The 72,089-nt window shown below is 33.4% G+C and overlaps 2 protein-coding genes across 5 annotated transcripts; both read right to left on the bottom strand.

Moving 5' to 3' along the window:
- Positions 1 to 4,030: 4,030 nt before the first annotated feature.
- Positions 4,031 to 41,563, bottom strand: LOC129291074 (dol-P-Man:Man(7)GlcNAc(2)-PP-Dol alpha-1,6-mannosyltransferase). 4 transcript variants are annotated; one of them, XM_054928196.1, is made up of 19 exons: positions 41,350 to 41,554; positions 40,718 to 40,759; positions 40,578 to 40,623; positions 39,792 to 39,878; positions 39,522 to 39,577; positions 33,652 to 33,769; positions 31,193 to 31,251; positions 28,960 to 29,031; positions 15,068 to 15,131; positions 14,839 to 14,942; positions 13,327 to 13,398; positions 12,049 to 12,135; positions 11,890 to 11,957; positions 10,990 to 11,058; positions 10,832 to 10,914; positions 5,387 to 5,483; positions 4,838 to 4,903; positions 4,390 to 4,483; positions 4,031 to 4,309 (listed from the first exon to the last, which is right to left on the bottom strand). In XM_054928196.1, the coding sequence occupies exons 1-19, from the start codon at positions 41,476 to 41,478 to the stop codon at positions 4,232 to 4,234; spliced, it is 1,491 nt and encodes a 496-aa protein (XP_054784171.1). In that variant the 5' UTR covers positions 41,479 to 41,554; the 3' UTR covers positions 4,031 to 4,231. The 4 variants fall into 4 exon arrangements, 2 of the variants coding, with proteins under 2 accessions (XP_054784171.1, XP_054784172.1); XM_054928197.1 differs by lacking the exon at positions 39,792 to 39,878 and having other exon boundaries at positions 41,350 to 41,555; XR_008588632.1 differs by lacking the exons at positions 4,031 to 4,309; positions 4,390 to 4,483; positions 4,838 to 4,903 and adding an exon at positions 9,975 to 10,154 and having other exon boundaries at positions 41,350 to 41,563.
- A 5,745-nt stretch (positions 41,564 to 47,308) lies between these two features.
- On the bottom strand, positions 47,309 to 71,395 carry LOC129289932 (receptor-like protein EIX2). Its single transcript, XM_054926674.1, has 6 exons — positions 71,314 to 71,395; positions 70,174 to 70,238; positions 69,851 to 69,918; positions 48,420 to 49,127; positions 48,304 to 48,371; positions 47,309 to 47,838 (listed from the first exon to the last, which is right to left on the bottom strand). Exons 1-6 carry the CDS (start codon positions 71,393 to 71,395, stop codon positions 47,309 to 47,311), a joined length of 1,521 nt encoding a protein of 506 aa, XP_054782649.1.
- Positions 71,396 to 72,089: the final 694 nt, after the last annotated feature.

The following is a 72,089-nucleotide window of genomic DNA, read 5'->3' on the forward strand; positions in this document are numbered from 1 at the left end:
TCTCTAAGGGCCAAATTGAAATAAATTTTAATTTTCTTGAAATTTCTAGGTTATTATATTCACCATCTTCATAAATGTTTTTATTTATAATTGATCTTCATGAATGATCCATTAGACACATGAGTATAGCTATTAAATACTTCATCTTCTCTCCTTGCTTTCTGCAAAAAAAGATGCAATGGCACAATGCTTTTCAGCTGACTTTCGCGACCATGGCAAGGTAAGTAACGACTCTTTGCATTTATTGCTCTGACAGAACATAGGTAAGGTTTATACTAGTAGGGCCAATGCTACATGAGTATAAAGGATATTTAATGAATTAATAAGAGCTTAATCCTACCCAAAGTTGTGTTTAAAAGAGTTCTAGGAAGATTATAAGCTTAACACAACTCACAGAAAGTGAAAATAATGGATACATAATGAGTTTCAAAGAACATGATGTCGAACACATAAAACAATGCATGTTTCTTGATGTTTATATTGAAATAATAACCATGACACCAATATAGTCAAGAACGATTAAAAATTTCACACAATGTTCATTATTTCAGAATAACTCAATCATATCAGAATAAATCTTCATAAAAAAATGATGATTAATGAGACACTATAATAGATTATATCTAAACAAAGCAAATTACACCCATATAAGAAGATTATACAGGAATAAGAGGATTTATACCCAAATAAGGGTCACTCTTCCTTAATAACAAGATAAACAGAGACTAGAGAGAATTTAGAGGAATAAGCCACTATACTGGTGTAAAGGAATCATATCAGTATAACCAAAGATATTTATATAGGAATAAAGAGGCTATATAGGTATAACGTAGAAGCCAAGAGAATAAGAAAAACTTCTACCAATATAACGAAGCTTGTACCGAAATAAAGGACCATTTTAGCTTTAATTGCATAGAAGCTTTCAAATTTTGATTTTGCTTAGGTAACAAGAGTTTAGAATACCTGAAATACTTCTTAAACAATGAATTTGGTCCAAGAAAAATTCAAGATAAGTCAAATACTTAAATTTGAAAGGAATCTCAATGAAAATTAACCTTTGAAACACTTGGAGATTCTTGGTTATTTTGGTATAAGAGATTTATATGGGAATAAGGAACCTCTAGTCAGATTTCAAGCAAATTAACACAGTTACCCTTATGTCATTAATCCTATTTAATTTTCCTTGCTGAACAAAATCTTCTCTTATTTTGTGATCATCAAAATCAAAGTTCAACAAATTTCACTTCAAATGGTGTTCTAACCGTCATTTATTAGGCATCATTTTGTCTAATTTCTGTAGTAGTGGAAGCAAGGAAGTTGTCTTTGAGGATCTCAATAGGTCACTAACATGGTGAATTATACTAGCGAGGGTATATTATGAATTGAAATAAGTGTGTTGTGCAAGAACAATAATATATTTTAGAATGTGAAAAATATTAATTGGAATAGAATGATATTTTAAGGAGAAAGATATCAATGTAAATAAGGGTGATATTTTTGAGAAAATTTGAAATAAGTGTTCCTTTGAGTTTGAGGATGATACACAAATAGATAAGTTCTTTTACAATAGACGAGTGAGCATACAGGGAAATAAAAATTTGATAAGTGTACTGAAGGGAGGATCATTGCAACGTTATTATAAGTATAGATGAGAAGGAGGGTAAAAATAAATTGTTAAGTTTCACAACCCTCTTATGGGAGTCAAACAATGATAAGTTATGGAAAGAAGGATGTAAAGAACTGACAAGTGTAATAGGAAGGAAGCTAGACACAAATGTGATAATGTTTATCCGAAAATCCCATATAAATAGCAAGTAGAACCAAGTTGCGGTGGTACAAACGTGGGAAAAACCATATTTTAATCAGAGGAGCTTTATCATGGATGGTGTTGTTCACCGTGGCGTAACGTCAAAACATAATGTCATAAAGTGAGCCCTTTAATGATTGTATTTTGAAACTTTTCTGCTGTAGTAGTTATTTCTTTTATTAGTTTAAGCTTCTCTACTACAATGGATCTTTAATTACTTGGTTTACATCTTTTATACCATTATAGCATTTTTCTTTGGTTTTCCAAATTATTAAGTAAAAATATTTTTACCATAATAGATTCTTTTCTACAATGAGAGTATTTTTTTTTCCAATTACTAAGTAAATTCATTTTTTCAACCATAGCAGACATTTTAAGCATTGCTTGTCTATTCTATCATCATGGTGAAGTTACTATAAACAACGCTCAAACCGTTCTACCATGGGAAGCTTTATGCATTAGTTTTCATTAATTATCATGGTAGGGCTTGTTAATGTTGTTTTGTAATAGTTATTTGTAAAACTCTTTTAGTTTTTATTGAGTATAATACAAGTATATGCTCCATGTATGTGCGATGCACAGGAAAGTAAACGCAAATTATTAAGTTGGAAGTAAATTGTTATTACCAAGGAATGCTTACCCTATATTTTTCACCATGTTCTTAGGAAGCTTTATGTTATCTTGGCTTCTTTCTTCATTGATCATTTTGTTGTATAGCTAGGTGCAAATTGGTATTTTTGGATAACCAATATTGCCCCTTATAATGCTTGTTTGACTATTTAAGTAATAAATATATCTTATCCCATCCATTCAAAAAAACAAAAAAATAGTAATTGCAGTTGTCATGGAAAGCAATAGTTAGATTGAAAATAATATTTTCCATGAATGCTTCTATAAATATCTTAACTACAAAGTATTTTTGCTTAAGCGCATAATTCTTATAAGTTATTCGATAAATGAAATATAGAATCAACTATTTGTTGTTCTTTCCTTTTTTTTATAATACTATTTGTTGTTCTTTCAAGAATTTGGAGCATGGACGGTCCCAAGATTTTGAATTAAGGAAATTAAAATAAACTGAAGTCAACTACCAAATAATTCAAAACTTAGTCATTTAACATAACAACTTTCTATGTGTGTTTTGTGTTTAAAGACTAGTTTGAAGGGTCGACATAAAAACCTGGTATCTGTCATCAGAGTATTATGACAACACTACTGTGTTTTGTATGATTGATTAATTTCTCAAGTACTACGCAACGAAGCATCAACCTTCACACCAATTTTTCTCCCACAAAAGAAGCAAGACAGACAGTGATTGATCCAATTGGTATATGGACTATTTGTCAAACTATTCCATTCAAGACCAGGGCATGCATTGTTAATGCACTTAAGGTGAAAGTAAATTAGGTCAAATTAGATTTTAATTAAATAGAGTTGAGCCTATATAATAAGTCAAAAATCTTGTATAAAGCACTTTTTACAGCTCAAAACTGAGCATATCTAAAGCCTCTAAAACCCTATTTAAAAACTTACTTAAAATTTAACTTTTTAAATAAGCTTGCATTTTAATTTTAAATGTCTCAAATATACTCTAAGATTATTATAATATACAATATGTAATCTGATTTATCAATTACAATATATAATAATTGAAAAGACTTATCAACTATAATACAACAATAAAATAATATTAAAATTAATATATAAATCCACTATGATTGAAAATATAATTAAAAATTTAAAAATGGACTGATTAAAAATCAAATAATAAAACTTATGTGTTTGTGATATATTACAGTGAGTGTGTGCGCACATGCGTGCAGCTAGCTTGTTGGGTCCATAAGTTAAGCCTTTACAAAAATAATAATAAACCTAACCTACTTAACTAAATAGAGCTAATTAAAAGCCCAAACATATGTAGTAAATAGGCTATTTTTAACCTGAATTCCCATCCCTATGCTTGAAGCACATTTTAAAGACATATTTAAGTTAAATTGAAAAAATTGAGTTTAAACAAAAATAAATAAATAATTTTTTTAAGATTTTCTCATTTTTTTTATTTTTCTTTTAATTGTCCGGTTCATTTGCGATGAACCAGTTTGCTCTAACTGGTCTTCAAGATTGTTGACCAAGTCTCTCAGGGCCGCCTTCCAGCGTTGGACTGGACCGGACCAAGAGGTGGTTTGGTCCAATCTGAGTTTTAAAACCTCAGTCAATACTTGCTACAATATGAATGCATCAAGAATTTGATAACTGAATAAGTATTAAATATGTATTAATAAAAATATGGAAAGACAATAATGATAAGTCAATTTGAAATGCTATGATATCAACTATTTATACGAAAGGAGAAAATTTACTCCAAATAAACTCCATCAATAATTCTAATCAACTGCTCAGAAACTCAGCTATCAAGAAGGATCATCAGCACCCTGGCCAATCTTTTTGAACAATCATTTGGTTTTCCTGATTTCCATGGACATACACTTTGGGCTCCTTAACCTGCAGTGGATCAAAATCATATAGAACTACATTTCAAAGCCATTAAGCATTCAATTTTTGAGTTCATTGCCACAACTGACCAGTGCAATCGGTGGAAATTCAAATCTAAAACGGGCTCTAATGAACCCATCTTCGCTGAATAAACACTTGAACCCATCAACCACTGGGCATTCACTGTTAAATAGATTTAAAAAATATCAGATATACCAAACAATTTCTTGTAAATACTTATTATAGCATTGACACATGAATTTGTCTCCACCATATCATTTCTGAAATAATTCTTTACATACCTCACTGATAATTATCTCTTCCCCATTATTACGCCTAGTATATGAGCGATTACTTACATGAGAGAATTACACGCAAATCCACCCACAACAGAATTAAATACCACAAGGAAGTTGTTAATTGACCTTGTGATATTTAACTGTGTTGTGGGGAATCTCAAAGTAATTCTCCCATCATTTAACAGTTGAAAAGTTTATTTGTGGAAAAAGAGGAGAAAGACAAGTTAAAAGAACTCACTTTATGAGAAAAGTAAAATTTCTCAGGGGGAATTCGTGCAAGCTTATGTGTTCTTCTTTAGAATATCTGCATAAGAGAAACATAGGAACACACGTTATCCTGAAAGTTCAATGTCACACACCAATCATTAAAATAACGCCTTAGAATTTTGTTGTGAAAAAAACCTATTACTGAGATCTTTGCCATTGCAACCTTTTTTTTTATTTTAAATTTAAAATCTCAACATCATCCGAGAATTTACATGATGACAGCGGCAGAAGGACCAAACATTTCCGTATTTTGGATAAAAAAAGACTTATGTACTTAACTTTGTATACTTAATATATTTTTATCCAATCAAATCAACACAAGTGGATTTTATGTGTAAAAATGTGTTAATAATATTAATAATAAGAGTTTGTTATAGAATAAATAATCTATAAAAAATCCACATCTTAATTTAATTTGAAACAATTACTTTCAAGTGTTTAAGCTAAGAGATAGGGAGATAGGGTGGCTGGGTAGAACATGGAATAAACAGTGTGGGATTGTGAAAAAAGCTTAATATACCTCCACGGGGAATCACTTTCACAAAAGCGGGATATACCATTCATGGCTGAAAAGGTGTCAATGTGAACCCACTGTTCATTCGCATCGTTAAGAACACCTGCTAAGAGCAACAATCACAGACTCTGTAAACAGATTTAAGATAGTGCAATACCTAGAGACATCATAGAAACGAAATGTGACAGTACTCGATTGTACATTATTAGGCATCCAGCGTTTCTAAAGACATAAAAGAACAGGATGCTAGCCAGTCACTCATCCCCATGATGTACCCAATCAAGCATTGAAACATCAGCGTCAGAATTCATTTGGTATAGATATTGCCATTGAAATATAGAGTCATGTTCTAGAGCATAACTATTAGTTGAACAAACTTCATCCTACTAAAAAACAGTTGAGTATCGTACCTTCAATGCTACAAGAATTGTTCATAGAAGGCATAATATAAAAAGGTACATTAAAGGATATAGTGTAGAACTATGATTCTTCTCCTGGTCAATATCAGACTCATTGTATATTCCTTGCCCTTTTTATTCAGTTAACTTCACATTTTAAAAGACTTTTTGGCCAGTAGTTTATGCTAGACTTTAATATAAACTATGCTATTTGGTAGTCAATGGGCTTCAAAAGGACAAGAATATAAAGTTGGGGTAATAGAGATTAGGATGCTGTGATGGGTGTGTGGGCATACAGCAAAAGATAAGATTCATAATGAACAAATAAGAGAAAGAGTTTGCACAGTATCTCTTAAGGAAAAATGGTAAAAAAATCATTTGAGTTGAGGTAGTAGAGATGAGGATGTTCCAAACTTTGGACTTGTACAAAGAAGATCATTAGAGGTGACGGTAAAAAAAAAGGAGAACAAAATAGTCTTAAATCTTGTGAAGACAGGTAGAGGTAGCAGAAAACCAAAGAGAACTCTTAATAAAATTATTAAATGAGAATTTTGGTTAACAATATATCCAAAAACTTGGTTATTGATAGAACACAATGGTGTCACATAATCCATGTAGCCAACCCTACTTAATAAAATAAATATTGTTGCATGGCCAGGCATTTAGGAATAATTACTCCTTTGAATTGGTTCATCCCTATATAGCGGCACCCATTGTCTTTATCACACTCGGGGTAATAAACTCATCAGTTATGACTCATTCCACAGCAAATATCACTTCTCACATACTTTTCCCATTTTTCATGAGACAGATAGCTCAATCATTGTTCAGTCTTTTAAAATATTTGAATCAAACAATGAGGCAATGTGTTAAATGCCAATAATTTTATATCTCATGGTAGCTGATAAAGTAAACAAGTAAGACAAAGATAAGAAAGATAAGGTGGAGAATTTAGAAAATGCTTTCGACAGATATTGCTTGACCGCGGATAATTACAGAGAGATTAGTTACTCCTCACTGTATATGACGCATCCACACACTAGAAACATCAACAATAGGCACTAGAGCCTTAACAAGGACAATACACTTTAACAGAATATAAATGTGTGCTCAAGAGTTTGACCCCCACAGCCACCGAATGAAAAAATACAATGATACTATATGTTAGAGATATGAAATATTCATTATTTACTATAAATTATTGTAATCAGCTTAATTATAGGAATTAGGGTTATAGTAGGCCATTAAGATTTAAAGATAGAATCACCGTAATAAGTATTTTGAAAGCGATAAAATCCCAATCCTATAAACAGATATAATTGTAAATTACCCTTAGCCTTTGGCCTATAGAGAGGCCCTCAACCCTTGCAAAATCATCCCAGAATCATTTGATAGAGTTCTTAATCACGAAGCCCTTTGCTAACGTACAACAGGAACGCAGCGGCTTAAAGTCAGAAATTAGGCTCTATTTTTATATTAGTAATCGTATAAGGTGATGTGTTGTCTTAATAGTTTAATACCATGACATGTCGTCATGTAGCTATGATACACAAATGTTGATTAAGTTAACCAACAAGGTCCGGCACAGTTGGCAGATAGCTAGGTCTCTTAAACATGTAGTCAGGAGTTTCAAACCTAGCTATGCGCACGAAAGACTTTGTTGGGAGAGGCAAGCTCACTTATGGGATCACTCAGCCTCGAAGGGGATTAATCTTTGACCGTAGCCTGTGTTGGAAATTGTGCCCTAGGGCCAATCATTGTACTATGCACATTGTTATTTAATGAATTACTCTTTTATTATCATAACAATTGCATGTTCAATATGATAATTGTATCCCTGAACAAATTATAGTGATTGTCCTAAATACCCCTGGTCAGTCATCTTTGAGGGATCATAGATGAAATAAGACTAGTATGGCTTCGATTAATTATAGAGGTATAAATTAAAGTCATAGGCACTTGAAAGAGTACAAGGTGCTGGACTGACCTACTATAATAAAGCTGCATGATACATGTCATAAGCCCATCTCATATGTAACTATATCACTAAACCCTTTGACTTGAGATCATCATGGATTCCTACATGATGACCACTGAACTTTAACCTAATCAAAAGTCACCTTTGATCGGGTGATCATAAAGGCTATGATTGAGTTTAGTGATATTCATACAGAGGAATATGAGTGGTCAAAATGGAATTTATCCCCCGCATTAAGTGAGAGATATTACTAGGCCCCTCGATGAGTAAGACTGAGAAAATGTATGGCCGTACTACAATGGAGATTTTTTTCATTGCTACTGTCAGTCTACTTAGAGATCGAGAAAGTAATGATCAGATAAAGGAGAATGACAATTCTATGTCTTGTACTTAACCAAAATATCGCGTGATAAAAGAAATATGATATGGTTGCACGATAGGTTACATTGAATCATCAATCCCATGTGAATTGGATAGTTGCAATGTCTTGCTAAAGGCCACTTGTAACTTATGGGCTAATAGCGTAATTAGCCTACTGCCAATTTCATACGGGCCTACAGGATCGCACACAAGAACAGCCCAACTCGAGCTATAATGTCCAAGTTCATTGAATCTACAATATGTCTAGATTCAATAAATGTAATATAGGGTGAATGAATTATATATATATATATATATTCAAAATATATATATATTCATATATGTAAATATATATATGATATATGATATATAAAATTAAATATAGATAATATATATATATATATAATATAATATGTATATATGATATATATATTATATTATATATTATATTATATCATGTTAGTTTTAAATTTAATTTTATATGATAGATTAAATTTAATAACTAACATGATATAAGAGAATATCATGTCAGTTTTATAATTTGAATTTATAAGATAAATTCGAATTAGATATAATATTATGGATTAAATTTATGAGACAAATTTAATTAAATTTTCATAGGCTTTTAAGTGGAAGACGAAAACCCTTATCTATATACTATATATAGATAGGGACGTCCTTTATGTAGGATGTGAGTTAGAAAAGTTCCGACAGCAAAAACTCTTTGAGAGCCACGAAACACCCTATAGAAAGGAAAATTAATGTTTAAAGAAGAAAGGCGTTGAGAGTGCTGGCACGCTATTCGAGTTAGAGAACTATTCATGTGGATACCAGTAGAGGGAGCAGATCTACATTATCAGCTTTTAAGATCCAAACTCTTGAAAAGAATGTGCACTAACTTCAAAGAATTAAAAGGTAACTCTTCTATCCACTTTGATGTAAACGAGTTCATTCAGTCCATATCAGGATAGGAACTTTAGAATTTTAATCTTCCGCTACGCCTCTCTATCCAACAGGCTAAGGGATACTCTTAGTACAACCCCTAACAAAAAAATGGGGGGAAAAAAAACTAAGCTCATACTCTAACAAGGCTTGTTAACAGATGACACTCAAGCATAAAGAAAAATGATGAAGAAAGTTGAACTTCCTCTACGCCCAACCAGGTGTTTGGGCTCTTCACATTAAGCAAACTAGCATTAGAGCTCTTCACAACAGCTGCAAAGGTGCCAATGAAGACCCAAGAAATTTTTAGTAGAAGAGAAATGAAGGGGGCTGCTGTTGGGGTGTTTCACCTCCCTCACAATACTCACTTTCTAGCGCCCCCCCCCAAAAAAAACACCAAAGGAAAAAAAAAAGTCACTCCCCAAATATATACGGCGTATAGTCCTTCTCTCCATCTCGCTCTCCCTCTCACAGTACTTACGCATTCCACATGGCTTGGACTCGGCCCATTACATAATGACTCATTAGCCACGGGATCCATCAGTATTGAAACTCTGTTAGCAAATACAAGTGCAGTGTTTAGTAGAATCAGGAGATTCTCGTTCGGCCTTGGGAAATTTCTTAGACTTATTCTGATTCTAAGAATTCCTAGAGAAATCCTTCTTTCTCAATTCTTGAACAGATTCAATCATCATACTGCACTAATATCTCGTTTGGTAGCAAGGAAGAGCTTTTGATGGAAGTGAAAGTGAAAGTGGAAGTGGAAGTGAAAGTGAAATTGGAAGTGAGATAAAAAGTATGTTTGGTATGCAAATGGAAGTGAGATATAAATTTTATTCAATAAATATATTTATATTTTAAAATGACCAAAATACCCAAAAAAATAAAAAACCTATTGAAGCAAAGCAAGCATCACCGTCACCGCTGCTCATCCTCAACGTAGCCACTCCGTCTCCCACAACAAGCATCGCCATGGACACCAAAGGTTCCACCATTGATAATGTTCGCTTTATGCACTAGAAGGGTGGCACTAAAGCTTTCAATTTCCTTCTCATTTGTTGAACCCTCACCATTCTGGGCCCTTCACCCTGAAATCCTACACACCCATATATATACCTTCAGAGCAATAACTAGATTTACAAATATATGAGATCTTCTACAATAGCATCAATAGGAAAATAGCACAGATGCACTCCTCCACCGCTGCATCCTTCTTCAACCAAGATTCACGCCTACACTAATTTTATTTAATATCATTTCATGTAATATTATATTTGCACAGATGCGATATATGTGCATGAAGTTGTGGAGAATGGGATTGGGGAATAGATTGGCAATATTGGAATCGGAGAGATCAAGCCCGGTGACAGAGGTGTAAGTGCGATGGGTGTCGGACTAGTAGCAGAGGTGGGCATTGTCGTTGTTCCGGAGAAGAGGGAGGAGTGGGTCATTCATTGAAAGTTGGAACATGGCAGGAGAGAGTTTGAGGGTAAAGATGACAAAATAAGAGAGGAAATGAGGTAGGAACTCAGTTCCATGGGTCTATCTAAGGAACCCAATTCCACCAGATTTAATGGAACTCACTTCCCTAGAGAACCCAATTCATGCACACCAAACATACTAATTTATGGGTTCCACTTCCACTTCCTTTTCCTTCCTCTCAATTCCTTGCTACCAAACGGGCATAAGGACACAACAATAATTTTCACCAATTAAATTCTAGCTTACCACTGGGCAGCAAGTTCACTAACATTTTAAGATTCATGGGCTCACCAGTTCGATGCAATTCTTTTAAGGCATGCCCACTAGGATAATTCCAGTATGATGCCATGAAAGTTGTAATGGAGCATCCTACACTACAAGATATAAAAATAAGTACACAATTGAAGAATACAACCATCACAAACAAAACAAATGACTAGTAGACCAACCTGACTGACAATAGTCCCAACAAAATGAAGAAAAGCAGGTTCCAAAAAGGCTTCTTTTTATTGTTGTAACTGAAACATATCATAACACGTGATTCAAGTTGGTAATTCCTAACATGAAAAAGCACATGACCCAGAGATCAGACAAATTAATTATTCAATGAAAGAAGTCTCTTCCATTTTAAGTCTCCATTATAAATGTAAATGCACTTAAACTCCAATACCCTTCCCTCCCCCAAAGTAGATAGAAAAGCATGTGGAAGATAGGTAGCAAGAAAAATCACTGGTTATATACTACAAGTTAGACCAATGCAAAATCATGACATCCAGAATGGAAAATATTAATACATATCAGCCCAATGAATTGTCACTTTAAAGCAATGCCATGTAATGCAATTACGCAAATTATAAATGTTCAAGCGAAATATTTTTACATGCTTGTTTCACAATAGACCAACTTGCGTACTCGTGTACAATACAGTTCAAAACTTTGATTGCTTAAGAATACATAGATTTCATTGTTGTCCTTCAAAACTTGGATTGATTTGATTGGTTCATTAAAAAGTTCACATTTTTCCATTCAGTTCAAATCAAAGAGAACCTTTGAAATAAATCCTAGTCAGACAATGGTTACATAGCAAATCATTTCAATGAAATTGGTAGTAAAGGTCCACGAAGACTTGATGATTTGAGAGACTTAGGAAACAGCTGAGAGAAAAAAGTAAAAGGTTAAGGTATCAATTTTTTATTTTTTTAATGACATGATTGAATATTGTTCATTTTATCACATCATGAAATCAAAATTTTATATAGTTTTAATAAGCAAGCAATGGTTGCAACTTAGAACTATATTTAAAACAAAAAACAAAAAAAACAAAGACAATTGTTGCAACGGGATCTTACATTCTGTTAGCTGCAATTGAAGCAGACAGGTTAAATATTGGAACTGAACTTACTATGAAACGAAGCTCCTGCAGCATCAATCAAAATGATGATGCAAACATGCTTATAATATAAAACATGCACAATTCAAGCTATGAGTTCAAATGGCATGCATCCTACCTTGTGAGGAAGCTTGGAGTAAATTAGAATAAAGGAAAGAACTGGGAAAATAAAAGATCGAACCCTTCCGTCCAGAAAAAGACTGAGCTGAAAAGAAAACAACCAACCAAATTAGGAAAAGTGATGGGATTTCATTTTTTACCATTCTTTTTATACTCTTTTTGGTTCTTGGTTATTTTAGAAGAGGAAGAGGAATGAAATTGCCTCAAGTACTAGAAGCAGGTTGGCAATTACTTAAAAGCAAATTGTTGAATCTTGACATCCATCACTCAAATTATATATATTCACTGTTCATTGACATTTCCATATTCCATATAACGGAGATGTTTCTTTAGAAAATGAACGCTAGTGACGCTTAATGATGACCATCACAATAATAATCTCACAATGAAAACATAACAAGAAACAACACAACTGATGAAAAGTGATTGTTCATAAACATCATCCTAAATAACATCCTTGCCCTCGAAAAAGCAATACTCTAATGTGAAATAATCTTTAAACTGTAAATCAAAAAATCAAGTGCACATATCATGGCATGGCACTAATAAAAACGAAAATGGGCTTGGAAAAGTCTTTCTATTCCCCATTTCATTCTATATACTATTCTCCTAGCTGCACAAACTTATCCCTTCTCTTAGTTCAATTTATCATACCAATGATGCATTTTACTACGACAAATGCTATGTTTATTGCATAAGAAAGTCCATATCTCCAATTTCCTTGCAACATGACTGCCAAAAACTAAATAGTCTTACAACACATTAAATGAGATCTTCCAAAAGTAATGCAACTAAGAATATGATGAACCCCGGTCTAATGATCCACGATTGATGAAGTGAGAGAGAAAGAGGGAATAGGCTAGTGCAGGGGTATGTATGTGAGGAAATGGGTTAGCGTGAAGGGATAAGCATTTAGTGAGTAAATAAAACTGAAATGAAATTTTCAAGAAATATGAAGTATAGACATGAAATATTCTACAATTAATATAGTTAATTGAAAAGTAAATGATACCAAGAAAAAACATTAAACCAAAAGAAGCTCAAAACAATGAAATTTTAGGTTCAACTTCATAGATGATAGACAGGAATCAAAAGTAATGTTTCAAAAAGAATACCCAAAAAGTGTACTTGTCAAAATATATATATATATACACATATACATCGTATTAATCAGGTCAATGGAAGCATAAATGAGCCATTATGCCAAGTTAGCAAATTATTAAGCAGCCAGCTCAATATCATAACAGGCGACAGATTTTTATTACCCAACACCCACCAGTGAAAGAGGATATGCAGCAAGCAATGAACGAGGGAGCGCTGAGGAGAAGTACCAATGGAAAGCATGTGTCTAAACAAATATTGTAAAGGAAATAAACATGTGGGAAAAATATTATGAAAAGCTAACAACAGAACATGGCCAAAAATTCAAGCAACTACCATAATTAGAGCATAATAGACCATGACATAAAAGCATTGTCACACATTAAAGCACAAATGCCCCGGATGTCCAAGGCAAACTTAAACTGTATAAAACCCCATTACAATTGTAAATCAGGAAAGATTGTGACAAAATGCAAAATTTCAGTCCACAAGTGCCTCTGTGCAAAAGGGTTTCTAGCACATTTGGCATTCAAAGGATTAAGAAAAGTTGAAAGAAAGTGTGTGCAAGCACAATTCAATATCCCTTCAGTAGGATAGCATGGTGACTTAAATTTAGTAGCCTGAAAATTATGCTTTCAACAGTGAAGCTACGATAGAAAGATTCATATATTGAATGTTCAGGGAAGGCCCAATAGCAGCAAAAAGGATATTGGTTTTATGGTTAATTCAGACATTATTTGCATCTTTTGAACATTCCATGAATAGAACTTTCAGTTTGATAGGTTTAGGGCCAAATAAAGCAATGAATAGGATATTTACAGGATATATTCTTAGTTATGGTAGGGAAGAAACCAGACTGCCCATACCATAAAACTAAAGAAAACAGGGGAGAAGCTAAAAAGATGAAATGTTCCCAGGTTGATTCCATGGCAATGATAAATTTCCAGAATCAGTCAAAAGTGGAGGTCCAACAGCTGGTGGATTGAAACCAGAGACATCCATGGTACTGTTAGATAATCTTTGTTAACCAACCAACCATTGCCTTATTTTCATCCATGGTACTGTTAGCATTTGAAATAGAGTTTCAAAGCACATCTTTGTTATGGAATCAGAACTCATTTCTCATCAACAATGTTTCACATCATTAGCTTGTGTTTTAGTTTTTGGGTGGTAGCCTAGTAGATTTTGGTGTATTTTTTTTTTGTGGTTTTGTTATTTATTCCATTATGAATTATGATTGTAAGACAAGAGCATCAACCTTCCTTCAGCCAATTTGCCTGTGTGAAAAGAGGAAGATGATTGCAATCAGATTGAAGCAAAGACAACATGCCTGTCTCCGTTAGCCTAATGAATCTATGGGAAATCAAACCTAATCTATTTAAATTAAACAATAACCAAACAGACTTGACCGATTTAATAATACAGGTAAGCATTACAATTCACTCAAGCAGTTATCTAAGAATATGTTAGAACCAGGCAGGGTCTTTGAAATACTGCAATAAGCCCCATAAGCATAAACCTATAAACAAAATAGAAAAATGAGAAACTTTACCTGCAACTTCTCGCTTCATGCTGCTAGTGCAGCCAGCAATCAGCATCAACTTTGCCCATAACATATACAGAACATAAATATCTACATTCTAGAGATATACAACAGTGCAATAAAATGAACTTTGAATAAGGATACACCCCATTCAGAACTCCTGTTAAGCACTGAGTTAAACCAAAATACTTCAAATTCAGGCCACAATAACCTCTTCCAGAAAACTGAATCAATCAACACAGTAAGACCTGTTGAGGGAACGATAGTCTCAAGGTCAGAACTTTAAAAAAAAAAAAAAAATTCCATGATAACTATACATCACATCAGGTGATAATTTTTGTTGACCGGAATTCAAAAGGCTTACTTCACCAACCTATACTCAAAAAAGCCATCCCAATGCTGCATTTCAGGGCATCCCATAACGAAATCTCTCTTGTCTTCCCTTCAAGTGATGGCTCTTATTAGGCACAAAGCTTCATCATTATAATTTAAAATTCAAATTGTCACAGCAGCTTTAACTATTTTACTGTAATGCCAGAAGGATCAGAGGACAGAAAACAAGAGGCATATTCAAAGAAAAGAGTGAGTTAAAATTCTAAATACAAGGATTTCACTCAAAAAGAAATTTTATATGAAAGGAGTATAATGTTCAAAATGAAGGAAAGTAGTACACAAATTGCCAAGTACAAGATTAGAAATGAACATTTACATTTCAATTTTAGATAACGCTTAAAACCAACAAAATGAGAGAATAGGGGCAACAGAAGAGAGGCAAATTGAATTAACAACTTAAAGAAATTATAAAAATAGGCTAAGTACAAGTTTAGCACAACAAATGTAAGCATCCACATTGGTTGCATGACAGTCATCCTTCAACCAAGCCATCATTATATCCAAACAAGGACTCTCTATTAGAAGTGGGCTTGCTTCTCTTAGGCCCATTAGAAAGAGTCTGACCTAAATTACCTAATATAACCTGATTTTAGGATATTTCCTATTTACTTTTATATCTCCAAATATTTGGTTCTTTTCTTATTTAGATCTATTTTCCCTAATCTGATCAGATTCGATCGTATCCCTGGTCTCTATGTATGTACTCTGGTTCTCAATGAATAAAGACAAGAAATTCTACGCAAAAAATCTCATGGTATCAGAGCCCGCCGCAACATGATGGATTATCGCACAACACTATGTTTTCTGAAGCAGGTCCCTGCTACAAATGTGGATCCATCTAATCCTCTAGCAAGTAGAGGCTCGTCGTCCCAACATTCGAACTCGACAGGAGAAGATGGGCTATTGTCCACTGCAATGGGCTTGTCTAACTTTGCACTACACCTTGTCTCGCACTATCTTACTGAGCATAACTATCTCCAGTGGTCCCGTAGTATGCCGATGATCATATGTGATTGACAAAAAGAATGTTACCTAACATGGGTTCCTTCACCACCAAATCCTACAGACCCGACATATGACAAATGGTGTGCAGAGAATAATTTGGTGATGGCCTGGTTGATTCACTCGATAATGCCAAAAATTAGTGAAAATTATCTTCTTTCTACCTCTACCAAGGAGATATGGGACTCAGTCAAGACAACCTACTCTGTTAAGGACAAGGCAGCCATATTTCAAGTCAAGCGTCAACTATGGCCACTAATTCAAGGTGATCTTTTTGTCACTCAATTCTTTAGTGCATTAAAATGCTTATGGCAACAAATTGATCTATACGAGGTTCATACTTGGTTGTGCACTAAAGAAGAGTTATACTGCAAACAACTAGTTGACCGAGAACGCTGTTATGAGTTTCTTTTAGGTCTTAAAGATTCATTTGAAGAAGTTTGTGGCCGAATTATGAGTGCTAAACCACTGCCGACACTGGAAGAGGCCTTCAATATGATTAAATGTGAAGAAAGTCAGAAGGTACTGATAGAAAACATGGCAAACATTACTTTAGAAGGAAATAGTTTATTAGTTTTTTTATTGCTTTTCATTAGTTTATTAGTCTTTGTTGCTTTTCACTTAACTTTTGTAAGTTTCCTTCTTGTGAAGGAAACCAGGCAGCAAATGGGTAGAGGTTTCCTTGTTAGGAAGGAAATCTCATACTTATAAATAGCATGACTTGTGCATTCAAAAGCAGACTTGATGAATGAATGAAAATTATGAGTAAAGTTTGATAGCCATCCCTTTCTCTCTGCATTCAGCCTCTCCCTCTCTTGTTTCCCCTATTGTTCTATTCTTGTTTTCTTCACTCTCCCTCTTTGTTCTGTCCTTCCTCTTCTATTTCCTCTCTCTCTGTTCTCATTTCCCTCTCCCATCTAAGTCTTTGCTTCTAATTCTTTTCCCTTATCCTATTCTATTTAAATCAATGTGAGCGTGAGTGTTCGTGTTACAGCAACTTGGTGTTAGACAAAGACTCTGAACGCTCCTAGACTGTTCCAGTTGTCGCCTTGTCGAAGATAGGAGGAAAACTCACTAAAAAGCCTAGCATACTCTATTTCATGCTGCCAGAACCCAGCGCTACACTTCTAGACATCAAATCCCAAAACAAACACCACCATCATGCTCAAGAGGGGAAACCCAGTCAAAACCAGAAAACCCACCTCCATCCACAACTGCAGCACCATCACGCGCAGGTGGAGTATCTTGCACGTGGTCTTCATGCACCGTTCGTACAGGTCGCCAAAACCTGAACTTCAACATTTTCCTTGTGTATTTACAAAATTTCTTCAACTCTAAAGAACCTAAGACGCACAAGTCATCGTCTAAAACTTAGTTGGGGGTAAAATATCTTGTTTTAGGCTCCTAAAGCAAAGCATGTAAGGCTGACGACCCTCTCATTTAACTAGCTTATTTGGTTATTAAAAGGAGGTATTCTATTCATAGTTAGGTCTGATATCTTTGTTGTTTAGTACTTAAGTTTCTTTGAACATTGCAATTTTTATATTTTTTAATCGTGTTTAGTTTAATATTCTAAATTAAAAAAAAAAAGAATTTGCATTGATCATTATCTTGTTGATTTGTGACTTTTGATAGCAGTATTCATATAACCTAGGACACCTACCTCACACACAATTCGGGCCTATACCCGAGTCCAAGAAATTGCCTTAGGTTAGTCGAAATTTCTAACGGTTTTCTCGAGAGGTTTTTGAACCTTCAGAGATTACTGTGAAGATTCACTTGAGTTACCTATGTAGCATACGATCTCTGTAGAATTTTTGAATCTCAGAGGATTAGTATTGTTAGAAAGGGATTTCACCTATCCAGCTGAGGGCAACTTGGGGGCCTTTCTTCCTTAGGTTACTCAATCCACCCCAAACTTACACATTACCATACCACCTTTGTTATTGTATGGCCATTCGTGATTTATACAATAAACAAGCTTTAATAGACCAAGAAATTACTACCCTAAAATCTGCTATGGCCAATAACTCTCAAATCACTCAATCATCTTAACGAATCTAAAAAGGCTCAAAAGGCATACGTGAACTTAAGCTTGATGAAATTGAAGAATTTATGAACAATAGATTTGAAGAGATAATGAGTGCAATTCAGTTAATATGCAAACAAGATATAGGGAAAACGACTGAAAGGCTGCTTGAAAGACCTATCATTAGAGGAGAGTTAAGCCTTAGAAAAGAGCAATTCCCAGTCTATAATCAACCTAGGGGTAATTCCCTTAGGATTGGTCATTTCTCTGAAGCTATGGGTGAAAGACACAGTAGACCATCTCCTCGTGAGTTTACCAATTATCAATTTGATGACATAGATGATACTTGGGATAGACAAGGGCCAAAAGAAGAACATTATAGACCACATTAGCCAGTCCATAGAAATGGTAGAGAAAGCCTTAGAAGGACACATACTGATGACATCACAAAGAAAGTCAAAGTGGAGGCTCCTGAATTTGATGGACAATTGAATCCTAGTGTGTTCTTAGATTGGTTAGCCAGCATGGAAGATTATTTTCAATGATATGACATAAGTAATACTCAACGAGTTCAATTTACAAAGATAAAACTTATGGGTACTACTAGAAAGTATTGGCAAAATGTCCAAAGAAATATTGAGCTACAAGGCTATCCACCAATTGAGATATGGGAGGAAAAGAAGGCCAAGCTAAAAGAAAAATATGTGCCGACTCATTATCAGAGTCATCTGTATGACAAATACCTAAATCTAAGACAAGTTTCCACAGCTTCCAAGTATACATACCAATTCGATGACCTTATAAATAGGTGTGACATGGATGAAGTGTGGCGTACCATTACCAAGTTTGTTAATGGACTTAAGTCGTATATACAGAAGAAACTCAAGTTAAACTTTCCAAAGTCCCTCGAAGAAGCTTATCATAAGGCTTTGGAAATAGAGTCTCTATCACAATACTCGTCTATCAAGCGTACTAACATACGGAGCAATCAGTTTAGACAAGCTCGAACTTCCAGTTTGTCTGAGCGACCTACAAGAGTATCTACTTCTAGACCCAACTTGTCTTTTACACCTGCTTAAGCAATTGGGTTCTAGGATAATACCTATAAGCCTAATGAGGCTATAGTTCCTACTTCCCACCCTTGCAATTCTTTTGTCGAGTGTTTTTGCTGTCATTCAAAGAATCACATTGCATCGAAATGCCCACAGCGTACTCTAGTTATTGACTCACAATGTGAGGACGAGAAGGACAATACAAATGCTGACCTTCTCATAGATCTGATTGAGTTTCCTTCAGATGTCGATGAGTAGATCATCATTTATGAACATAGATGCGAGACACATTGAGTTAGAGTTAATGCGATGCATTCTCTCAGTTCCTCTACCTAGTGATTCATGGAAGCGAACAAATATTTTCCATACTTTTGTGAAGTGTGGAGACAAAGCTTGTAAGTTAGTGATTGATGGAGGGAGTTCTAGAAATGTCATTTCTAGTCAAGGAGTAGTGGCCTCAAGACAAAACTTCACCTAGAGCCTTTTCCTGTCATATGGGTCGACAAAACTTCTTTACCAGTCACCCAACAGTGCTACATTCCTCTTCAATTAGGTGACTATAAAGAAGATAATATTTGTAATGTTCATCTAATGGATGTTGCTCACATTCTACTTGGTCAACTATGGCTTTATGACCACAATGTCATCAACCATGGTCGTGAGAATACCTATACATTTAAGCATGGAGGCAAGACGATCCTATTACATCTTGCAAAGCTTGACAACAATGGCAAAAGCTCAAGTAGATCAAAAGGCACAAAACCCAAAACCCACAACTTGCATCTTCTGATAGAAAAACGATTTGTGCAAGAAAGCAGAGAAAGTACGATTGTTTTTATTCTGGTATCCAAGATTTCACAACGAATTGCCACTATTTTAGATCTTCTAGAAGAGGTGTAATAGCTCTTACGGCAATTCCAAGATATCACTCCAAATGAGCTTCCATCTGAATTACCACCAATAAGAGATATTCAACATGCAATTGATTTCATTCCAGGCTCACAACTCCCCAATCTACCATACTACAGGATGAACCCTAAAAATAAGGCAGAGCTTAACTGACAAGTCAATAGATTGTTGGAAAGGAGTTATATCCAGCACAGTATGAGACCTTACATAGTTCTTGCTCTTTTAACTCCAAAGAAAGATGGCTCTTAAAGAATGTGTGTAGACAACAGAGCCATCAACAAGATCACCATCAAGTATAGGTTTCTCATTCCTAGACTTAAGAACATACTTGATTTGGTGTCTAGATCTAGTTGGTTTTCAAAAATTGACCTTAGGAGTGGTTGTCATCAGATCAAGATTAGACCTGAAGATGAGTGGAAGACTGTTTGTAAAACATAAGATGGGTTGTTTGAATGGCTTGTCATGCCTTTTGGGTTATCAAAAGTCCCAAGTACATTCATAAGAGCAATGACTCACCTCCTTCAATCATACTTGGAAAATTCTTGGTGGCATACTTTGATGACATACAAGTTTTTAGCAAGTTAAAAGAGGAACATTTGGAACATCTTGAGTTAATTTTTCTCACCTTGCGTATGTTAACTTGCCCAAGTGTTCATTTCTTCAGAATCAAGTCATCTTCCTAGGTTTTATAGGTCCTGAAAAAGGTTTAGTAGCTAACCTTGAGAAAGTCCAAGCCATTTGAGAATAGCCTAAGCCACAATCTCTCCATAAAATACGAAGTTTCCATAGCCTTGTGTCTTTCTATAAACGCTTCATTAGAAACTTCAATACCATTATGGCTCCTAACACTGATTGCTTAAAGCAAGAAAAGTTCCAGTGGACTTCTACAGCTTTCGTGGCTTTCCAGGATATTAAGAAGAAGCTTTCTGAAGCTCCAGTCCTGTCTTTATCGAATTTTATAGTGTTTCCAAATTGCTTGTGATGTGTCTAGGACAAGAATCGGAGATGTTCAAAGCCAAGAAGGTCACCTTGTGGCTTTCTTTAGTGAAAAACTCAATCATGCCAAACAAAAGTACTGCACTTATACAAGAAGTTTTATGCGACTGGGAGATCTCTTGAGCATTAAAAATACTATCTTCTTTTGCAACAATTTGTTCTTTACTCTAATCATCAAGTGCTTAGGTTTATCAACTCTTAGCAGCACTTAAATGCTAAACATGCTAAATAGGTTGAGTATATTCAAGGATTCACCTTTGTGGTCAAGCATCGTTCTGGAACAGAAAATAGAGTGACTGATGCCCTGAGCCGATGGATCAACTTGTTGCACAATACGAGCATCAGTGTTGTTGGTTTTGAAAACCCGAAGGAAGACTATGCTTCATGTCCAGATTTTGGGATAATATACCAAGAAATTAATAGTGGTAACCGTCATAAGCATGTTGATTTCATCCTTAAAGACGGACATCTCTTTCACGAAAGCAAGATGTGCATCCCACATACTTCTATGCAAGATTTTCTTATATGGGAGTTACATGCTGAAGGTTTAGCTGGTCATTTCAAGGTTAACAAGACAATGGCATTAGTCAAAGACAAGTTCTACTGGCCTTCACTCAAGCATGATGTGGCTCACATAGTGTCTCAATGTTGAACTTGTCAAACTTCTAAAGCCAAATAGTAGAATACCAGTTGGTATACTCCTTTGCCGATCCCCAAGGCACCATAAAAAGACCTAAGTATGGATTTTGTCTTGAGATTGCCTAGTACAGCTAGAAGTCATCAATCTGTATTGGTTGTTGTGGGCAGATTTTCAAAGATGGCTCACTTTATTCCTTGTAGCAAAACTACCGATGCTTTGCATTTGGCAAAGTTGCTCTTTAAGGAGATTCTGCGCCTGCATGGGTTACCTACTACTATCATATCTGATAAGAATGTTAAGCTTGTTAGCTACTTTTAGAAGACCCTATGGAAACTTTTTGGTACTCAATTAAAGTTCTCTTCTACTTTCCACCCCCAGATTGATGGCAAACTGAAGTTACCAATCGAAGTTTGGGTAATTTGCTTTGAAGTTCAGTTGGAGATAGACCGAAGAACTAGGATTTGGTTCTACCCACTGCCGAGCATGTGTATAATAACTCCGTGAATAGGTCAACAGGCATGAGTCCCTTCCAAATTGTTCAAGATTTTAATTCTAAACAACCTATTGACCTCCTACGAATCCCGTTGACATTATGCATCTTTAAATCTGCGGAATCCTTTGCCAATCGCCTTCATGAATTACATGTTGAAATTAGGTGCAAGCTAGCTATAAGTAATGATCAATATAAATTATCTACTAATATTCATTGTCGATTTCAAAGCTTTAATGTAGGTGATTATGTTATGACTCAAATTTATCTAGAACATTCCCCTAAACATGCTTTTAAAAAGTTGCATGCTCGAGCTTTTGGACCTTTTTGCATAACAAAGAAATTAAGCCCTAATGCTTATCTCTTAGAATTGCCTCCTAATATGGCTATAAGTTCAATTTTTACTGTGAAGGATCTTACCCCTTATCGGGAACTTTTGAGCCTCCCTTTTGCTTTCTGACGATTCTGCAAGTACTCGGCCTCAACAGGTGCCAATTCCATCAGTGCCGATTGTCTCGCCATCAGCTGATGAAATTGAGACCATTATGGATGATCAAACGATCTTTACCTCTAAGGGGCTGCTCTGTCGTTATTTGGTTCGTTGGAGAGGTTGATCTAATGAAGATGCCACCTAGATTTCAGATGCTGAATTCCAACAACTCAATCCTGCGCTGCTAGAAGCCTATCAACTCTCTACCTCTCCAGAGGAGAGTTCTTTGTAGCGGGGGGGGGGATTGATAGAAAACATGGCAAATATTACTTTAGGAGGAAATAGTTTACTAGCTTTTTTATTGCTTTTCATTAGTTTATTAGTTTCTATTGCTTCTCACTAAACTTTTGTAAGTTTCCTTCTTGTGAAGGAAACCAAGCAACAAGTGGGTAGATGTTTTCTTGTGAGGAAGGAAATCTCAAACTTATAAATAGCATGACTTGTGTATTCAAAAGCAGACTTGATGAATGAATGAAAATTATGAGTAAAGTTTGATAGCCATCCCTTTCTCTCTGCATTCAACCTCTCCCTCTCTTGTTTCCCCCCATTATTCTGTTCTTGTTTTTCTTCACTTTCCCTCTTTATTCTGTCCTTCCTCTTCTCTTTTCCCACTTTCTATTCTTGTTTCCCTCTCCCATCTAAGTCTCTGTTTCTAATTCTTTTCCCTTATCCTATTCTATTTAAATTAGTGTGAGCATGAGTGTTTGTGTTACATCAAGTACTCACAAAATCTCCAATTGGGTCTAACTCTATCTCTATTTCTCCCTCTGCAGAAGTCTCGGCCTTTGCTATTCATGGCACATAAGAAGATTCTAAAGGGAATAAAGCTGGTCATTGGTGTGATTATTGCCATAAAAAGGGTCACACTCGAGAAGTTTGCTGGAAATCACATGGAAAACCCTCCAACAACAAACAGAAACTAAGAAATGATAGTAAAGGCATGATGGTAGGATCAGCCATACCAGATAATGGGTCTTTGAGCACAGAGGAGCTCCTGGTTCTTTGAAAAATCTTAGACAAACATGGTAACTAACCTGCCCCTGCTTTTAGTGAGATGCATATTCCTTCTGTTACTCTAGCACAAGTAGGTATTGCCCTTACTCAAACACTCAATAGTACTTCTTCCTCTAAAAACATTTGGATAGTAGACTTTAGTGCTACAGATCACATTACTGGTTACAGGGAGCTTTTTTCTGAATTTACTGAATTCAAAGAACATGATGTGATGGGAGTAGCTAATGGACAGTTTGCTAAGGTTATGGGAAAAGGCACAATGCTTATTTCTGAAAACATAATATTAAGAATTTTTTTCTATGTTCTGGAAATCAAGTGCAATTTACTATCTACACATAGAATTGTGCATCAGATCAATTGTCTTGTTGTTTTTGACAAATCTGGGTGTGATTTTAGGGACATGGCTTTGGCGGAGATGATTAGCAATGCCAAGGAGTGGCATGGACTCTATTATCTTCAAGGAACCCCACCAAAAGCACATATTTCTCATGTCTTTACTTCTATGTCTATGGATGATGTGCAGTTGTGGCATTCTAAGTTAGGCCACCCTAGTCTTAGCTGCTTGCGAACTTTGTTTCCCAACATTAGTAAGAAAATCATTGCTGATTTCCATTGTGAAACCTACCATTTCGCCAAACAAACTTGCAATTCTTTTCCTAGTCATTCTTACAATCCAACTAAGCCATTTACTCTCATTCATAGTGATGCATGGGGTCCATCTAAGATTGAAACTAATTCTAAAGCTCGCTAGTTTGTTTCATTTATTGATGATCATACTCGGTTAACTTGGATCTTTCTTATGAGGAATAAATCCAAAGTCTTCTCCATTTTCAAAACTTTCTACATGTTTGTTGATACTCAATTTCACACTAAAATTCTGATTCTTAAGAGTGATAATGGAAAGGAGTATTTAAATTCTCAATTTACAGAATTTTGTAGCGTACATGGTTTACATCACTAGACATCTCTTGCTTATTCTCCACAACAAAATGGTGTTTCTGAAAGAAAAAATAGGTGTCTTATCGAAGTTGCTCATGCAATCATGATGCACAGCAATGTGCCTAATAGATTTGGGAGGATGTTCTTACCACTGCATATTTAAAAAACCAAATGCCTTCCAAACCTTTAAAATTTTCCACTCCTCTTCAGAGATTTCTTGAAAATTTTCCTAATTCTCCATTAATTTCATCCATTCCTCCAAAGGTGTTTGGCTGTACCGCTTTTGTTTACAATGAAGGAGGAGGCAAACTTGATTCCCAAGCTTTAAAATGTATTTTTCTGGGATATTCTTCCTCTCAAAAAGGGTATAAATGCCTTTCTCCTTCCAATAATAAAGTTTATGTGACTATGAATGTCAAATTTATTGAAGATCAGCCAATTTTTCCAAATCACCCATTCAGGGGGAGATGACTTCTGAGATTTCTAAGTATGAATGGAACATTTGTGAAACCTAGCAAGATTATTTCGCTAATTCTGACCAGCATGAGCCGCATACTCCTCAATCAGACCTATTTTTCCCTTCTGCTTCACCTTCTGAATCGGGAAAAAGCCCAGAAAATCCTCATTCCCTACCCATCAGCATTGATTCTTCACCCGCCAGGTCTAGATATCAAGATATTAATCCTTCTAAGCCTTTGAACCTCATTTCTGATACAAATTCAGCTAAGACTATGGTGGAAGAACCTTTAAATGCATCTAAACAGCAACACAGTGGGTATGAGTCCATTGCTACAACAAGGCAAAGTGAAGAGTCTGCACCTGAAGCAAGTCTTGAAGACTTACACTGGCTGATTGCCTTAAGAAAAGAAAAAAGGAGTTGCACTCAACATCCTATTGGTAGGTATATTTCATACAAGAAGCTGTCTCCTCATCTAAGAACTTTTGTTGCTAATGTTGAGAAGATCAAGATACCCAATAGTTACGAAGAAGCTATGGCAGATCCAAAATGGAGGGAAGCTATTGATGAGGAACTATAGGCTCTTCACAAAAACAAGACTTAGAACCTTATTGAGCTACCTAAGGGAAAGTCAATTATAAGCAGCAAGTGGGTTTTCACAATCAAGTATAATCCAGATGGAACGATCAATAAATACAAGGCTCAACTAGTCGCTCGAGGGTTCATGCAAACCTACGGTATTGATTACCAAGAAACCCTTGCTCCAGTAGCTAAACTTAACACTATTAATGTTTTGTTATCTATTGCTACAAATTTGGATTGGCCATTATATCAATTGAATATTAAAAATGCCTTCCTGAATGGTGATCTCGAGGAAGAAGTATATATGGAGGTTCCTTAGGTTTGACGAACGCAGGAAACTTAAATAAAATTTGCTGACTCTTCAAATCTCTCTATGGACTAAAATAGTCTCCAAGAGCTTGGCTTGCAAGTTCAACCAAGCAATAAAGAAACAAGGATATACTCAATGCCAAGCAGATGATACCCTATTTGTGAAGAACTGTGGTTCAAAAATCACTGCTCTTATTGTATATGTGGATGACTTTGTCCTCACAAGAAATGATGCTAAGGAGATTGCAAACTTAAAGGAAAACCTTGCTGCTGAATTTAACATCAAGGATCTTGGTAATCTGAGATACTTCTCAGGCATGGAAGTAGCCAAGACCAAAAAAGGGATTAGCATGTCTCAACGCAATTATGTTATTGATTTCCCAAAAGAAATAGGAATGTTAGGGGCTAGACCGGCACACACACTATGGAGCATAATCAAAAATTAATGATTAGGCAAGATGTTAAAGCAATCAATAAGGAAAGATATCAGAGGTTGGTGGGAAAATTGATATATTTGTCCCACACAAGACTTGACATATGCTATCCTATAAGTATGGTAAGTGAGTTCTTTTGTAGTCCCCAAACTAAACATATGCGAGCTGTGTATCAAATTCTCAGGTACCCTGAAGAAAACACCAGAACAAGGCATGTTTTTTGAGAAGGGTAACTCTAGAAGCATAGAGATGTTCACTGATGCAGATTGGGGAGGTTGAAAAAGTGATAGACGCACCACTAATAGCTATTGCTCTTATGTGTGGGGTAATCTTGTGACATGGAGAAGTAAAAAGTATCCTGTTGTATCAAGAAGCTCAACAAAATCTGAATATCGAGCACTGTGCTAGGAGCATGTGTAGGAATGTGGCTTATCAGATTCTTAAGAGAATTGAAGATGGATGTAAACTCTCTAATCAAGGTGTGGTGTGATAACATGTCAACCATAAAAATTGCCAAAAACCCGATCCAACATGATTGAATGAAGCATGTAGAGATTGATCGGCACTTCATTGGGGAGAAAATTGAAAACAAAATAATTGATTTAGCATATATTCCTTCAGGTCAATAGATTGCCAATGTGATGACAAAATCTTTGACACAAGACAAGTTCAAAGAATTTAAAAGCAAGCTAAGAATGATTAATATCTATTTACCAACTTGGGGGGAGTATTGGAAGTGGGCTTGCTTCTCTTGGGCCCATTAGAAACAGTCTAACCTAAGTTACCCTATATAACCTGATTTCAGGATATTTCCTACTTACTTTTATATCTCCAAATATTTGATTTTCTCCTATTTAGATATATTTTGTCTAATACAATCAGATTCAATCATATCCTTGGTCTCTATATATGTACTCTGATTCTCAATGAATAAAGACAAGAAACTCTACGCAAACAATCTCACTCTCAAACTGATACACAACTTCGTATATTAATCACAGTCTCATCATGATCATAGGTTTTATTGTAAAGTGCCTACTAGCATCTATTTGTGGCATTTTTCATATTTTATTTTGAGGTTTTATTACCCTACATCTAACAAAATCTCAAAGTGAATGATATTTCTTAATAGTTAATTATTAATAAAGCATAATGACATCGTGCAATTCATGTGACCAATATCACTTAGTGGAATAAAGCTTGCTGCTTCTATTGTTGTATTCCCCTGTGAATTAGTTATGTATTTGGCTAGAGCCATCTTATTTAAGAGTTACATATTGTAGTTGAAGTAGCAATTGGATAATTCAGTTGCAGTAACAATCTACTCTCCTTTTATCTCGTTGTATGTGCACACAATTTCTATGCAATTAACAAGTTCAGAAGACTGACTTCCCTTGTACAACAAAAACAATAAGTTTTATCCCACTAGGTGGGGTTGGCTACATAAATTGCACGAAGCCATTATTAACTTCCCTTATATTTTATCTTAATTATAGACCTCTCCTTTAATTTGAAAACCTATAGACTTCCTCTGAAATTGAAAATTATATCACACAATCCTCCCCTTTATTTTCAATATTCTATTTCCATCTACCTAACCACTAATCTGCTTTTAAAAAAAAAAGAAATTAACCTCTTTATTATATTAAAATATCCTTTCTTGATGAATATATTTATTTAGTTACTCCCTCCATTCAAAAATGTAAGGCATTTTTAACTGAATCTCACCCCCCAATAAAGTACTTACTTCAAACTAACCCTATCTTTTCATATTTACCCCTATTAAATACCCTATATTAAATATAAAGTCATTATCAATAAAGGTATTTTTGAAAAAAAGGCAATGATTACACCTTGAAAGACTAAAAATACCTTACATTATTGAACATCCAACTCCTCAAAAAATACCTTACATTTTTGAACGGAGTGAGTATACTTTTAGTACATTTTTCAACTTAACTTTCAATTTGACATATTATCTATTTTATTAATTTTTATTTTAATATTTATGAAAAAAAATTATTTAAATATTACTATACTTAATTATTTAAAATTGTTTAAACTATAGATGGGGGAGAAAGAGAGGATAGACCACTAAGTTATGAGATTAGATTAATAACTTTACATTTTTTTAATATAGAAAACAATCAATAAGAAAAGAGCATTTTAGGATCTGTAAAGGTGTATTCTTAATAATGCTAAAAATTAGACCAAAATGTAGATTTTGAAAATAGAAAAAAGGTTCCTACAACTTTAGCAAAACTAAAAGGAGGTAAATGTATTTTTCTATATTTTATACCTTATTAATTTAAAAAAAGACGATAGGATGCAATACTCTTACATCAGAAAAACAGAGAGGGAAGGAAATTAAGAATTCCACTACTTCGCAAACAATAAACATAGCCAGATACGTGACATAAAGGTGTGCACCGTCACAAGCTGACAAAAACAGGATACATAAACTATGTCGTGCATTAAAGTAAAAGACAAATCAAAATTGAAGATAAGTTGTAGAAGAAAGCAACATACCAAAAGAAGCTGTAGCCCAAGGGGACAAAGAAGTAACAGTATATCACATCTGAACACAATAGTCGCAAAAATCTGATCATCAACAAACATAACAAAATATTAATTCAGAGATGTCAAAGAGCTTTACCAACATTAAGTATTAAAGATAAAATGTAACATATTTAATTATGAAAAGCAAAACATCAAAATTGAAATTTCATGGAAACTTATGTAAGATACATGCGCAAACAAAATCTATAGATAAATAGGCAAATCACAAATTTATTATTTCAAATAAAAAGAAAAAAGAGTTGATAAGTTCATCGACAGCTCAAGCATCATCCCCAGTACCAGCATTACCTGTATCTTCCATTCTCCCTCTTCAATTAAAATAAAATTCATCCCTAATGGGGTCAAAGTTATCTAATTCACAGTTACATTATTCAAACATGTCTCTTGTTCACAAGCAACACAGTAGTAATTCTTTCACCATCTAATTCAATCTGCTCTCCAATACAATCATTTTCAGTCATCATTCATCATCAGACAGAGGATCAAGATGTCAAAGTCACAGCCTGCATTATTCTGTTTCTTTCCTACTCTTTGATTCAAGTCCAACATCACAAATTTTGGACCTTTCACCTTCCTTGGGGCGACATGAATATGGAAAAAAAAAACAAAAAACAAACAAAAAATCCAAAAAATTAAAAAATAAAAGCCTTACCAATAAGTTATCAAGCCCGTCTCAAGAGGTAAAAAGCTACTTTCAGACAATAAACATCAAATTCATTCCAATCAAAAACTCCCCTTGACATCAAACCTCTGCACTTGCCTTTAATTATAGGATATCTCCACAAAAGCTTAAAAAAAGAAAAAATCTATGGATTTGTTAAGAGAAACTGAGATGGTTGGAGCAAATACAGCAAAAACTCCCATGGAGACCCCTCAAAACCTTGGACCAAAGCAAGGAATACTTGTTGATATAGGAAGATGCCAGAGACTTGTAGGGAGATTGATTTACATATCCCGTACCCAGCCAAGTCAGTTTCCCCATAAGTGTAATGAGTCAGTTCATGAGCAAGCCACAAGAGGAATGCCAGGAGGCAATCTATAGAATTTTGAGGTACATAAAGATGATACCTGCCAAACGATTATTCTTTACTAAATGTAGCACCAAAAGTGTGGAAGTGTATACAAATCCAGACTATGCCAAATCAGTCACCTACAAAAGGTCTATTTCCTGGTATTGGTGAGTACCTGATCCATGTGAGGCCCATTAATGAGGCCCAACAACTAGCAGCTTTGTGTCTATTTTTGGCTATCTCTATTCCACTGATATTATGCCCTATTTTTTAGGAATTTTTTTTTTTCATTTGGTTTTGCTGAAAATATTTCCTATTTGCCTTCAGTATTTTATCTCAAATTCTTCAGGATAAGGAACGTGATAAAGTTGGGTCAAAGTTATGTAGGAAAGACAACGAGGGAAAAGGAAGTCTTTATTAGAATTCATAGTCCAACAAAGCTGAAGGAGAATCCCTACAATATCTGCATAATACGTCACATTTTTATTACGTCAGATCTTTTACACATGTATGGCATACAAGAAACTGGTCATAACTGGCTCATAACTAACTACTTTAATTAGTAACAGCACAACACCTGGCCTCCTACACACATGACAGCACATTAGTAAATAGACAACTTGTCACAACACACATCATAAACATCTGGCAACAAGTAAACAAGTTGGAAAGTACAAGGCCCAAGCCCAATACACAGTTTTACTTAGTCTCTCATGCGTTTATAATTTTTCCGTCTACTCCAGTATTTTTCATGATTATTTTTTGTTATGATCTATCTTATTAAGATAGATAGGGTTTTTGATTATTAAACTCATATTTGCCAAGATTGTTCATGGCAAATGACTAATAAAAACATATGCTCACTCAATGAATAAAGTTAGGGGGGAATAAGCTCTGTTTTTCCACAAAAAAAAGTTGTTCCCTTCATCAAAAGGCCTCTGACACTTTTAAGTTTCTTCTTTTACTGCAATATGTAAGGATGGGAGCATCATGTTTCAGAGGAATTCTATCAGAACGCTGCAAATTATGTGGCTTTCTCCCCTATTTGTGATTGCTTATAAATTAAAAAAAAAAAATCAAAGCTTCTAGAATATCCTGAATTGTTAACATTCAAGAGAATTAAATTAAGACTTTGCACATGATACCAAACTGTAACAACATGACATACATACCAAAGAGTTTAAAGCTGCATAGAAGTTCCCCTTTAACCAATATCCATATGCCAAATTGACTGCAAAGTAGAAGGTGCATCACCATGATGTCAAATGCTCACAAAATTTCTAGAAACAAGAATTCATATTGAGTAAAATGTAAGAAAAATCAGTTGAAAATTGAGAGGCGGAGGACCAGTAAAATTTTGAAAGAAGGTAGAATACAAAATATATTAGGCTTACCAATTTTAGAATCAGCACAATCAACAAAGACCATGTACCACAAACTCATTAAGATTTAGATTGCACATTTTGTTGAATATCCAATGCTAAGCGAACTGCAAAGTAAAATTCTCTCCTCTAAAAATGTTTCTTTAGAGACCCATATTCATAATGTTTAAATACCCATTTTATGGTCTAGGCAGTTGGCTTGTAGAGGTGGATTAGGTTTTCCACATCAAATCAATGCACAAAAATATAAATTATACTAATTATTATGCCTTGGTTCAGAATTTGGGAATTCAGGTTTAATTGTTAGTGAATACAGAATTTGGACTTTTTTTGTTTATAAGATGCTCATAATAACCCATTCTAGAAGAAAGACACCAAGGAAGACTAAGAATGTGGCAGATGTTACAAAGGCATGAGAGAGTAGAGTACAGACCAATGGAAGTTGAGGAAATGTAGGAATCAGTTTTAGCATTATGAGTCTGTTTTAGCTTTATGACTCAGCACTAGAGATTGTTGCAGTACATTCAAGTCTGTCGAGTCCATCTTTTGCTTTGTTCAGATATTCTTGCTGATTTTCTGATTGTATTTAATTATTTTAATGTTTATTTCTACATTACAAATAAGAAATACCTGAGTAAGATTCTTAAGCTTAAATGTCAGCTTCCAATTAAAATGTGGAGGGACAGCAAGGCAGCAATAAGCATTGCAAATAATCCTGTCCATCATGGCAGGACCAAACATGTGGAGATAGATAGGCACTTTATCAAAGAAAAACGAGCAGGCATTTTGGCTTTAGATTATGTTCGATCTCATTCTAAAGTAGTTGATCTTCTCAGCAAAGGCACTTTCCAGAAATTATTTTAACAAGCTAGGAATGCTCAATATATATTTGCAAGCTCAAGGGGGAGTACTGGTCTATTGGATGGCGTGTTGGGCCACATCCCATCCCAAGGCCCAATACATGGAGTTTTACTTAAGTTGTTTATTTTATCAGTCCTATGACATATCCCCAAGTTCAGATTTATTTTGATTATCGTGTATTGATATTATTAGATTTTATTTAGTGGGATACCAAAATGATATATACAGTTCCTGTATCTCTTTTCTGCATGAATAAAAGTTAAGCACTTTCTGGTTTATGAATCCTCCAACCAATAAATATAGGGTTATAAGGCAAAAATACCCATGAACTTCTTCTCCAAGGACATTCAGTATCCTGAAGTGAAAGACGGTGCAAGAATGCCCATAAAGTTGATAAACTGGGTGAAAAAGTGCCCAAACCATTAAATTTAATTAGCGTCAGTTAATGTTGACCAAAAAAAAAAAAAGAAGCAAACATAAAGTGCAAAAATAACCATAAACTTTTTCTCTGGGAGCTTCTAGTATCCTAAAATTAACAATGGTGCAAGGATACCTATTAATTTTATGAAATAGGCCAACCTTCCTCAATCAATCAAGTTCTATTCTTAGAACTTCATGGTCAACATCAAGTCATTTTAATGGATTGAGAAAGGGTAGATCCAATAATTTGGGTCGCCTAAATAAGCCTGAAGAAATTCGGGCCAAGCCCAAACCCGAATAGGTTAGCCCAAATGCCTAAATTCTTTTTTATTATTAATAAAATTAAATTAAAATTAGATTAAAAATTAAGAAATCTTAATTTTTAAGATACAAATTAAAATAGACCGAAAAAATAAAAAATAAAATAATATTTTACAATTCGAGTATTTGGATCGGCACAAATAAGCGGAAAACCCAAGTTGTTAGGACCGAGCTTAGCTATATGGCCTCTTTTATAAAGTTAATGAGTACCCACGCGCCATTGTTGATTTAAGGATAACAGAAGCTCCTAGATAAAAACTTTATAAATATTTTTGCACCTCATATTTGCTTCCATTTTTTTTTTAGCAGTCAATGTGAATAGACATTAGTCAAATTCAACGGTTTGGGCACTTTCGCATCCACTTCATTAACATTTTGAACACTCTTGCACCATCCTTCACTTAAGTATACTGGGTGCCCCTAGAGAAAAATTCATGGACATTTTTGCCTCTTAAACCATAAATATAAGACAAACTCAAACACTACATGGTAATTTTGTCATGTACTGCATTGTCAATAAACGATCCCTATGAATATCCAGCAAACGTGATCTGTCCCTTTGTATTGCAATGTAGTGTATTGTCAGTTATCTTTAGGGGGAAAACAGGAGCTAGGAAGTGTTGATGAGTCATACTCCAAGTACTTACCTATACCCAAAGCAAGTATGTTAGGAAGTGGGCGTGTAGAGTAGAACAGCAAGTGAAACTGAATTGCAGTAAATATCACAAAGAAGGCTTCTACTTGATGCCCATATTTATATCTTATCTGCGTAGGAAAGGAAAAAATGAAAGAGATTCGAGTCAACTTTCTTTGATCTTATTGAACATCATTTTGAACCCAAAAAAAAAAAAAAAAAGAAGCAGAGATTAATGAGGCAAAATAAAATGAATGCAGAAATCAAGCTATCCTCCAAAAGAGAAAATCTAAAATAAAATAAGATGAACAATGCATTGAAACCAAGTTGACCAATCTCTCTACATATCAGACAATGAACTCCCTTAAAAAACCATTAACCAGCACCCAAGACAAGTCACGAACAAAAGTTCACAACCCTATCACATAATATATGCATATGCAAAAACAAGAGCTCATTAATTTATTTGTTGGATAAGGGCCTAAGGCGCCATAGGCCCATATCAAGATTAGACCTATTTTTTCTTATTTAAATAAGATCTGCTATCTGCTATTAATATCTGATTTTATCTCTTATTAGCATCTGATTTGATTTGCCAAGATTATAGGAGAGATATTAGTGATTTGTATAGATTCTCTTCCTTTCATCTCTTCTATATATGTAAACACTTCTTATGAATAAAAGTCAGTGCTGTTCTACCCTAATAATAACATAGTATCAGAGCCTTGGTCTGTGATCGATGGCATATAGGGCAACTCTAACAAACCAGCCGTGAGTCTTCACCACAGGGGACGGCACAATATCATCGGCCAACGAAGACTCATAAGGTACTGGTTTGAATGTGCACAGCATGAACTCTCCCGAAGAGTTCAGGGAACGATTCGTTCTCGCAAGCTGTGATTGTTCATCGTCTTACTGGCAACAACTACCTCCAATAGTCGCGACATACTCTGATGTTTGTTCGAGGAAAGAATCGCAAGAAATACCTCACAGAGAATCCTCTAGCAATTACAAATGCAATGTTGGAGTCTTGGTGGGCAGAAAACAATATGGTCATGACCTGGCTCGTGAATTCTATGACTGTCAAGATTGGCGAAAATTACCTATTGCTAACTACAACCCAAGAAATATGGGAATCTGCGAAGCGCACCTACTCAGTCAAGGAGAACACAGCTGCCATTTTTCAAGTGAAACGATTGCTTCAAAATCTCTTGCAAGGAGAGCAATCTATCACTCAATATTATAGTGCTCTCATGAGGCTATGGCAACAAATTGACATTTACGAGGTCCATGAATGGACTTGCCAGAAAGATAGAGACTACTACAAAAAGATTGTTGATTGAGAAAGGTGCTATGAGTTTCTACTTGGACTCAATGACTCCTTTGAGGATGTTTGAGGACGTATAATGGGCATGAGGCCTCTTCCATCACTAGAAGATGCCTTTAACATGCTCAAATGTGAAGAAAGTCGAAAGATTTTACTCAGGGACATTCTACGCCTTCTTCTACTTCACTCGAAGGTTCTGCACTTGCTATCAAAGGAAATCAAGGAGATATGAAGGGTAAGAAGTCTAGAAGGCGTGATCACTGCAATAAAAAAGGACATACTCAAGAAACCTGCTGGAAGCTACATGGCAAGCCTTAGAATTTCAAACAGAAAGGCAAGGGACTGTCAGCGACCACAACAGAAGCTGAAATTGGGGGATTAAGCACTGAAGAGCTGCTGGTCTTAAGGAAAGTTCCAGAGAAACATTCTACATCTGCAAAAATATGTGAGAATAATACTCCTTCTGTGACTGTGGCACAAGCAGGTACAGCTTTAACTCAAACTTTTGATAGTATGAAAAAATCCAACAATATTTGGATCGTCGATTCTGGAGCATCTGATCATGTAACAGGTTTTAGGAATCTGTTTTCTAAATTTAGTGAATTTTCTAAGCATGAGACTGTTGAAGTTGCAAATGGACAGTCTGCTAAAGTATTTGGATCTAGCACTGTGATAATCTCTGAAAATATTGTGTTGAAGGATGTGTTATATGTACCTGAGATTAAGTGCAGCTTATTGTCTGTAAAATGTGTGGCATCTCAATTAAACTGTCATGCTATTTTTGACAAAAGTGGCTGTGATTTTCAGGACTTGGCCTTAGGGAGGATGATTGGCAATGCTAAGGAGAGGAATGCGTTCAACTATATCCATGGATCTTCATCAAATAAAAGTTATCGTGTTTTTTCTGTTATGTCTCATGAAGACTTAATGTTATGACACTCTAGGTTAAGCCATCCTAGTCCACATTATTTGCAATTTTTATTTCCAAATATCAATAAAGAGTTAGTTTCTGAATTTCATTGTGAGACTTGCCACTTTTGCTCTCATCCACAGTGATGTTTGGAGTCCATCCAAATTTGAAACAAATTCTAAAACAAGATGGTTTGTGACATTTATTGATGATCATTCTCGCCTGACTTGGATATTTCTAATGAAAGAAAAATCAAAAGTTTTCAATATCTTCAAAAACTTCTATGCCTTTGTTCAAAATCAATTCTAGACTTCCATAAAAATTCTTCAAAGTGACAATGGGAGGGAATATGTGAATCTGAATTTTCAAAATTTTTTGAAAGAAAAAGGCATACATCATCAAACATCTTGTGTTTACTCACCCCAACAAAATGGTGTGTCTGAAAGAAAAAACAGACATTTACTTGAAGTAGCTAGAGCTATTATGTTTGAAAGTCATGTTCCAAACAAATTTTGGGAGGATGCTATTCTTACATCTGCTTATCTTATAAATCACTTACCCTCCAAAACTTTAAATTTTGCCACACCCTTTCAAAAGTTTTCCTAACTCTCCTCTTACTACCAACATCCCTCAAAAGATTTTTGGGTGTACAGCTTTTGTTTATAACGAGGGAGCAGGAAATTGAATATTAAAGCCATAAAATGCATTTTCTTGGGTTATTCTTCCAGTCAAAAAAGGTATAAATGTTTTTCCCCTGTCACTAATAAAGTATATGTGACCATGAATGTTCACTTCCTTGAAAAACAACCCTATTACTCCAAATCACCCATTCAGGGGGAGACTACTAAGAATAAATCTGAGAATAAATGGCTGATTTGCAATGACCATCATAAATATTCCAAATCTGGGCAGAAACAGGACGTTCCCCATATATCACTAGATGACACCTTTGAACATACTGACTCCTTTGATTCTACAACCTTACCTCAATATACTGATGTTTCACCAAGAATCAGTTCAGATCCTCACCAAACAGACTCTACAAATTCTAGAATTCCAAAAACAGATCAGATTTTCAGGATGTTAATCCTTTTGAACCTCTTAGCCTGTTCCTTGATGACCTCGAAACTAGGGTGGAGGAACCTAATCTGGCTAGTGAACAGGACCATAATAGAGAAAGAGCTGAACCCATTTCTGTTCTGATGCAAAGCCATGACTTCACACCTGAGGTGAGTCTTGAAAACCTACAATGGCCTATTGCTCTTAGAAAAGGGAAGAGGAGTTGTACCCAGCATCCCATTGCAAGGTATGTTTCTTATAAGAAACTTTCTCCCCATATGAAGACATTTGTGGCGAATGTTGAACAAGTGAAAATTCCTAATAGTTTTGAAGAAGCTATAACTGATCATAAATGGAAGCAAGCTATAGATGAAGAACTAAGGGCACTTTACAAGAATCAAACTTGGAAGATCACCAACTTGCCAAAGGGAAAATTTGTCGTTAGCAGTAAGTGAGTTTTCACTGTGAAATATAACCCTGATGGAAGTATAAACAAAAAAAGCTAGATTAGTTGCAAGGGGTTTCACTCAAACCTATAGTATAGACTACCAAGAAACCTCCTCCCTTGTGGCCAAACTCAACTCAATTAAGGTATTATTATCACTTGTTGCCAATCTAGATTGGCCACTTCACCAATTGGATGTTAAAAATGCATTTCTAAATGGTGATCTAGATGAGGAAGTATACATGCAGATTCCTCTTGGTTTGAGAAATTCTGAAAACTCTCATAAAGTTTGCAGGTTGTACAAATCGCCATATGGATTAAAGTAGTCTCCAAGAGCTTGGTTTGACCGTTTCTCTCGAGCTATCAAGTCTTGGGGATACAAACAATGCCAAGCAGATGACACATTGTTTGTCAAGCATTATGGAGAAAAATTAATAGTCCTTATTGTTTATGTGGATGACATCATGTTGACAAGGAACGATGTGGAAGAAATCACTAAACTAAAGGGAAATTTGGCAGCAGAATTTGAGATTAAAGTCTTGGTCCCTTAAAATACTTCCTGGGAATGGAAGTGGCAATAACACAAAAGGGGATTAGTGTATCACAACGGAAATACACTCTAGATTTGTTAAAGGAAACAGGGATGTTGGGGGCAAGGCCTGCACACACTCCAATAGAACTAAATCAGAAGTTGACAATTAAACCAGATGGCATAGCGGTAAACAAAGAAAGATACCAGAGGTTAGTGGGCAAACTGATTTATTTGTCCCACACACGACCTAACATATGCTTTCCAATTAGTGTTGTGAGTCAATTCTCTAGTGCTCCTCAAAAGGAACACATGACAGCAGTTCACAGGATTCTTAGATACTTGAAGAAGACTCCTCGACAAGGACTATTTTTTGCAAAGAATACCATCAAAAATGTTGAATTATTCACTAATGCAGATTGGGGAGGCTCAAAGAGAGATAGAAGATCAACTACTGGGTATTGTTCTTATATGTGGGGAAATGTAGTGAGCTGGAGGAGTAAGAAGCAACCAGTAGTGTCAAGAAGTTCAGCAGAATCAAAGTACCGAGCCTTATCAATAGGAATATGTGAAGGAATGTGGATCATTCGTCTCTTGAAGGAATTGAAGATTGATCTGAATGGTCTGATTAAAGTATGGTGTGATAATATGTTAGCCCCATAAAGATCGCTAACAACCCTATTCAACATGACCGCATGAAGCATGTGAAAATTGATAGACACTTCATCAAAGAAAAAATTGAAGCTAAGGTGTTAGATCTATCTTACATTCCTTTAGGGAACCAGATTGCAGATATTATGACCAAATCCTTAACCCAAAACAAATTCGAATGACTCAGAAGAAAGCTAGGAATGATTAACATCTATTCGCTAGCTTGAGGGAGAGCGTTGGATAAGGGCCTAAGGCACCATAGGCCTATATCAAGATTAGACCTATTTTTCCCTATTTAAATAAAATCTGCCATCTGCTATTAATATCTGATTTTATCTCTTATTAGCATCTAATTTGATTTGCCAAGATTATAGGAGAGATATTAGTGATTTGTGCAGATTCTCTTCCTCTCATCTCTTCCATATATGTAAAAACTTCTTATGAATGAAAGTCAGTGCTGTTCTACCCTAATTATAACATTATGCATCATCAAGTAGATGTTTTCTGGTTAAATGAGATGTTTGGGATTGCTGGTGATTGGGCTTGTCCGCTTAGTTTGGATCAGTTTTTCCTTTTAAAGTGCAAAGGTTTTGTCGATACATAAACAAAAGAGGAAGGGGGTAACTTTGACAATTGCGTGATTTATGCAGCAATTCAGATTGTTTAGCTCAAGCAAAACACTCGTACTTTTAGCAGTATCTTATTAGTCTCTAGTGGAGCAATGGCCAAGGATACTGCTTTTAACTATTATCACTGCAAAGTTTTAGCCACCTCATTCAGTCCAAAACTTCAAAATTTAAGCCTGCGAAACTCATTAAAAAGTGGAAGGGCATACCAATAACTCCAAAAAGATTATTCAAAAAGAAAGTAGCAGGCGAGTGGTTCACAATGCATAAATAAACGGACAAATGTTTCCAAGATAGCCACAAACACAATGCCCCAATGAATAAAAAAGCATATACCTGACGGCGAAAGAACCTTAATGTATACAATATGATGCACCCGAGAGCCATTCGAACTAGGTACCAACAATAAGAGCACATTAGATTAACTCATAATAGAGAAGTAAGAAAAGAAAAATAAAGAGGTTGTTCTTTGTTTCATTCATTAAAAGAAAATAAAAAACAGGAAAGAACAGTGGGAGTAAGTTAACCAAAGATTAAACCTAACTGACCAAGAAAACAAAATGGCTCAATGTGCAATGATGGTGACAAGTATGATAAAAAGGTTACCCATTAAAAGACTGTAAAACTTCGGCAATTGCAGCAAGCTCGTAACCAACACAAATGGAGCCACAAGAAGCGACACAAACAATGCACCTAAAGAATAACAAAATCCAAAACAAAAAATAGAGGTCTAGCTTAGTAGTCACAACAAGTTGCATAGCTTCAGTAAAACTCATAGGACAATCCAATCAGAGATGAAAGAACAGATTATTCTGTTTATGATACTGAATTGAACAACACCACCCCCCCCCCAAAAAAAAAAAAATTTGCGGTTGAGAAACAAGTTTATGGGAAACCTAAATGATAAAATGGAATTCAAAGCAGGTAAATAAGATACGCATCCAAAGTTATCAGACATACAAAGATTGGTTTATTTCTTCTGAAAGGAATTTACTTTTCTTTTCTTTTCTTTTTTTTTTTTGGGTAAAAGAACGGAAGCTACTTTGCTAACAAATAAGTTCACCATTTCATGAATCATGGTAGTCTATTTTGCTTTTTTTAATAATAATAATGCGAAGCTAGGAACAGGAGCAAATTGCATAATCTCTCTAGAGTCAGATAATATAAATCTCTTTTTGTTATTACATTCAGAAACAAAGGTTTGAATCTAAGATCTACAGCTAAAAGGCCACATCTGTCACCATTTGATGAACCAGGTTGAAAACAAATCTACCATTGGACCACCCTAGTGTCTTAATATAAATCTTTCCATATAGATTATTCTTTATAATATCAAGGTAAGAAGCTTTTCGACAACAGGAAAAAAAAAAGGAAAGAAATTAGAAAGCTTACCAATGAAAGTCCGAGGAACCACCCCAGGGAATTCCAGATGATCATACTATTAATAAAACACAAAAATGAACAAATTCCAGCAAAAGCCAATTTTATATAGATTGCAGATTCATGCTGTAGATATAAGCAACTAGACTCACGTTATTCAAGTGATGCCGGTGATAGAGAATATCGTGCATAGCCTTGATGAACCCAACAAAACAAAATGAGCAAACAGGGTCAAGGCAGGATTTTACAAAGCCGAGCCAAACAGTAATAAGTTGCCCATTTAATTAAGAGTTTCAAGACAACTTTTTGCCGCCAACACGGATAAAAATCAACTGACTACACTCTGGGTACGTAAGTCAAACTGCACCATCGTAGATTGCAATATTAAAAAAGTTAAAAATAAAAAAGACCTGATTCAAATTCAAACATCAAAAATAACAGTTTGGGGTTGTCTAGAAACAGCAGGAGAACGTATAAGAACAGTCATTACAGTTTTAACGAAGAGAAAAGCTCATTGAAAAGGAACCACACCGTTGAACATAAGGCATAAGTTTTAGATATCATTCAATGCCTCCGTTTAAAGTTTATTTCATGATTAAAATACCCCGTTGCCCTCTTAGCTTGTGATCAGTACATAAATTCCACAATTCATTCACCCTCAAGAAAACAATTTATCAAAATCAAATCACCCGCACAAAGCAACTTTCTACTACACCGTTTTCAGGCAAATTAGTTCCCACCAAACAAATGCAAAGGATGGGAAGAGAGAAGAGTCGAAACGAACCTGAATATTGAAACTTTCCTCAACCTTGGTGTACGGCACCATGAGTAAATAGAAAGTAGCTATTGATCCCAACAGCAAATCATAGCCATAATGCTCCCAAAATTGAGAAGATTTTGATTTTGAAGCCATTGTACTTGCAGCGGAGAAACTGTACAGACCAGTGACTCGATACCCTGAGGCTCAACTGACGGGAACTTAATCCGCGATTCCGCGCACTCATAGTCACTGGACGATTTTTTTTTTTTTTTAAGAAAACACTATGATTCATAAATTTATTAGATTTCGCTTTTTATAAAAAATTTTAACACTGACACTGTAAAATTTGTTTAACAAACATCATTTAATTATATTAAAATTATAGGAACTATAAATATAAAAAAACTATAAAAATAATTATATGAATTAAAAATAAAGCTTAATGAAAGAGTCCAATACTTCAAATTACAGGAACTAATTTAAGAACTAATAATTATATTTTTCTATTTTTTTAATAACTTTAGTGATCGGTGTGTTTGGGCTTACAATCAGCTAAGCCCTTCATACAACCTTTTGTTTTAATTCGGCTCATTACATATTTAATAAACAACGGCCCAATTAATGGGATCAATTGCACTAAGTATGTGTCATGAATGGTAGCGGTTTGGATTAATAATAATAATAATAAAGGGGCCAATTGCGAGGGCAAAACAAATTCCTTCATTCAACTCATTTAATTAATTAATTAGAGCAATTAATAGAGCCGGTAACTTGATTAAATTGAATTTATTCAAACCAAACTTATTTAAATTAAGTTTAAAATATCTGAATGTATAAAAAGTCTATATAATCAAGCCCGACTTAATATCCTGAGGCTTTTGAATTTAAAAATGTTAAAGGTTTTTTTTTAAGTCAATTTCAATTTTTATTGAAAAGCATACTTGTAGTTTATATGAATAATTATTTTTTAACTTAAATCGTGTTACTGGCCCCAAAAAAAAAAAACTTAAATCATGTCATTGTAGTTGGTCGAGTAGTTAAAAGGTGAAGAAGGATGCAGGAAAAATATAACCCGAAAACAAAAATCTAGTTACTAGCAGAACCAAATTTTAAAATTAAATAAATCAATTAAAAAAGCATTGAGGGATAAGCAACCTGATCTTGTAAACCTACACAAATCTTTTTTTTTTTTTTGGAATTTATAGTTAAAGTATCGGAAAATTTAGAATATGTGTCAGCAGGTCTTGTAGATTGATTATTATTTTGGAGGAGGTATGTATATTTGACTAGGGAAGTATAGATGTTGGCGTGGGGAAGTTGGGGTAAGGAAAACAGTTAAATGTAAAAATTAAAAAAAAAAAAAAACAACAACAACAACAACAGAAGAAAAGGGTGTTTGGGTATCCACGCCACTTGATTAAATTTCTTTCATATTTATTCGAGTTCATGTCCATGTCTAAATTTTTTAACTATATTCAAATTTAGTCTGAATTATTGGCTCTATCCATTCAATCTGACTAAAAAAATTAGGTGAGTTAAACTAAATAAGGTTAATAATATATAGATTAAACATTTAAACTATACCTCACCCATGTGTACAGGAGAGATAAGTACATGGGTTTATGATTTGTATATAAACCAGCACCTAGCGTGATGAGTTGGCGAAGGGGAAAGGTAGAAAAAGAAGCATTAGAATAAGGCAAATTAATTGCATGTTTGATATATAAAAAAGTATTTTCTAAAAAAAAAGAAAATAGGAGCTTTTGCATAAATAGCCCATATTATAAAATCTAGTAAAAGAAATAATCTATTCTTTATTAAATTTTAAAAATGATCTTTTTAATATTTAGATTATAATTAATTTACAAAACTATCCTTTTTAATATTTGCTTTTTTCAAATACTCGAAGCTTTAAAACGCAAAAATTTCTAAAACGTGAGAGACAAATGCAAGAGAGAAGACGAAATTTGACGCGAAAGAGACAAATGAGAGATAGCAACAGTGTGAGTGAGCCACATCATGACGTTGAGAAACAAACACGAGGTGAGATACATCAATGGTACTTGATGGAACAGAGCACACCGGCAGAGAAACGAAGCTACAAATTTATGATTTTTTATTTTATTAATTTAGGTATTTGATCTTGTATGATAAGTTAAGAGTACAAAATTTTTTGTAGACTATGTTTGATCTATTTTGAGCAAATAATTATATATTTTTCATGTTACTAATCTACTATACTTCATCATTGATATATGACTGTATATCAATTATAAATAAATTTATGTTTGATTGTCTGGTTATGTTGACTACGATAGTATATATACTATTATATCTCATTGATAAATAAGTCATATCAATGAAAATTTACCAAATGATTTATCATTGATATACAAACGTATATCAATAATGGAGTTTTCTCTTCAATGTCTAATATCCTTTTCATAATATCTGGAGAAAATAAAGAGGGAGAGAGGAAAAGCTTTGCGATAAAGATAGTGATTCGGACAAATCAGACCAAAAATTCTAATAAAAAAAAGCATTGTATGAGAGATGAATATGATGATTCAAAAAAATTAAATTAAAAATTGATGAAGAAAATATTCAGAGATGATTATAAATCAACGAGGGAGCATGCACAATATGATTTTTGATGATAAAAGTGAAAGATCCAATCAATTAAAAATTGGTTAAATCAAATATATTCTATTTTAATAATAAATTTATTTTGAGAATTAAAAAATATTTAATTAATTTTATGAATGGGTCATATTTTAAAATATTCAAAAATCTCATCAATAATTTATGAGAGTTATATTTTTCAAAGTCATTAAGTTAATTTTCTCAAAAAAAATATATCATAAAAAAAATGATATAAGCGTATTTCTCATTTCCTTTATAAACAACACCTTTTCATAAACTTTATTTGCACTAAACGACAAACACCACAATCCCTCCTCATATTGAGCTCGGTAAACATGCGCACTTACTCATCATATGTCCATAATATGTTCATTTTCTTTGTAGTATAAAATTTAAAGCTTGGTTTTGATAGAGAGAAAAGTAAAAAGAAAATAATAAAGAGGGAAAACTATTAGAAAATTTTTTCAAAAAATTGCTATTTCAATTTTGAGGATTTTTTCTCCTAATTTTCTTTCCTCCTTATTTTTCCTCATCCAAATGAAGAGTTAGGCTTGGTTTGGATGGAGGGAAAAGTGAAGAAAAAAAATAGGGAGAAGAGAAAATTATTAGGATGAGAAATTTCCCAAAAAAAAAAGGAGTAATTTTTCCACTATTTTTAGAATTTTTTTCTTCCAATTTTCATTTACCTCTATTTTTCTTTCAATCCTGCCGCAGGATGAGTCACATGAATATTGCAATTCTAGACTGAGGTGTCTTTGGGCTGACCATAAGGTCCACAAAGATACGGCAATACAAAAAAATACTTAAGCCTTATTTGGTATAAGGTATTAAATTTTATGAGATTGGGATTGGGATTGGGACTGAAATTGGAGCTGGGATTGGGATTAGAAACAAGTTTTAAAATTATGTTTGGTATAACATGGGATTAAAAAAAAAGACTCAAGTTTAACCCAAAAAATAGCTAAAAGACAATATTGCCCTCATCTCCATCATCATCCTCTCTCTTTCAAAAACCCTCACCTCTATCGTTCAATCTCCATCCTCTTCCACCGTCCTCAACGTCATTGGCGTGGTAGGGCAAGCACATTGCCATCGTTGGGAGGTCCAGAATGAGATTCTTGCCTTTCCTCTGTTTCACGCTACCAATCGTTCGTCCTTGCCAATTGCTATTAAGCTCGTTCTTCTATCATCGTTGTTGCTGGAGTCACTGTTGTCTACCGCTGCAAGGAGTTTTGTTCAGGTCATGAACTCTCCTATCTCTACGTTGCTGTCGATCCGTGCCCTCCCTGTCTCTGCGTTGTGGCAGTTCTCTTCCATCGTCATTGTGGCAGTTCTCTTCCATCGTCTTCAGTCACTGTCGTCTCTGCGTTGGAAGGTCGAGGATGATGGAGGAGATCTGTGTGCGATGATGGAGGAGTAAGCTGACTGGGCAGGTTTTTTATGAGGGCATTTTAGTCATGAAAATTTCAATCCCAAGATTGAAATTGCAGTACTAGGGGAGAGGTGGTATTGGGTATTCCTTCCAAGATGGGATTGGGTTTGGAAATAAATTTATCATTACCACCTACCAAACATAAAAGCTTGGTATTACGCAATCCCAAACCCAGTCCCACTTAACTAGTGCTGCGTACCAAACGAGCCCTTACTCTCCCAAAAAAAAGGTAAAAGAGTCTGACTCCTGCATCCAATGACTAAAATTAAGCATCTAACAAACCTGTCAAGCATGCATGTCCCAAACGTCTTCATCATATTACATAATAACCTGGAAAAAATAAACATAAACATGATGAGTTGGCCAGTTAGGTGAATGTATTTCAAAATTTAATGACTACATAAATAACAAAACATGGATATTACAAAAGAGGGTATACCCAGCGGCACAATAAGTATTAAATGCCAATAATAAAAGGACTAAGGATTATTTTTTATCCTCAAATTTGCTCGAAAGATCACAACGCACTCTAAAGTTAATTATGGATTAATTATATCTCTCAATATTAAAGATTTCCTCCATCATCAACCAATCATAAAAAAAGTTAAGCATCAGTTTGTCATCAATGGGTCCCATCATTTTTTTAATATTATATTATTATTTTTTATTAGATTAATGATTATTTTTGCCCCTCAAGTTTTATTTAAAGGATCAATGAGCACCCTCAGTTCAAATATTTTATAATAAAAAATATTAAAAAAATGTAATGTGAGGGAGGCCTACTAACAATGAAGAGATTGAGAAAATGGTAGAGTAATGAGAAAAGGAATCTATAATATTAAGAGATAGAATTGACTCATAATTGAATTAGGATATCCAAACATATCTCTATTCATCACTTGTTACACAATAATAATCAAATAATTAACTTGCTACAGTGTAGAAGTGCTTCAGGAATGCAATTGGAATTTAAGAAAAATAAAATCATAATTAGGAACAAAAATGTTTGTCGTTTGTATGTGTGGCGTATGTTTCCTTCTTATCCTTTATAGAAGCATGTGAAAATTGAACCTGATAAGGTATTATCTCCAGCCCAAAAACTGTTCGTGCGAAAATTGTTTCTGATATTTACAGTTCTAAGTTTGCTGATGATTTTCGCTCTTAATCCATACGAAATAAAAGTAAAAACAAAATATAGAACAACTGGATGAAGAAAATAGTGGTTAAAGGAGGTGCGAGGTGCTGTTGAGCTACGACATCTCGTTAAACAAAATTGTATAGACAGAATTTAGTACTTAAACTTTCATATTCAGAAATACATGTTAATTAAAAAGTTAAACGATAAATTAACTCTTAAACTATAAGTTTAGAGTGTTTGAAACTTTAAAGTCATTTTTCGTATAATATTTTCTTTAAACTTTTGAGAACAGTATAATATTTTCCTTACTATTAACAAACGGTAACTTTAATTATTAGTGACCAATAAAATTATAGAAAATGAACTAAAGAATTACAAATAAAAAAATGATTGGTCTTTTCTATAATTTTTTGTATTCTTGTCTTTAATTTTAGATCATTTTTGTTATTTTTTATGTCATTTTTTTATAATTTTCTAATTAGATAACGGTCAAAAATTTGGAATCAACTTTGTTAATAATAAGGGTGACATTACACTGTTTTTTAAAGTTGAAGGGAATTTACACTAAAAATGAGTTTATGAATGTCCTAGATATACTTTTAAACTTATAATTTAAAAGTAAAATTGTCCTTTATCCTTAAATTAAATTTACCCTCACTCAACAAGCATGCACCAAGTGAAAAATAATTTTGGCATCAAGTAAAATTAGGCAGTTTAAGAATTTTGATGCTTTAAATTAATTAGTACCTTTAAAAATTCTAGCCTTCACTTCAAGGATCCCATAGCCCTTCAAGGTCATTCAAGACCGTAAAGACGTAAATTCGGTCATTCATATTACTGAGGAACCGAAGAAAGGCATGTGTCCATCTTGGAACGAAGAAAAGAACGAGACATGCTCCCCAAAACCCATAAGCAAATCCAATTGCCACGCCCACATGGAACCACTTTGCAAATTCATCATCACTGCCTTTTTTGCTGTGCTGTTTCTTCTCATTGGGTATTTCATCTTGTGAATTATTGGGGAGTTCATCTTGTGAATTGCTAAGGTTAAAACTTGACGAACAACTCTTTTGAAGAGGACCTCCACAAAAATAAGGATTGCCCGAATAACTACTGTTATCAAAAGTTGAAAACTGGTTGCGAATTGGAATTTCTCCGCTCATATTATTATAGGACAAGTTCAATACCGCTAGAAAGTATAGCCTAACCATGCTCTGAGGAATTTCACCACTTAACTGGTTTACTGAAAGGTCAAGACTCTCTAAATTTTGCATACTTCCAATGTCTTTTGGTATGCTCTCTGTCAAAAGATTGTGGGATAAATTTAAATAACCCAAAGAAACCAAGCTAAATATTTCTGGAGGAATTGATGATGAAAGGTTATTCATTGAGAGGTCAACAATGTGGATATAAGTAAGAACATTGCGCCAATATTCAATTTCATAACCATTGAAATGCAAAGGTAGATATTCCTCGTAGTTTCTTATAGAATAGGGAGAAATCCCTCTTCCGTTATAATATTAATTCCCAACCAAGAGTTTACTTACAGCAAAGATAGCATACGAAGACATTGCAGTAATATTACCCTAGCATTTCGGAATTGAACCTGAAAGGCTGTTATAAGCAAGGTCTAACACTTGAAGATTTGAAAGTTGACAAATCTCTGATGGAATATTGCCACTAAAATTATCAAAACAATTATCTTCAAATGCTTTTTCAAATGAGCCCAACAATTACGAAGCTCCCTAGATAAAACATTGTTTGCCATTCCTAAAACCCTCAACTTCATTGTATTCCCCATCACAGTTTGACATAAGAACAGAGAAATAGATCCTGATAAGGAATTATCTCCAGAAAAAAAATCGCAATTTTGAGAGTTGCCCAAGAGATTTTGGAAGGCTTCCACTTAGTTTATTGTGTCCAACATCCATATATGCCAATGATGATAGATTTCCCGGGGTTTCAGGAATTGGACCAGAAAATGAATTGCATGAAAGATCTAGATGCTCTAATTCTTTGTATTCTCCCACCCAATCTGGAATAGATCCATTGAAATTGTTGTGACCCAAGAGTAAGGATTTCAGATGTTGAAAATTTGACATTTCTTTAGGCACTTGACCTCTAAAATTATTGAAGCTAAGGTCTAAAGAATAAATGCTATTACTGAGATTAAATAGCCATTTGGGTACCTCAGGAAGAAAATCATTGTCAGAAATATCAAGTACCTCGAGGGAAGTAAAATTGACATACCCAAGATGTGGCTGAATATCATTCAGGAAACAATAACTTAGCCGTAACTCCACAAGTGAAGGGCTCATTATAATCCGTTGAAGCCAATGAGTTTCCTCAGAGAGATCAGCATAGCTGAGGTCAAGATTATTCAGAAAAGATAACTGTGAAACCCATCTAAGATCATCGATTTGGAGGTCAAAATTATATGATAAGTCAAGGAAACGAAGATTGGAGAAGTTTGTGCTATTGTGGAGAGTAATGTTTGACATGTTGTGAGATCTTTGATTGCTGGAATAATAACCATGAAGTGGTGGAATATGAATAGCATTGAAGTTATTATCATGCAAATCCAAGAAGCTGAGGAATTCAAGTTCCAGTACAGACAAGTTTATGTTGTATGTGTGTCAAAAGTGTGTGTGTGTGTCAAAGTCCCACATTGACATTGACTAAGGAATGAAGTAAGCTAGTAAAATGGGCTTGGAGGAGAAGTGGTTTACAAAAAATGGTTAAATAAATAATTATTTTTGCTTACCTGAAAAACCTCTGATTTAGCTGTTTTCAAGTTGAACTTGAGGCGTTGGCAGTTTTGTCTACTATGATTAAGGTAAGATAATTCATTAAATCTTGTTGATCAGGGTAACAATTGCAGTATGTGTAATTGTTATCCGGGCGGTAACAATACGTATACTTTGGCTTTCATTATCATGTATTATATTTTAACTCAATTAAAATTGCACACGCTAATAAGTGTTGATTTTTCATGCAGTATGTGTAATTGAGTGTGATTTCTTTAAAATCATGTGAAATTTATAGTCTATCTTGCTGATATAAAGAAAAAAGTTACCTTTTATATATATATATATATATATTATCAATTATAGTTCTTAAAATTGAGCACTTTTTTAACTTATACAGAACAACAGTTGTCAATTCGACTATAAATTAATATTTTCGTAAGACTTATCATGTTGATAATTGTAATTGTAAATAAGTCTTACGACTTTGTAAAAATACTCTCAAATCTTAATTTTGAGACTTTGTTGTAATTAATTTACTTAGACTCACACCCTTTTGAATATTGTTGACTGGTGCCTAGCAGCTGTTGATTGGTCATCGGCCAGCGTGACTGATCAAAACTGATGTTTTTTTGAAAAATTATTTTTGTTATATTATTTATAGTTTAATATTTATAAGTAAATCTTAGAAATTTATTACTCAAACTTCTTACATTTAAGAGTCAACTTCTTATAACATTAATAAATTAATATTTACGAGTCAACTTCACATATATTATAAGTTAAACATTTTAAATTTAGAAAGAAGTTTCTAAAAACAAAATTAATAATTTAACACTAACAAGGTCAATATCTTAAATTTGAGTCCACATGGTAGATTTAAAAGTGAATTTACATAATCTTTTGCAATGATAGGATAAAAAGGCAATTTAAACTATAAGCTCAGGAGTATCTGATCTTCTAAACATGTTTTTGATGCATTTTCACCCTTAAAAATTTAAAAGCATGGCAATTTCCTTTTCACTGTTAACTTTAACTATTAATTAATTAAAAAATTATAGAAAAAGACCAACAGAATCTCAGGAAATGACCTCAAAAATTACAAATTTAATTTTTATTTGATCCTTTTATGTGATTTGTTCGTCCTTTTTTCATAATTTTTGAAGTTTTTTTTTATAATTTTTTATTTAACTAACAATTAAAGTTAATAGCGGAGGAGTATTGCCATGATTTTTAATGTTCAGGAGTGAAAATTCACCAAAAATAAGTTTAGGGTTCCAAAATGCTCCTTAGCCTATAGTTTAAGAACTAGATTGCCATTTCACCGACAATAAAATTCAAATTTTATAAATTGATTTACAAGTCATTTTTTTTTAAATTTATAGGTCAAACCTAAAAATTTTGCAAGGTAAAAACACTTAGTTTACTTGTAAATTTAATAGAATTATTTGAAAATTTTGTGAAATAATTTATAAAATTTAAAGAATCAATGCAAAAATTATATAAAATCATTTGTAAATCTATGTTGTTGGCATATAATTTAAGAGATTGAATTAAAAATATTAAAATTTTATTTTTAAAGAATTACTCTTAAATTTATGGCTAAATGGCAATTTGGATCTTGAACTATAGATTAAAGTGTGATTTGAACTCTAAACTTTTATTGGGTATATTTTAAACTCTAAATAATTAAACTTTGAGCAATTTCCCTATCGTTAATATGAGTTAAATATCCGTTACAATTTAAATAATGGGCCCCTCATCACCGTTACAATTTAAATAGAGCAAATGGAATAAACTAAATCACATTTCATTGATATATAAAGGATTACAACCAAGTTAGTTCAACATCAATGAAAATGCAAGAGTACATAGCTGTCATGACACAACAAGAAGAAAGAAATCATATGGTTTCCCTTACTCAAGATTACAATTGAATTACAAAGGAACTTCTAACCACAAGAGATAATCCAAAAGCAGAGAGAAAAAAAGAAAAATGATAATTAGGGACCATATAAGAACATTAATGGTAACTATGAACTTTAAATTATTGAAATCTCAATAATAAATCATAGTCCTTACTTGTAATTAAAAAGAAATGCAAATAGTTAGTTGAAAAATTAACAATTAAAATTTATGAGAGTTGATTGTGAAAAATTTTAATCTTTTGCAGTCAATATAAAAATAAACCTTTTGAAAAATCAAGAAAATACATTTAGGATTGTTTATAAAGTTAGTTGAGAATTTATAAAAGTCAATCATTGTGAATCACAAATCAATTACTAATAATTTTTTTATTATAAATATATAGATAAATTATTTGAAAAATCAACTAAATATATTTAAAATTGTTCATAACGCCAATTAAAAATATATAAGAATCAACTGTAAATTGTAAGTCAATCATTTGTTATTTTTACTATCACTTAAAAAGTTAATAAAAGATGTCTAAGAATTCTTTTGACATTAGCTGAGAATGTATAAAAGTTCATTATGAAATTCAAACTAATAAATAAAAGATAATTTATTATAAATAATGAGAATTTATAATTATAATTAATATTCTTGGAATCCCTAGCTGTCATTGTCCCAAGAAAAACAAAAGACTCCAGTAACATTCCATTTGTCAAAGTCCATATTTGCTTCTCCAATGGGTCGTACACGCTATTCCAATAACAGCACGACACATATGGATGCCTTTGCCCGCAATTTCGTACTTTTCTACTAGATGGTTATACGGCAAAGCTATCTGCGCGCGCGCGCGCACATATATATATATATATATATAATTTTTTTTTTGGGCCAAAATCTACTTGCAAACTTTGATGATTGGAAAATGATAAAGATACAGGAAACTACATAAAATTCTTTACGAGGATTAAGGTAAGATAACTCATTTATTAAATCTTGCTGCTCAGGGTAAAAATAAGTATATTTTTTCTTTCATTATCATGTATTACTTTTTTAATCTCATTTACAAGTCACCTTCAATATATTTTACTAAAACTAAAAAAAATTTAAAACCTCATTAAATTTGTCTTAAAATTTAATAAATTTCATATTTATCTCTAATGAATATTCTTAAATTTCATTACTATTATTTTTATTTAAAGCATTTAGTAAGGGCAAAAATATAAAGAGAAACATTAAAAATTAACAAGTATTTTATAAATAGGGCCAAATTTTTTTTTCTCTCTCTACTCTATAAATAGAATCGAAGGATTATATTTTAAGCCAATTAAAATTTTTATTCATTAGCACCTATGAATAAGCTATGATTTTACATGCAGTATGTGTAACTGTGATTTCATTAAATTTATGTGAAATTTATAGTCTAGATACCTTACATATATTGCTGGTAAAAGAAAAAAGTTGCGTTATATATATACATATATACACGAATTTGTAAGAAAATTATAATGTCTTATGAGACTACTTCATTATAACTAATTTACCATGTGTAAAATAACAAAACAAATATTCTTGGACTTACATCTTTTGATTGCTGTTAACTGATGATTGGTAGCCGTTGACTGGTCACTGGCCAACATAATTAGTCAAAAATAAGTTTTTTCAAAAAATTATTTTTTAATATTAAAAATTTACAATTTAAACTTCTTATTTTTAAGAGCCAACCTATTATAATATTATTAAATTAATATCTACGAGTCAACTTTACATATTTACAAATTAAATATCTTAAATTTATTGAATGTCAACATGGTTGATTTAAAATTAAATTTATATAATTGTTACAATAATATTCAATTTTTACAAATTGATTTATGAGTCAATTTTTTAAATGGGTGAAAGAGCAAATTGACTCATAAATTTTTGATCCATGAGTGTTTGGGGCCCTACTTATTTTTTTGTATGATGTTCTCTTCAACTTTGAACTTAATTGATCAGGGAAAAAATTTCAAAAATTATTACAAAAATGGGCTAAAACATTATAATAAAGGACCTAAAAAATACATACAATAACCCAAAAAATTACAAAAAAATGACCAAAAAAGTTTTTTGGTCTTATTTTGTAATTTTTGATGTCTTTTATTATTTTCTTGTCAACTAAATTAAAATTAACTTTTGTTAACTATAAGGGTTATACTGCACCATTTTTAGAAGTGAAAGAAAAATATTGCACAAAAAATAATACGTTTAGAGTCTTGGAAACTCCTATTCCAATATTTTATTATATCAATTTCCTTTTTTTGATTTTTAAAATTTGTTGGCCAAACCTAGAAATTCACAACTTAATAAGGTAAAAACAATTAGTCTACTTGTAATAATCATATATACAATAGTATGATAACAGGCTACTCAATTATTCACATCAAGTGTCCCTTTTTGAATATTTCAAATTTGGCCACACATCCCTTTTTCGAAACATACATTTAATAAATACCTTTTTAAAAAAATGTAATGTATAATCTATAATAAATTCTAAATGTGCCGGTAAGAAAAAAACAGGGGGAATAGCATGAAGGGCCTTAAAAATAGAGTTTATTGCATTTAAGGCCTAAATCATTTTGAAATTGTTCTGCATGCCTTAGGGCCCTAATTGTAATATTTTTTCAGAGCAAAAATACTATTTTGCCCTTAATAGAAAGAAATGAAATTGAATGCAGAAGGAGGATGATAAACAGGGGAATGATTTCAAGACTTACCAGATGATTCGCAAGATGGAGGTATTAACAACTAAAGTTATTCAGTAGTGCTTCTAATGATTTTAAGATCTTAGCTGGAGGTTTTTAGGTTTCTCATGTTCTTACTGTAGAAAAGAGCTAAAATTTTTATTGTTCTTGCTGAAAAAATGAGTAACATTCATTTTTGCAGTAGAAATAATTTAAGGTTTGTCATTGCTGCATGTTAGTTGCAGATAAAGTGGTAACAGATGTGATATTCACGCATTCAATATGTAGCAATTCATTTAATGGAAGCATTTAATAGGGTTTTACATGAAGTAGTAGGATGCATATGAGATGGACTTTTTGTTGTACAAACTGTAATGTAATGTTGTTGAGATTGGAATTTTATTTGTGATTCTACTGCTAATATGAGGTAAAGGTCGTTAAACTATTTTGGCTATGAAAGTTTTAGAATGGATTAGTTGTTGTACAATAATGATGGTTGAATTGTTTATATTGAATTTTTACATGTGAACTGAACAAAATATGATTCAATATGAAGAAAATCTTCTATAAAAAATGTTGGAGTATTTGTTGTGCAAAAATAAACTTTGAATTATTTTTGTTGAACGTTGAGTTGTGCATTATGTAGAACCTAAATTAATGATAAATTGAAATCACATGACTTTCAAATGAGAATATAGGAACTTTGTATTGTTCATAGCAGATATTATGTTGTGCCATATTTGTCTAACTTGAGCATCCCTTTTATTAAGCCTAGCCTAATGATAAATTGAAATGACATGGACTTTCAGGTGAGAATATATGAACCTTATGTTGTGCATAATAGATATTGTGTTGTACATTGTTTGCCTACAAATAAGGAGATGGAGTCTCAATTCCAAGATAAAAAGATTTATCATTGTTTAAGATGTGGGAAGGCTAGATATAGTCGTAAGACATGCAAAATCCTAACCTAGCATGAGAAGTAGTCACATTATATTTTTTTGGTGTACATAGACAACGATAATTATATATATAGAAGCATTCCCAAGTAATATTGTTTAGGCAATTGGGAATGACAATATGTTTTGTTCATATATAAAGAAGCAACTGTTAAATATTTTGATATAGTGACTAACTTTTTGTATGTATCAAATTTAAAATATTGAAATATCATGTCAAATTTCATTTGGGTACTTGTTTTAATACCTAAGCTAGTACCAACATAAAATTCTTCATATTTGATGTAATTATCCTTCTTAATATTGAAAATTCATGAACTTTCTATTGAGTATGTATGAACATCGTCTTGTGCATAGTAAATGTTGTGTTGTGTATAGTTTGCCTAACTTGTTATTTTTATTGAATAAGGTTAGTGAAATACTTGAAATGCATAGATTTTTATTGTGCATGTGTGGACATCGTCTTATGTATAATGGATGTTGTGTCATGAATGGTCTGCCTAACTTGTTATTTCAGTTAAACCCAAGACTAGTGAAATACTTGAAATGCATGAACTTTCTGTTGTACATGCATGGACATCATCTTATGCATAGAGGATGTTGTGTCATGCATGGTCTGCCTAACTTGTCATTTCAGTTAAACCTAAGATTAGTGAAATACTCGAAATTCATGAACTTTTTGTTGTGTATACGTGAACATCATCTTGTGCATAAAAGGATGTTGTGTCATGTATGGTTTGCCTAACTTGTCATTTCAGTTGAACCCAAGGCTAATTGAATAGTCAAAATGCATGAACTTTTGCTGTGCACGCATGGACATTGTCTTGTGCATAGTGGATGTTGTGTTATGCATGGTCTGCCTAACTTGTCATTTTAGTTGAACCAAAGGTTAATAAAATACTCAAAATGCATGGATTTTTTGTTGTGCATGTGTAGACATTGTTTTGTGCATAGTGGATATTATATCGTGCATAGTTTGCCTAACTTGTTATTTCAGTTGAACCTAAAGGTAGTGAAATACTCAAAATGCATGGAAGCTCTGTTGTGCATACGTGGACATCGTCTTGTGCATAGTGGATGTTGTGTCATACATGGTCTACTTAACTTGTCATTTCAGCTGAATTCAAGGCTGGTGACATACTCAAAAAAGGCTAGTGAATTACTCAAAATGCATGGACTTTCTGTTGTACATGCATGGACATCGTCTTGTACATAAAGGATGTTGTGTTGTGCATGGTTTACCTAACTTATCATTTAAACATAAGGATAGTAAAATACTCAAAATGCATGGATTTTCTATTGTGCATGCATGGACATCATTTTGTGCATAGTAGATATTGTGTCATGTATGGTCTGCCTAACTTGTTATTTCAGTTGAAACTAAGGCTAGTGAAATACTCAAAATACATGGACTTTTTATTGTGTATGCGTGGACATCGTCTTGTGTATAATGAATATTTATGTCGTGCATGGTCTGCCTAACTTGTCATTTTAATTGAATCTAAGGCTAGTGAAATACTCAAAAAAGGTAGTGAATTACTCAAAATGCATGGACTTTCTGTTATGCATGCGTGGACATATTCATATACACAATAAATATTATATTGTACATAGTCTACCTAACTTGTTATTTCAATTGAACTTAAGGCTAGTAAAATACTCAAAATGCATGGACTTTCTGTTATGCATACGTGGACATCATCTCATGCATAGTAGATATTGTGTTGTGCATAGTTTGTCTAACTTGTCATTTCAATTGAATCCAAGGCTGGTGAAATACTCAAAAAGGCTAGTGAATTACTCAAAATGCATAGACTTTTTGTTATGCATGCATGAACATCGTCTTATGCATAGTAGATATTATCTTATACATAATGGAAAAGCTGAGACTTTTAGATTTCATTTTCTTTTCATTTAGATATATACACAATTCCAATTAAATAAAAACTAATTTCAAATTATAAAAAAAATCTTAAAATATGTACATAATCTAAGTAGGAAAACCTAATTCCACAATTCTATAATTTTTCTTTCCATACTTTAGTTGCAACCTAATTCCATTTTATATGGCTTCCTCTCCTTTATGCTCAGTTCTTTCCATACTTCAGCTGCAATCTCATTTGAATCACCTATTTTTTTGTATTTGCCTTTATTAATCTCTAAAAATTCTTTTCTAAAATCACACCATCTTGTAGTTGATGTTGGCTTTTGTGATTTGTTGAAAATCATTTTATACTATGCACCTACACAAATTGACTATGATTAGCAGAAGAGAAAATGATCAAGAATAGTAAAGCATAGCATGCATTAATATATTCTCCATTCATATAATTATGCTAAAAGCTTACAAGTATTTATATAGTTGGTCACTTGTTGGCTTGAAAGAAGAGAAAAGAGATAAAAAAGTGAAAGCTTGCATCTCTTACAAAGTTTTATTCTCTCTCTCTAGGTATTTTGATATTTTCTCTGTTCCTAAGCAAACCCTAGCTTAAGGAATCTTGCAGACTTCATGTAAATGTAATTAAGCCTTGATACTTGCAACATGTTGCCCTCTTAATGATTGTGCCAATAAATAATCATAGACTAAATTCATTTTATATTTCTTCTAAACTTTGAGTTATGTGTGTTTATTAATTTTTTTACCATTAAAACTCAAGAACAAGCTGTTCAGCTTACACATTTCTACATATAAATTATTTAAACTGTAGAGAAGAGATATCTCTCAGCTCCACATCATGCAGAGCTTATAGAGAGGTAGTGGGATGGCAGCACTCACATCACAACTATATTTAAAATTAAGTAGCACTTGTTAATTTTCTTATATTGCAGATAAAATTATCACACTGCTTAGTGAATAATATGGAGCTCTTAGCTCTCGCTAGCATGAGTTGCTTGAACTACATATCCATTTATCACTTAGAGAGGTTAACTTCAAATGGCCTAGCAACTTTCCTTATAAAATGTCAAAGTCTGATTAGAGTGAAGCTAAACACATCCTTTAAGTCATTACTACCTTAACATGTTCAAGAATACATGGAAGTAAAGAATCTCAAGCTTCAGGTATTAACTCACTCATATGCTTGCAGGAATAATTTTTTAGGTTAGATATATAACATTCCATTTATTATTCAAGCTCACTAATCAAAAGCTATAGACATATTAACATGTGGGAATAGGTCTAAAAGGATGGGGCAAGATGCTAAGAGGAGTTTTGAAACTCCATAAGGTAAATATAGCTTCCTAGTTTTTACTATCAAAAAAAAGTTAGCTAAGATGGTTTTGTGGTTTAAATCATTAAATATCATTGTGTTGATAGTGGCTACTCACATGATCTAAATGTTCAAAATTTTTAGGCAATACTATTTTTTACTATCTAAAAGCTCAGGCTAGAGGAAAGATGTCATTAACGATTCAGTCAAGGATAAATATATATGAATTGTATAGATCATACATAGACAGCTAAGAAACTTGAGTGAGATCAGCTGGATAAAACTTAAGATTATTATGTGACTCTGTTCTTTGTTCTTGGAATTAATCAGATATACATATCTCTCTTAGGCTTATGTCTTTCTTCTAATCTTTGACATATGTGACTGTAATTTTTTGAAATGAAAGATTAACCAACTAGTTAGGTGAACTTAACTACAACCAAAACTAGCTTTTGGTTTCTATTAACTTTTCATAAGAACAGTCCTGCCAAATCTGACTTTCCAAGATAAGAAAACAAGGTTAAACATCAATATGATATTGAGAGAGAAAAGGGAAATTCTGACCAAAATTTCTAATTCCTAAAATCAAAGTCCTCTCCTTTTCCAAACCGCCTTATGGATCTAATTAATAGGATTCAATGTTAAGAGGTTGAGGCAAAGAATAGAACTAATTACCAAAGTCGTAGACACTAGAGACTTAATGTTGAGGTGCTAAGCGACTGTGAGAGATTGGATGTGACTGTGTGAGGATGTGAGCTTCAGACGGCAAGAACGAGACTCCAATAAAAGCTCAAGGTCAAGTTGTGAGAGTGTTTAGGATGAGCGACGATGGCAAAGAATGGATCAGGCCGAGCACTAGCAATAGTGAAGAGAGCACGGCAGCACAAGAAATAACGAGCAAATGGAGCAACGAGTGGTAAAATGAAAAGGAAGACAAGAAAAACACTGAACAAAGCTTCATCTCTCTAAAGGTTCATGCAGGTTTCTGATTCAAATCAAACAAAGGGTAAAATAGTATTTTTTCTCTGAAAAAATATTGCAATTGGGGCCCTAAGGCTTGCAAAGTAATTTCAAAATGATTTAGGCCCTAAGTGCAATAAACTCTGTTTTTAGGGCCCTTAATGCCATTAAAAAAAAACAAGATTCTGTGTTAAAAAATAGGCCCCTTCATCACCGTTACAATTTAAATAGACCAAATGGAATATACTAAATCACATTTCATTGATATATAAAGGATTACAACCAAGTTAGTTCAACATCAACGAAAATGCGAGAGTACATAGCCGTCATGACGCAGCAAGAAGAAAGAAATCATATAGTTTTCCTTACTCAAGATTATAATTGAATTATAACGGAACTTCTAACCATAAGAAATAATCCAAAAGCAGAAAGTTAAAAAGAAAAATGATAATTAGGGATCATATAAGAACATTAATGGTAATTATGAACTTTAAATTATTGAAATCTTAATAATAAATTATAGTCCTTACTTGCAGTTAAAAAAATGCAAATAGTTAGTTGAGAAATCAACAATTAAAAATTTATGAGTTAGTTGTAAAAATTTTAATTTTTTGCAGTCAATATACAAATAAACCCTTTAAAAATTAAGAAAATACATTTGGGATTGTTTATAAAGTTAGTTGAGAATTTACAAAAGTCAATTATTGTGAATTACAAACCAATTACCAATAATTTTTCTTTGAATTACAAACCAATTATCAATAATTTTTCTTTGTTATAAATATATAAATAAAATCGCTTGAAAAATCTACTAAGTATAATTAAAATTATTCATAACGTCAGTTAAAAGTATATAAGAATCAACTATAAATTGTCAGCCAATCATTTGTCATTTTTTACTATTACTTAAAAAATTAATAAAAGATGTCTAAGAATTCTTTTGACGCTGGGAATGTACAAAAGTTCATTATGAAGTTCAAATTAATGAATAAAAAATAATTTATTATAAATAATGAGAATTTGTAATTATAATTAATGTTCTTGGGGTCCCTAGCTATCATTTTTCCAAGAAAAAACAGAAGACTTCTGTAACATTCCATTTGTCAAAGTCTATGTTTGCTTCTCCAATAGGTCGTACACGCTATTCCAATAACAACACGACACATATGGATGCCTTCTGCACGCAATTTCGTACTTTTCTAACTAGATGGTTATACGACAAAGCTATCTACTTGCATATATATATATATATATATATATTGGCCAAAATCTACTTGCAAACTTTGATGATTGGAAAATGATAAAGATATAAAAAACTACATAAAATTCTTTACGAGGATTAAGGTAAGATAACTCATTTATTAAATCTTGCTGCTCAGGGTAACAATAAGTATATTTTTTCTTTCATTATCATTATGATCTTATTTATAAATCACCTTTAATATATTTTACTGAAATTAAGAAAAATTTTAAAGTTCATTAAATTTGTCTTAAAGTTTAATAAGTTTTCATATTTACCTATAATAAATATTTTTAAATCTCATTACTATTATTTTTATTTAAAACATTTAATAAGGGGAAAAACGTAAAGAGAAGTATTGAAAATTAGCAAGTGTCCTATAAATAGGGTCAAATTTTTTTCTCTCTCTCTGCCTTATAAATAGGATCGGAAGATTATATTTTAAGCCATTTAAAATTTTTATTCATTGGCAACTACTAATAAGCTATTATTTTACATGTAGTATGTGTAAGTGTGATTTCATTAAATTTATGTGAAATTTATAGTCTAGATACCTTACGTATATTGCTGGTAAAAGAAAAGAGTTACGTTATATGTATACATATATAAGAATCTGAGGGGGAAAGCATACCTTGAGTTGCTGATTTGCACAAATGTATGTGGGAACAAAGCTACACCGGTCGAACTTTGTTCGAATACACACAGTGAATGCACACACTGAGAGAATGAAAAGCCAGGAAAAACAAAAAAAATGTTCAATTCTTTCTTTCACGCAGAAAACAAACTACCAAGAACTGCATCCATAACCCTCTCCTATGGAATGTGCGATAGTTGCTTCTTAACCGTTCATGACTCAAATTCAAAGGTTGGAGAATATTACATTTGAGGCCTTGAGTAAATTGCACATCGAACCCAAACATTTCTCATAATTGTGACAAGAACCCCATTCCTCAATTTGGGCTTTTATATGGGCCTGATCCACCAAGAGTGGATAACCTAATATCTCCCACTTACACTTGGTGGAGAAGATAATATTAGTCATATCTCTTTCTCTTTCCTCTCTTCATACAAGGTGCTTTACCGTGATCACATAGGCTTGACGTCTTTATTTCGGTTGTTTGTACTAGAAAATCCTATTTAAGATCAGCACAAATAACCTTAAAGTTGAATTTATTCTCAATTAAATTCGTGCCTTAATATCCTAGATTTATCAATATACACTTTTTCTCATTATGACTAATCTGATCCCTTTTAAGTCAGTCTAAGACTCAGGTAGTCTCTCTTATATGCGTAGTATCCACACTTATGAATTCATAAATTATTTCATAAGGGACATGTCTTGAATACGAGCATAGATGTGTATATTTAAGATAATCTTCCTTTCGCCCATATACTACTTTGATAGGAAACAATCGCTTTCTTAACATGAAACCTTTAGGTTGCATCAATCATGACCATAGGGTGTATGTTAAAGTAGCAGATACTGCAACATATCTCCATGATAATGTCAAAGTTAAAGGATATCATTGAAAGGATTTTTCTTTTCTATGACTCACACAGCAATGAAGCAGGGATTTATTCACTTGCTTCCCATTGTGATTCTTAAGCACATGTGGTATAAAACACATGTTATGGAGTTACTCTTGCTTGTAAGAGTGTATGTCGTTTTCATTTATTATTAACACTATGCAAACTTAAATTTAGATATTCATTATACCTAAACCCAAATTCTTCTTTTCTATTAATGAAGTCAATTTAAAATAATTTGTTGTTTGGCTGCAGGTATCATGGATATGGGGATCCATGACTCGATCTAAGTATGCTTACGGATCTCATCTCGACTTGCTCTTTGATCGAGGCGACATATGATTTGTGTTTCTTCTCTAGCATATCAACATTTTTGTTGCCTTGCTGGTGAACACTAATATCTCATCTTTAATTTGAATGCTAAAAGCAGTTGCTCTTGTGAGAGAGTCAACCTTATCAACCTGTATGTCATACTGGACATTATATATTCTTAATTGTACACATATGAAAGTAATGAAGATTTTCATTAAAATAACTAATATATTACATCAAGTCAATCTAGCCATGCCAAGAGCCCTTATATGTTTCTCAAATATCTCCTTGGCTATGGGTTTTGTTAGGGGATCTGCTATCATACATTTTGTAGAAATGTATTGAACAATGATAACCTTTTACATTATATAATCCCTAACAAAATTGTACTTAATGTCTATGTGTTTGGTTTTGCTATATTTAGTATAGGCTATGGCTACAGTGTTGTCACAATGAATTAACACGAGATTTGTACTTTCATTTCTAAACCCAAGATGTTCTAAAAATCTCTTAAGCTATATAGCCTCTTGTACTGCTGCAGTATATGCTACAAACTCAGCTTCCATAGAGTGTAAGGCAATATATGTCTGCTTCTTACTGCTCCAATAAATGGCCCCATTGTTTAGCAAGAAAGTGTAGCCTGAATTTGATCTTCGTTCATCTTTATCTCTGCCTAAATCCACGTCGAAATATCTTGTCAGGCATAGATCACTCCCTTAATAACACAGTGCATAGTCAACAGTACCCTTTAAGTATCTTGAGATCCTCTTTACAGCCTTCCAATGTCCTTCTCCAGGGTTGGATTGGTAGTGACTCACAAGTCCTATGATATAATAGATATTTGATCTTGTACACATCATTGCATACATCAAACTTCCGACTATACTAGCATATGGAAATCTTTCCATTTTCCTTTTAGCTATCTCAGTTTTAGGACCCATATCAGGATTAAGCTTCACACCTGAAGCTACTGGGGTATCCATGGGTTTACAGTCTTTCATATTAAAATGCTCAAGAATTTTCCTCATATAATTCTCTTGTGACAGAGAAAGAAGCTTCTTAAAGCGATTTCTTTGGATTTTAACTCAAAGAATGTATTTTTTTCACCCATGTCTTTCATTTCAAAATTTGATGAAAGCCATTCTTTAATTGCGATTATCGAATCCAGACTATTTCTGGCTAGTAAAATATCATCTATATAAAGAGATAATATTACAAAGTTCCCTTTGAACCTCTTGATGTAAACACAGTGGTTTTCCTCAATCATTTGGAAGTCATATGATGTTATTGCTCTGTGAAACCTTAAATACCACTATCTGGATGATTGTTTTAGTCCATAAATTGATCTATTTGATTTACATACTTTATCTTCTTTTCCTTTTTCAATAAAACCTAATGCTTGTTGCATATAAATTTCTTCATCTAGATCACCATTTAGAAAAGTGGTTTTTACATCCATCTTGTACAACTCTAAGTCCAGACTATTTACTATTGCTAAAATCAGTCTGATAGAATTGAAGCATACAACAAGAGAAAATGTATCCTCATAATCTATTCCTTCTTTTTGTGTATACCCTTTTGCTACTAAGCGAGCCTTGTATTTATCAATTGATTCATCCACTTTTCTTTTGATTTTGAGAACCCACTCGTTCCCAATAGCCTTTTGGCCACGTGGTAAATCAACTAATTTCCATTCTTGGTTGGTCCTCATAGAATCCATTTCTTCATCCATTGCTTTCTTTCACTTATTCTTAGCAAGTCCTGATAAAGCTTTATTTACAGAACGTGGCTCATCATCATCTAAAGGAGTTACCATCAATGCTTTACCCTTAATTTAGAAGTGTCTTTTTGGCACACTTTCTCTATTACTTTTTCAAAGTGGGGTCTCTTATGGATTTTGATTCTTTTTGGGTCTCCTAGTAGACCTTTTAGAGCTCTCACTTATATTAGCATTTTCTGATGATTCAGGCCTATCTATGTGTTCTATATTATGCTGCTCCCGTGTCTCGTAAAGAGATACAGTTTGATCAATTTCTCCCCTGTTAGGAAACTCATTTTTTAAAAATGTGATATTCCTATATTCAAATTCAATTACAGTTCCATCATCATTTTCACCAATGAAAACATAACTTTTTGATTACTCAAAGTATCTTATAAAGATACATTTCTTCCCTCTTGGACCTAATTTTCCATATTTATGGGAATCATCATGGATATATGTAGCTGACCCCTATGGTCTTAAGATATTTAAATTCAATTTGCATTTTTTCCATAACTCATAGGGTGTAGAAGTAACTATTTTTGAGGGTACACGATTAAGGATAAAGGCTACAATCAGTAAAGCGTCCCCCCAATATGAAATTGGAAGATTTACTTGTGCCATCATTAACCTAACCATGTCTAGAAGAGTCCTATTTCTTCTTTCAGCAACTCCATTGTATTGTGGAATGCCAAGAATAGTTAGTTGTCTAATTATTCCTTTTTCTCCACAGAGTTCTTTAAATTAATCAGACAAGTATTCACGTCCCCAATCAGTTCGTAATGTTTTAATTTTATTGTCCATTCGATTTTTAACCTCATTAATGTATCGTCTAAAGCACTCAGAGCTTCTGACTTTTGTGATATCAAATAGACATGACCAAAACACGAAAAATCATTGATAAAGGTAATAAAATACTAAGCTCCGTGTTTTGCCCTTATACTCATATGACCACATATATCAGAATGGATTAATTGCAATGAATTTTTGGCCCTAACACCTTTACTAAAAGGTTTTCTCGTTGCTTTACTAGCTAGATAATTTTCCCATAAGGACATTTCCATATTTGTAATTGGACCTAGCATTCCTTCTTTAGCTAGCTTAATCATTCTATTTTGATTAATATGCCTTAGTCTAGCGTGCCAAATATTTATATCTACATTATTGGAAGAGGTGGCAAAGCAATCATGAAAATAAACTTTGTCAACAATATCCATAATAAAGAACCTTTTTGAAAGCAAAGCACAACCATAAAAAGTAATATTGTACATAATGTCAACAATCTTGTCATGAAAATTAATTACAAACCCAAATTTTAAAAGGCAAGCAATTGAAATTAAGTTTTGTCGGATGTCCAGTGCAGGTAAAACATCATGGAGAATTAAGGTTTTTCCACCTTGCAAGATCAACTTGCAAGTTCCTATGCCTTTTACCTCGATCCTCGCATTGTTGCCAATGTAAAGCTACTTGCTTTGATTCGGCAATTGATGGTACTTTATGAAGGATTCACAATCCTTGCTTACATGGTCTGTGGAGCCTGAGTCTACAATCCAAGAAAAGGAAACAGTTTTCGTTAGAAAAACATTACTAGAAACATAAGAAAAATGTGAATTCACATAATTTACAAGTATCTGATCACGTCCACTTTGCTCAGGACAGCCCTTTGCAAAATGGCCTATTTTTTGATAGGTGAAATATTTGACTTTTTTAAGGTTAATTCTCTTTTTGCTGCTGTGAACACTGTATTTTGTCTGAGCATTTTTTAAATTTTATAAAAATAATAATAAATAACCTAAAAAAAATAAAAATACAAAAATAAAATTTAATCCTTTTTGGGATTATATTTTCAAAATAAAAAAAAATATTTTAATTAATAGGGTTTAATATTATAATCTGTTGATTTGGATTTTATTTCTTTAGCTCATTAAAATAACTAAAAATATAATAAATATAAAAAAAATGAAAATTCAATCCTTTAAGGATTATTTTTCAAAAAAAAAAACTAAAAAATTGTGGTTAAATATATATATATATATATATATGTATATGCATACATATACACACGCGCGCGCGTGTGAACTGAAAGTTAAATGCTGGAAAATCCAACATTTTACCATCAGTTATGGTCCTTTAGTACAGAACACCAGACGAGCAGAAAGGAAGCTTCACACAGTAGCATGCACACATAAAGATAGCACATGAAACACAGACTTCAACCTTTCAGATAGACACAAGACAAGAAGGAACAGAAACATGCAACAGCAACACACACACACGAAAGCAGAATGCATACGAAGACCAGACATTACAGAAGGAAAAAGCAAAGCAGAACATGTAGAGAAAGAAAACAGAAGAAAAAGAAATGAAAACCAGAGCAAGACCGTACGCAGAAGAGGAAAACACACAGAAAAAAAGAAGCCACACACGAAACCAGAGTCAGACGCAGAGAAAAGGAAAGCTAGAACAACAGACCAACACCGAAACACACAATAGGGAAAGCCAAAGAACAAGGGAAAAGTAAAACACACAACCACGCATGCACGAAAAAGATGCTGGAAAACAGAGCACGAAAAGCAAAAAAGCAGAGAAAAAATAGAGTATAAAACATTAGAGAATAAAAGCATGAAAAAAGGGGGAAGGATGAAAAAGTAGAGGCGAAGAAAACCCAAGGACGGAGAGTAGAAAGAGTCAGAGAGAAAGAAAACAGAGACTGTCGTTCTTAGGAATAAAAAAAAAGAGGCTTAGAGAAGAGGAAGACTGAGAAGAAAACAAGATTGAGAGAGGAAAAGCTTGAACAGAAGCTGGACAAAAATAAAAAAAAGGAGCACCGAGTGTAAGAGACGAACGAATGAGAGAGATGAGGCATTATGAGCATCCCACGACACTACATGGAAGGTGAAGCAAAGGAGCATCAACCCATGAGTCTCTTAACCTCATCGATGATATTGTTTAAGAGAGTTAGCGAAGCAATGACAGTTCCTTCAAACTCTTACTTTCTGCTGCCATATGCTTCGCTCTGATGCACTCAACTTCTTTTACCAAATGAGGAAGGAGGAGTTGAAGCTTGTAGTAGGAGCCGAGAGGTGGAGAGGCACTAAAAAAAAGGAGGAAGAGGGTATAGAAATGAACCTGAAAACAGAGCATGAAAAAAAAAGATGAGAAGGAGATGCAGAAAAAGAACGAGAAGGAGACCGCGAGTGAGAGAGCATACATACAAAAAAGAAAAGAGAGAAGAGGGAGTTAAGGACTGGAAGAAAAGGAACAGATGAGAGAAAACTAAGAATAAGAGAGTTGGGGGTTGGAGAAGAGTGTTTAAGAAGGAAAGAGACCGAGAAAATAAGAAACAGTCCTCTTTAGCTGATCTGCTCCATGATGGTTGCTTCTGCTTATGTTTAACTGATGATGGAGTCTTGTGATTGCATTGAAACGTAATGACTCTAGGATGAATTTCTTATGAAATATCAATACATCTCAGACTTCCTGATCGCTCTTGCATATTTCTCAATTCCCATTGAACTAATTTGTTTTGTGCATAAGTCTGCATTCTTTCCATATAGATGGGTGCTTATGTAGTTTGGTGTTTTTATTGTTCTTTGTGGAGCAACTCATTTCATAAATTGGTGGACATCCTTGATGCACAGTAAGGTGATGACTATATCAATAGTCTCACATGCTATTTTGTCTTGTGCAACTGCACTAATGCTTCTCCACATTATTCCTGATCTGCCAAGTGCAAAAACGTGTGAGTTAATCCTCTAGAAGAAGGTTGAGGGGCTCAATAGGGAGATGGGACTCATTCTTACACAAGAAGAAACTAGAAGACATGTGAGAAGGTTGACCCATGAGATTAGGAGCACTCTTGACCGGCATACCATTTTAAAACTATACTTGTTGAATTAGAAATGACTCTAGGCTTGGAAGAATATACGCTGTGGATGCCATCAAGAAGTGGTATTATAAGATATCCAACGTGTCTAATCTAGGTACATTTAATTTTGCATGGTTGATTCTCAAATTGCCTTTCAAGCTTTTTTTTTAATTACCATGTTTTAGAAAAATACAATGTGTGGTAGTATGGTTTGATCCTTATATTAATCTTTGTTCATTCGTGGTAATTTATTCATGTGTACTAGTAATTGTGGCTAATAACATACATATACCTCGTGGTGCTTTATATTTCCATATGTTGTCATAAGAGGCTAATGTATAAAAAGAAAAAGATGTATATGTGTGAGTGTGTGCGCGCGCGCGCATTTATGGTTTATTTGTAGTGTGAGATTTCAAAAGTCTCCGCAAGCATTTAAATTTAAAATGATCTCATACCATGTAAATTAATAAGATTTCGCAGATATGAGGATCAATTTTGTATATAATAATGTGGGTTCCAAAAACTCATCATTAGAATTAATTATCTTTTTATAATTAATAAAATATTTAAGTCTCATAAGAGATTTTAAAAATCTTCATAGAGAATTAAATTAAGTGCATTATTGTGTAGGATAATAAATCCTCACAGAATTTTGCAATTATTAATTTATATAGTAAATAAATATTTTTTTGTAAATAAAATAATAAACATTTTTTATAATATTAATTAATTAAATTAATACATTTGAATTATAATCACATTTTCTAATTAGATCTTTTGGTCACGTGAGACCGTAGACCTTTTAGGACAATCGTACTATCGTGAGAGTCAATAAGGCTTCGTAGGTATAACGATTAAAATTTCTATATTTAAAAATAAAAATTATATAATTACATATTTTTAAAATATATAATATTTAATCCTTTATGGTGTGAGGATTTTGAATTTCTGTAGATATTTAGGATAATTGCATTACCGTAAAAGCCAATAAGGCTTTGCAGGTATGATGATTAAAATTATCTAAAAAAACATATATATGCATGCTTGAATAAATTATTATAAACATATAAATAAATTTAATTCTTTTATCGTGAGAGATTTTGAAATCTCTGCAGATATATAGAATGATTGCATTATCGTATGAGCCAATATGGCTCTATAGGAACTGCGATTAAATTTATAATCATAAAAATATAAAAAAATAATTTTAGACCCTTTTCTTTTCCAAAAATTCAAAAATTGAGAAAATAATTGAAATTAAATTACTTTTTGCAATTTAAAACACACATATCAAAATTTCAGAAATTGTTTTGTTTACAAAATAGTGAATTATTTATAATTAATTTCTCTTCAAAAAAATATTTTTACCAACAATTTTCAAGCCCGAACTACGTGGACTTTGATCCCCATCACAGGGTACGTAGGCCTCAGAGTCAGATTTTGAGTCAAGTCCTCTCCGTAAATAAATAAACATTTCACGCTTAAGTCTTATTTTTTTATCAAACACATGAATAGAAAAGGAATAATTAAAATAATTTTAAAACCATATTAATATAGCACAACAAACTTTAGGTAACCGTTCTTATGAACGGATGTTGTGGGATGCCTAACACCTTCCCTACACTCAACCAACTCTCAAACCTATTCTCTGATTTCGCAGATCACCTTTATCCACTTTAAACGGTTTTCCAAGATTTTTCTCAAAATCTTGGTAGCGGCTCCCATTTCTTCAGCCTTCCTTTTAATTCTTTCCAAAGTCAGAACCTCCGCTCTCGCGCCATCCGCGTCACATTTCTGGGTGCGACAGCTGCCCTTCTTGCCCTTCTTCTTAAAAGGTTGTTTGTCTTTCTTTATTTAGGGCCACTCTTGTTACCCTTCTTTTATTGCTTCTTGCCCCTCTTGGGCTTAGAATTTGAAGGACCACCTTCCTCAACAAGGTAAGCCTATCCAGATGACTTGTAAGCCTCCAGATGTTCAGCCTCTAGCTCTAGGTGCTTAGCCACATCGTTAAAGTTAACAATGTTTTCATTATGGGTTAAGTTAACTTTCATATGCTCCCAGCTGGTTGGGAGTGATCTGATTATAGCCTATACTTACTGTTCATCAGAAAGATCATGCCCGACTTCTTTAAGTTCACGAATCATGTTGGCTATCTCTCTAAGGTGCTACCACATAAGAGTATTCAGCTTTAGTTTATAAGTGTCAAATTTAATTATAAGCCTTCTCAGTTTGTTGGTTGAGGTACCACCAAAATTTTCTTTTAAGGCAGCCCACATGGCTTGAGCAGTGGAGTGCTTCTCAAATTCGCACATTAGATTGTCCACCATAGCACTTAGAAGTGTTATTCATGCGATGTTATTTTTTCATTTTCATGTCACAAATGCCTCTTGGTCTCTCTGATATTGAGCCAAGTTTCTTACCTCAGGCTTGGCCATGACCACAATTAGTGGCTCAACAGCATCTTGTTCTTCCAAAATATATAACACTATACGGTGCCAAATATCTCAGTTATCCCCATTTAATTTGTCTCCCTTATTCAATTCAGAGATAATACTTTTTGTTGCCATTCTTAGTTCTGAGACGAAACTATCCCACATTAATAGTTTTCTATATTAAACCAAGAATAAAATACTTATGGGAAATATACAATATCTTATATTTGTATTACTCTTTATTAGAGTGATAACAACTCTATTAGGTCAACGATCAGGAGACTGCGTTTGTATCTCCCATCACATTGATTCTAACAAAATCACTATCGTCTATAAAGAATTTTATAAATATTTTCATAATCATCATATATGGCTCTTAAATAATTTATCACTTTAGAGCTCCTACTCAAATAAAGTATATATAAAGCAATTAAACGTAAAACAACATGCTTCATATATTTCATAAATCATCAAGGTCTTAATACAACATAACTTACTTAAAAAACAAATTCTTGAAATACAGAAAAATGCTCAAGGTATAGACCTAAAAAGATAACTCTTAATTATGTCTTTATATTTTTCTTGTACTTTTATCCCTTTAATGGCTCTGCTCCATAGAGAATTTTTAGAGTACGACTTGGTTCATTTGTTATGTTGCACAAGCTCCTTCCTAAGTTGTTTGAAAATTTCTGCTACAACCATGGCTTGTTTTTCTTTTATTATGAAGCTTGAATATGCTCTCACTATCGGAGAAATTTAATCTGGCTTTTTTATTCTTTTAGCTTTTCTTTTTGCTATATTTATGATCACTGAGGGTATGAAAGGTTATTTGACATCTTCATTTTCATTTTAAACATTCTCATTACCCTCTGATTCATGTTTTGGTCTCGATAGCATGCGCATCTCTTTAGGTCCTACAGGTACATTTTCAAGATCAGCATTAGATCTTCTTCTGGATCAGAATCAGAATCCTCACTTTAAAGTTCATATTCTTCTGGTTTCTAAGCCCAAGACTATTTTTCAGGGCTTCTGGGCTCATAGCCCAAAATCCACCTTTTCAAGTTTTTTTGGAACGACGTGTCGTTTTGACGAGGATAGAAACGACGCATCATTTCTATCTTTGTCTACCTCCAATCGGGTCAACTTGACCTGGTTCATCTGGGGGTCGGGTCGTTAGACCCGAAGCTTCCAGAGGCCATATCTCCTCCATTCAGTCTTTATGTTACGCGTTCTTGGTGTCGTTTTCTTCATTTTTTCAACACCTACATGTTTATGCAATCCTTTTTCTTAAAAAACTCATTTTTTAAATACTCATTATTTGGTTTTGTTTTTGGTCGTTATGTTTTTCATTGTTGATTGCATGCAAAACATGTATAACTTTACATGGAACACTCATATTAACTAAGAAGCATATAAACACGTTCATTTTGGCAGTAATAATCATAAAGACAGACAGAGGCAGATTCATGCGTAAACACGGTAAGAAAACAAAAAATTGAATTTATAGATTTGCATGTATATGGTTAAGCAAATCATTATAGGTTCTTCAGACATAGGAAACATAGCCCAAGAAAGATGAAAGTTCTGATATCAATACAAGAATATGAGGAGGAAAGCATACCTTGAGTCATTGATTTACACGGACATATGCGGGAACAAAGCTACACCGGTCGAACTTCGTTCGGATACACATAACAAATGCACACATTGAGAGAATGAAGAGCCAGGAAAAACAAAAAAAACGTTCGGTTCTTTCTTTCATGCAAAAAACAAACTACTGAGAATTGCACCCCTAACCATCTCTTATGGAACGTGCGGTAGTTGCTTCTTAACCGTTCATGACCCAAATTCCAAGGTTGGAGAATATTATATTTGAGGCCCTGAGTAAATTGCACATCGAACCC

This window comes from Prosopis cineraria, unplaced genomic scaffold (assembly GCF_029017545.1).
Source record: "Prosopis cineraria cultivar Desert tree isolate PC_DT_omini unplaced genomic scaffold, ASM2901754v1 PC13, whole genome shotgun sequence".
NCBI classification, from domain to species: domain Eukaryota; kingdom Viridiplantae; phylum Streptophyta; class Magnoliopsida; order Fabales; family Fabaceae; genus Prosopis; species Prosopis cineraria.

Coding starts and splice junctions, on each gene's coding strand:
- LOC129291074 (XM_054928196.1), bottom strand. CDS start 41,478: ATGGCTTCAAAATCAAAATCTTCTCAATTTTGGGAGCATTATGGCTAT. Junction 29,032..31,192: donor ATGCAGCTTTAAACTCTTTG/GTATGTATGTCA, acceptor GTTGATGATCAG/ATTTTTGCGACTATTGTGTT. Junction 4,310..4,389: donor AATTTCCACCGATTGCACTG/GTCAGTTGTGGC, acceptor GATCCACTGCAG/GTTAAGGAGCCCAAAGTGTA.
- LOC129289932 (XM_054926674.1), bottom strand. CDS start 71,395: ATGGAGGAGATATGGCCTCTGGAAGCTTCGGGTCTAACGACCCGACCC. Junction 48,372..48,419: donor AGCCTTCCAAAATCTCTTGG/GCAACTCTCAAA, acceptor ATTCCTTATCAG/GATCTATTTCTCTGTTCTTA. Junction 47,839..48,303: donor AGTTGAGGGTTTTAGGAATG/GCAAACAATGTT, acceptor ATCTTTTGACAG/AGAGCATACCAAAAGACATT.